Source organism: Lissotriton vulgaris, chromosome 2_1 (genome assembly GCF_964263255.1).
Source record: "Lissotriton vulgaris chromosome 2_1, aLisVul1.2, whole genome shotgun sequence".
Taxonomy (NCBI): Eukaryota; Metazoa; Chordata; class Amphibia; order Caudata; family Salamandridae; genus Lissotriton; species Lissotriton vulgaris.
The window spans coordinates 2,118,291,054-2,118,363,142 of record NC_141687.1 but is presented as its reverse complement, the minus strand read 5'-3'; the positions used below and the strand labels follow the sequence as shown (position 1 = coordinate 2,118,363,142).

The 72,089-nt window shown below is 45.4% G+C and overlaps 1 long non-coding RNA gene across 1 annotated transcript; it reads left to right on the top strand.

The window, feature by feature from the left end:
• Positions 1-29,204: 29,204 nt before the first annotated feature.
• Positions 29,205-30,102, top strand: LOC147733798 (uncharacterized). Its single transcript, XR_015308752.1, has 3 exons — positions 29,205-29,264; positions 29,359-29,437; positions 29,805-30,102. It is a non-coding gene; the product is annotated as an uncharacterized LOC147733798 (long non-coding RNA).
• The last annotated feature ends 41,987 nt before the right edge of the window (positions 30,103-72,089 follow it).

Sequence of the window (72,089 nt, the reverse complement as noted above, 5' to 3'; positions counted from 1 at the left end):
GGGGGAATACAGTGTGATAGATAACCATACACTAGAATAGAATGTATGTCTTTTGTCCAGCCGGACAAGAATTTATTTTCATAGTATTTCTCAAAAGTAGTATCAAATAAAATATTCAAATGACAAGTGGGCACAACCGTGACCCACAGAACACAAGACAGAACAATGAACACAGAATTGGCCAAAAGGCAAGCCAAAATGGGTCTGTACACTTGTACTGAGTATAGACAGACACAAATTAATCATTTAACACCGTTGCACAATGTGTTATAGCTTGAGTCTGGTGCATAGGGTGTTTGGGTGTCGGCGACGTTTCGATGCCAACATTACATTTAGGGCATCATCTTCAGGACAAACAAATAATGCATTGCTGTCTTGATAATAATGTATCACACCTTTTTAACAATTCTAAGGTGGCAGAGAGTCAACGGTTCACTATAGGCGCAAGGGCGCTCAGCATCTGGACTTTGGGGGTTGGTGGCACCAGCGAGATCAATTCTGTTTGCTTAATGGCAGAAAGTCCTGTTGGGTGCTGTGTGCCAGCTGTTGGAGAATGCACGATCGCATTACTTCAGTGAGTGTGGGCAGTATCGCAGCATCGGCTTCGGAGTTTCAATGGAGACTTTAAAACTCTGTCCAGATGCTGTGTGGTAAATTAATTTTACCGTATCATTTTTCCATATAATTAAAAGTCATAAGGATAGCTCAATCAAATGAGAGGCAGAGTCCGTGGTATCTGAGTCATACGGGCTTTAATGAAATGCTTCGAAGCATGGGACATCGGGTTCCATCACCACTCAGGTTCAGGAAGGGACATTCAACATTTTATTAGCATCACACATTATATATAGTAAAACAGTATACATGGAGTCAATACAGTAGGCGTAACAGGTGAAAAGAGAGAGATAAGAACACATGTGCGTAACAGGAGGCGTGTAAAAAGGCGTACACATGGGCGTGCACTGGACATGTCAGAGAAACGTCACATGAAACGTCACAAGTGGGAGTATGCATAGAGAAAGTTTGCAGGATCAGCAGAAACCTATGACCTGGATGCGCGCGCAACTGTGCATGACGTGTAACCGGGAAGAGCTGGGGGTTTTGACTTTTGCGCGAGTAGAGGAGACTAATGTCTGGGGTGTCAAAACGACCTGTACCTATAGCATATCTGATATCGTATGTTTTGAGGATGTAGTGTCTGGAGGAAAAGCTTTCTCGGGCAGGGGCCGTTCATCACTGAATGCTAGCGCGTGCATAGGGATCTTCATGTAGAGTGCGGGGGCCATGGGCCTACCATGGTAACAGGAGCAGTAAATTACTTGCATGGAGACAGGAAGGCAGGGCCCTTTGCTCTGCAGCCGGGAATATGTTTACCTATTTCACTGGACTGGAATGTGTTTTCGAGGAGGCTGAGCAGATAACTTGTAGGTAAATATCATCTTGGCAAGCGAACCAGGCCGAGCCGGGCACCGCTCGTCTGAGGCAGGAAGTAAGGCAGAGGTCAGGGATGCATACCTAAACGGCAGCTTCCAGAGGCAGAAAAGAACTTGGAGCCTCGATTAAGGGTCGGGCTCGACTGGGCCAGAAAACATGGCAGGAAAACGTGTGCGAGATTCAAAAGTGCACCATGTAAAGACGTTGGCACCATAGGCCTAGAAGCCTAATTAACGGGATTTTCATGCATGACTGGATAGCTGATATGTTAAGGTTGGACGCAAATGTATTTGCGTCTTTCTAGCATGAACAGGAAAGAAGTTACACGACATACAAGGAACATGGGTGCATGGATAGGGTGCGAGTGGGGGACACATTGGTTACCTGAAAATTTCTATTACCTCAGCTGAACGCCCTTGCGCCTATAGTGAAACGTTGATTCTCTGCCACCTTAGAATTATTAAAAAGGAAGCTTGTTTCTGGTCCAGGGAAGACATGGCTTGGCAGTTCGGGCTGGACTGTTCCCTTGAGGCACAGGGTCAGACTGATTTGCATATAGCCATGTCTGAACTGGGGTGGCAGAGTAGGCTAAAGAACGGTGATGGATTAAACCCAGATCTTTTGACTGGGTGTGAGTGTTTGATTGATTCAGATGCTCCGTCCATCACCACCCCCTTTTGTACCGCTTTTGGCCGCCATAAGTGTGGCAGGGTATGCTCAGACGTGAGTCCCTTGCTCACTTTGCCACTGGATTCAAGCAAGCCGGGCTGAAGACGGCTGGAATGCCAGAAACCGGTCCTCGCAAGCTTGTTTCCGGTCCAGGGAAGACATGGCTTGGCAGTCCGGGCTGGACTGTTCCCATGAGGCACAGGGTCAGACTGATTTGCATATAGCCATGTCTGAACTGGGGTGGCTGAGTGAGCTAAAGAACGGTGATGGATTAAACCCAGATCTTTTGACTGGGTGTGAGTGTTTGATTGATTCAGGTGCTCCGTCCATCACCACCCCCTTTTGTACCACTTTTGGCCACCATAAGTGTGGCAGGGTATGCTCAGACGTGAGTCCCTTGCTCACTTTGCCACTGGATTCAAGCAAGCCGGGCCGAAGACGGCTGGAATGCCAGAAACCGGTCCTCGGAAGCCAGTTTCCGGTCCAGGGAAGACATGGCTTGGTAGTTCGGGCTGGACTTTTCCCATGAGGCACAGGGTCAGACTGATTTGCATATAGCCATGTCTGAACTGGGGTGGCAGAGTGGGCTAAAGAACGGTGATGGATTAAACCCAGATCTTTTGACTTGGTGTGAGTGTTTGATTGATTCAGATGCTCCGTCCATCACCACCCCCTTTTGTACCGCAGGTAGACACAGGCAGCGGGGCCTGCAGACGGTGAACTCCCTGACAACAGTGTGTGAGCAAGCGCGGGCAAAGCACTCTGCAACAGGGTAAGAACTGCGGGAGAGAGGGTGGGGGGGAGAGGTTTAAACTGATGTAGAGAGTTACAGACATGCCGAAAGAGAGATTGACAGAGAGAGGCTACAAGGAAGGAAGACATAAAGAGGGGATGGGGATAGAGCGCAATTGGAGAGATAAAGGAGAGAGGAAATTAAACAAGTAGCCAAAGAGAGTTAGAAAAAAAAGAAACAGATATAAACCGACAGATAGTAAGAGCATGATGGAGTGATAGGAGGATAGAGAGAGATAATAGGGGCGAGGCAAGCAAATGAAAACGGTTCCCGCTATGCCCGCATTTACTAGGCGGTGTAAAAAGATAGCATGGGACACCGTGTCGAACGCTGCAGAAAGATCTAACAGGATCAGGACTGCCATCTTGCCCTGATCCAATGCAGCTCGAATGGTCTCGGTCGAGGACAACAATTCAGATTCAGTTGAATGGTGTGCCCTAAAGCCTGCTTGACATGGATGAAGAATTTCATTCTCTTCCAGAAAAGCCATTAGTTGCTTATTGACATACAATTCCGTTAATTTGCAGAGTGCTGGGGGGAGTGAAATGGGGCGCAGATTAGTTAAGGTCGCAGGGTCCTGCAAAACCTTCTTTTGCAGTGGTCTAACTGCTGCCACTTTCCATTGCAGGGGGATTTCGCCTGATTGAAGGAATGAGTTTATGATAGAATTAATTCTGGGTGTTAGAATCGGCTGGTCTCTAGTTGGCAGAGGTATACACTTCTGACAAATAGGGACCCACCTCCTCTAGTCAGGGCAAGGGGATCACACACTCAGATAACCCCGCTTACCCCCTTGGTAGCTTGGCAGAGCAGATAGGCTTATCTCAGAGGCAGTGTGTTAAGCATTTATGACCACATACATTAATAAAGTCCTTGGAGATTTTCTTGGCAAAGCTTGAGAGTACACACTCAGTTCCTCTCTCCTTGTTCCTTGGCAAAAATAAAGAAGCAACTGCAGGATTCCCCCCAGCAAACAGCACTGTGGCAGAAGGGGTAGGCAAGTCCTTGGATCAGCAGGCTTCTTGTCCTTGGTATACGTTTCCTTGTCAGAAGTGATCTCAATTCTTGGTTCAGGGGTCCTTCTCTTATACCCCTTTTCTGCTTTGATCCCTTTGTCCATGCAGGGGAATTTCCCCCCATCCTGGGTTTGTTGCGGGTGTTGCCAGGCCGAGGCACCTGGCCTATTCACTGTGCAGGGCAGGGTCTTCAGCCGCCCGGCAGGAGGTGTAGCCAGTATTGTCACTGGCAGGGGCAGGGCCATCAGTCGCCCGGCAGGAGGTGGAGCAGGTATTGTGTCAGGCAGGGCAGGCTATCAGGAACTACTCTCCCCCCACTCTAAACGCAAATGCCTCATTCACCCCACACTGACTCATTCAGACCTCTGGAGCCACCCAGCCCCTGTCACACACACACACACCAAACCAGCAGAGACCGGTAGACAGTTAGACAAGAAACTAGTCACTTTCTAAAAGTGCTAGTTTCAAACTCAGAATCTAAAAACCATCCATCCTAAAGGATGTGCTATTAAATTCTGAGTTCAGGGATTCTAAACTTGACTTTCCATCATGCTCTCTGAGTCTGTTAGGATTATATAGTGTAATAATTCCAGCAGCCCAGTCTGGCCTAAGGAGAGCAGGTAGCCTTACAATAGTGAAAAACGAAAATGGCTGTAATTCACTATTAGGACATGCCACACACATCAGGGCTTGTCCTACCTTATGCTTACAATGAACCCTGCCCTTGGGCCTACTATAGGGGTGACTGACATGAAGTTAAGGGAAGGTTTTGGGGACTGGCAAGTAGGTGTACTTGCGCACTCAGCATGGCAGTACCAGACTGCACGCAGGTTCTGCAATGGCAGACCTTAGACATATTTTACTAGGCCGCTTCTGTGGGTGGCGCAACCAGTGCTGCAAGCCAACCAGCAGCATTTGTATTTACAAGCCCTGGCACTCCTGGTACACTCTACTTGGGACTGACAGTAAACCAAATAAGCCAAACATGGAATCCAATTAACAGCAGTGCCCAAAACAATATTCCAGCAAAACATCGTAAACAGAGGAGGCAAACAGACAAAAAATGGAGGAGAGACTCATGCCAATGATGCCAGGTCTAACACCGGGGTTGACCTCTTCTATTATTGCTTTAAGCAGCGTAGGGGGACAGGGATCGAAGGGAGATCCTGACTTAATAGCAGATATCCCCTGGTATGTATCTTCCAGACTAATTTGATTGAAGGTTTCCCAACGGGGTTTATATATATCTAAGTTAGTTTTATCCTCTGACATCTTTCTTAAACTGAGGGAAGTCTTTCGTGAGGATATCTATTTTCTGTACGAAATAGTTAGCTATCTCGTCACAGAGGGTCTGGGAGGGTGGGATCTCTTGAGTTAATACTTTGGGCTTTCTAAAGCTGTTGACAATTTTAAATATTTCTTTCTGTTTATTGCTAGAGGCTTCAATTTGGGATGTGAAGTCGCACCTTTTATTGAGGCATGATAGAGCCTCCTAGCCCTCTTGTATACCTCCTTTTCTTCATTCCATAATTTCGTCGCCACCTTCGCTCTAGAACTCTAACTTTAACCAACATTTCTTTTAGTTCACATGAGAACCATGGTGCAGATATCCTCCCTTTCCTTGGTGTGATACTTCTTCCTGGGTTTTTAATCTGGTTTCCAATCGCAGTCATCCATCCCTCAAATCTCTGATTATCTGTCGTGGTGTTCCCTGAGAGAGCGGGTTTGCTCTCCTTCACCCATTCATCAAGATCAGGGTGCTCTATAATTTTTCCCCAACAAGGTGAGGATTTGCCCTTTTTTGATGTCTCCTTTATCTTTATCTCGTTTCCCTCAATCTTAAGGCTAAATTCAATGAAATAATGATCTGTCCAAGATTGCCGTACAGGGGATTCTACCGTCATTACGTCCATATTGGAACTAATGCAGTCGAGGGTGTGTTCTGCCTTGTGTGTCGCTTCTGATATCCTCATCGTCAACCTCAAGACATGCAGAGTCTCTTTAAGACTGGAGGCATGGTGATCGTTTAGATCATCCAAATGTAGATTAAAATCTCCTAGTAGTGTGAAATTAGCGAACCTAAGTGTCAAATCACCAAGGACTTCCCCTACGCTATCCAGGAACTGCGTGGATTGGCCTGGAGGGCGGTACAGCAGTGCACCTGCAAAGGTGAATGTGTCACACACTTGAATGCAGAAACTAAGGCTTTCCGCTCCTCTGATGTCAGTAAGCTCCATTGTTGAGCATTTTAGAGTGTCTCTATAGATAATAGCCAGCCCGCCACCTCGCTGTTCTAATCGATCCCGTCTTCGGATAGAGAAACCAGGAGGTAAGGCATGTACTATATCTGGGTTAGACCACTCTTGTAGCCAAGTTTGTAATTGTAATTGTAATTGTAAAATAGTTTTTATAGAGCGCATGCTATCGCTCCACGGAGCATCTTGGCGCTGTAAAAACCGTAGCCTAGAATGGTGGGCCGGAAATACTACTCACATCACTTTCAAAGTACCTGAAGGTTTATTTGAGCCTAGACTAACTGTTTACTAGCCGTGTCTGGTAGATTAAAAATCCAGGTTTTCAGGGCTTTCCTGAATTCGATTTCAGTGGGGATTTGCCGTAGGCTTTGTGGGAGTTTATTCCAGGCTTTAGTACCAAGGACGGCAAGAGATCTTCCTCCTTTGGTGGCTAGTCTAAATTTGGGGACTGTTAGGAGACACATGTCTGATGACCTCAAGTTCCGACTTGGTATGTACGGCTTGAACCGTGGGAGCAGATATTTAGGCCCTTTTTTGTGGTATGCTCTAAAAGTAATTACCAGTATCTTAAAGAGCACTCGCTTGTGTATGGGGAGCCAGTGTAACTGCTTTAAGGCAGCAGAAGCAGAAGATCTCCTTGGAAGATTAAGCACCAGGCGTGCAGCAGCATTTTGGACAACCTGCAACCTGTGCAGGGTAGATCTATTCACTCCTGCATATATGCTGTTGCAGTAGTCTAAACATGATGAAATTAGTGCCACTGCAACTGTCTTCTTTGCTTCCAAAGGGATGAAGTTAAAAAACTTTTGAAGACCACGTATGATGTTGAAACACGATCCTGCCACTGCATTCACTTGTTGTTTAAAACAGAGTTTTTCATCAAATCTGACTCCCAGGTTACGTGCGGATAGTACTGTTTTTGGCGGGATTTCCTCATTTGGGGGCCACCATAGCTGGGGGGAGAACAGATTTTGGGGACCCACAGGGAGAATTTCAGTCTTGCCCGTGTTGCATTTCAGATGGTTAGTCTTCATCCAGTTAAAGGTAGCGGTGAGGCACTTTCCAAGATTCTCCTCCGCTCTTGTAGATTTGCTGTCTAAGACTAAGATGAGCTGAGTATCATCTGCGTATGATACTGTATTGATGTTAAATGATGTTATTAGCTCAACTAGAGGTGTCATATATAGATTAAACAGCAGTGATGAATAAACAGACTAGCTCTTTTTCAGTAATATAGTCGCATATGTGGAGAGAATTTTTGCACATTGACCGTGCATTTATCAATCCCCCCTTTATGTGCTTGGGTTTCACTTCCCCTTTAGGAGTGTGGTAGGGTTCTAATATTTGCCTACAACCATAGCAACAAATAGGGCCCACCCAGGTATCCACGTTAAGAGCATGCTGGCAATTATTAGTATATTTATTTAGGGCTATTAACTCCTCTCTAGGTAGGGAATTTACCTGAGCAGAATGTCTGTCCTTTTGCCCGTCCTCGGCGCGGACGAGCGCAGATGGGCAGGACTTAGGCTTGACTCCGGCGCACCCCCTGACCGCGTCTGCTACGCCGAGGCATCACCGTATGTTTTTATACTGTAGCCTCGAGCGCTAGAGCACTGGGGCTGGGTCTACGCCTAATATGGCCGCGGAATTTCTGCTCCGAATGCCACCTCCCAGTCAGCACCTAGTTCGGCTGTATGTGGGGCTTCAGATGAACAAATTCAGTGCAGGTTGCTGCAGACAAGTGTACAATTTTAAAAAAGTTAAGCTTTGCAGCACCAATACATTTGGAACACACAAATTAAACAAAATTAAGTAAAAACGCTGTCAGTGCAACAAACGGTCTCCCAGCTTTCCGCCTCAGGAGGACAGTAGAGTCCTGAGTTTGGTCGATCAAGGGGCGAGGTGAGGCAACCCCCCCCACCCGTGCTCCACGAGGCTACTGCCGAGTGTGCCCCTCGTCCCAGCTTCAAGCTCTCTGGTCTGCCCTGTAGGAGGCCCACTGGGTTGGTGCCTTTGGTCAGAGTGGGGCAAGTGACTGGGGCGGTGAGGGTTTAAGAGGGGGTGAAAGCTTACTGCATTCACCGATGCCCAGCTAGACACCCAGTGTCTGCAGCACGCCTTGGGCGGCACGTCTCCGGGACTAGTGGGGGTCATCGTGCGGGTGAGTTCATAATGCCGGGAAAACCTCTTGTGGGGCCTTTTTGTTGCCGCTGAGCATCCGGGCCCAGGGCAGTCAAACATGCCTGACATGCATATCTCAGGACTGTCCCGGGGCCAGAGTCCCCTCCCCCCAGGAGCTGCCGAGTTGCACGGTGAGTGCATTGATGTACACCCCCCTCACGCCCTGTGAGTGCTGTGGGCCACGATGGGGCAGCGGTCCCAGTTACCCGGGCCCTGCGAGCGCGGTGGGCCACGAAGGGGCAGCGGCCCCCCGTCTGCGTCTCAGGTCAGGGGAGGTCGCGGCGAGGCTCCGGTGGTAATGGACTAGCGGGCATGTTGTCTTTGGTTCTTGTCCGGGGCAAGCTCTTGTCTAAGTGTTGGGCGCCCCCCCCCGCACAAGGTCGAAGAGGTGAGCTTCGTTGTAGCGGCACCAACGTGGCATGGCCGGGGGAATCGCATAAGTAGTGGAGATATGGTGTTGATTGTCCGCATCACGAAAGGGGGGGGCACTCGAAGCATGGGGGTGAATGGCCATTCCTGGGCCTCGCTGCATAGTGCGCGGTTCACCGGCCGTTGGGTCGGAATGGGAATGGGAATGGCAGTCGCTGGGAGGTCCCTGCCTCCTCCACCCCTCCTACCCCCTCTCTTTGTGGCCACGAGTGACAAATTGGTGCCACCACTCGGCAGTCCCGGCACCCGAGCGGGCGCTAGCACGGCATTGCTAGGCCTGCACCTGGGGTATGGCGGAAGTTTACAGGGACGTAAAAAATAAAATGCAGCTTAGTCATAAACTGCACGCTGCTACCCGAGTGCACATTGGAGAAGGATGTTACGCTTAGATGGTGTTGAGGCGTAAAGCTGCTCTTTCTCACATTAACAGCTTGTTATCCATATGCATACCCGGGTGTATCGCGAGGTATCCCCGCGCTCTGTTATTGTTGATTCACCTTCTGTTTTGCGGTTCTTGCCGTTCCTGCCTGTAACTGTTTTCCGGTAGTTGCGACGAGAACGCTGAAGCCGCCGTGTGTGGGTTGCAAGCGTGTCAAATAATTCTCCATTAGGAGAGACTTACAGGAAACGTAGCCTACATGGTGAGACCGAGCAAGGGTGTATTAGGAGGATAGGGCAACCACGATCTAAGACTAATTGACAAGCCTGTTTAAGGAGTTATGTGAAGGTTGACTAAGTCCGATCATGCCCGTATCGCAAGCACTGACACCCGTTAGTGTGCACCACTGATACTGCGTAGATATAAGGCACTGTTAGGAAGTCCAGTTCAGGTTGAGACTGCCTGCAGCGAGCCCGCGCACCTTTGCACAAGGTCGCCACGACGGAGCCCCACGTGGTGAGTGGGACCACTTAAAAATAATTAATATCCAATGACCGTGTGCATTGCGATGAGGATCAGAGTGAGATCTGCACAATGTCCGATCGGCCGTAATTATACACTATGCCAAGTGGTTTCTGTTCAGGTGTGGGCCTCGCAGGAAAGTTTCAGGTGCCAGGTACGCTGCCCAGGCCGCGTAGTGCGGCTCCCGCGGATGTCCCATTAGCAGTCCGGGTGGGCTGCCTCTCTGCCAGGGGGTAGCTCACTAGGCAAGGTACCTTTAGACAAGCTACAGTGTAGCTCATAGCGCTTGTCGCTCAAGTATCATCGGTTTTCAAAATCCCCCCCCCTCGCAACGCTCTCGGCGGCGGGGTGATCCAACCCCGGCTAGGAAAGCCGGCTAGGTGCTTTTGTTTAATTTGTTCCCATCTAGCATTACTGTCCTATTGAAGTGCCCGGACACCTTCGGGTTTTGTCCGCGCCTTAGAAAAATGCATAATTAAATTAGCTGCACCGCTAGGAGAAGATACAGTTATGGCGGCCTGTTCCCCACCCCCTCCCGAATCAGGCGCTTTGTGAGTTCACATGGCCATGGGAACCAGTGGTGGCAGTGAACGTCGCGCCCCCCCCCCCCCGATACGTCTGGCCTCCCCTTAGCTGTTAGGTGGGGCACGGGGCCTGTGGCTGTGTTGGGGGAGGGCAGCGAGCGCCATGTGGCCCCCGCGCGTCGGGGCGTTCCTGCGGCACAAATGTTAGTAAGGGACCAGAGCTTGAGGGTTGTGTGTGTCAGTTTGTATCATGGGTGCGGCGCGGCCGAGCCCCAGTCATCTGCACGCACAGGACTTTTTCTCGCATAGGTGTGCGCACTGGGATGGGGCAGACTAGCTCCTTGGCCAGGGACCTGGACAGGCAATGGTTCACCAGCTAAAGTGCAGTCCTTGGTGCAGGAATCCAGGGTTCAAGCCTCGGGGTTGCGTACACATCTGGTGACTCTGGGCAATCACTGATCTCCCCGTGCCTGAAGATGTAATGTAAATACGGTCATCATGTGATGCGCTGCAATACCTCCGGGCGAGTTCGCGCCATTTAAATAAAAAATAAATAAAAAATAAAAAATAAAAAAAGGGCACAGAATGAAGAGGTCTATATTGGTGACGCCCCCTCCTCCCTTTTTTTCTTGCATGAGGTAATATGGGAAGGACAGTCAATTTGATCTAGAAGGAAGCAGATGTGTTCCATGTGAACAGAGGAGCAGACCTGTTCTTCAATGTTTCATGTATGTCGGATTGATCTTCGCTTGGTTGAGTGATTCGTTCGGTGCTTATCTTTCGTAGATATCATTTTGCCGATGTCAATAGTTGACTCAGTGGTTTTGGGAGGGCTCCCACGGGTCTGGTCCATCCCAATCCCCGCGTGCTACCCTGGGACTTGAGGTACAACGCCATGGCCGGTCAGCAGGCATTAGTGCGCCAGAGAATACAGGGGTATGTGGTTGGTCCAGTTGGTTTTATCTGGCATTTTGTCAAGGCAGTGGTTGTATCTCCCCTCTATGGCTTAAAGTGTCAGGCCACTAGGTGGTGTAGCTCTTCTGGTTTCTCAACCTGTCCGAATGTTACCTGGTTTCCATGCCCAAAGGTTGGGGTATAATGCTCGGTGGACAGCATTTTAGTGCAGCTGCTCCATGGAGGAGGGGGAGTGTAGCAAAAGAAGGCGTGGTGGATGTAGTCATGGGGAACCACCATGGATCACGTTCTAGGTGCGCGAGCTGGAGTTACGCAGCGAGGAAGGTGGTTTCCGGACCGTCATCCTGGTGATGTGTCTTCAAGAGTGACCTCAATAGCATCTGAGCAGGAGCTTGCACAGCCGTAGCATTTCAAACTGAAGTAGGGTCAATGTCCAAACACCACTTAAATTGTTGGGTTCGTCCCGGAGTGCTTTGTTGCCTGCTGCTCCACAGTTAGTAAGACCTGGGCAAGGTTCTGGCTTTGGTTGGCCACGTGCTAGTGCGTTGTAAGTTAGCTTTACACTTACTCCTGTATCCGACTTTGGGAATAAATGTTCAGTCCCCCCCTCCCAACTTCCAGCACGCACCCTATAAACTGTGTGGGAACGGAACCTGGCATAATAAAACACAATTCCTTGTGCAATACCCATCCATGTTCTCAGGAAAGAGTCCAGCGGGAACAGGGCTTAACTCGCGCCGATTGGGAGTCTGCTCCAGGTGGCGGGCCTAGGCCATTGGACGGGGATTTGGTATATGTAGGCCAGTTCTAGGTATTCCGCGGGGACCACAACATGTTGTATTTGGGCTGAGTGGCCTGCGGGTATCCTTGCTTATTTACCCTGGCTTGCACAGCATAAGCCATACCCTTAACCAGAATTGCGCTGGAGGGATGACTTGCGGTTACTGCCACTGTGGGGCTTTTGATGTTTAGTTATCGTGCCACAACAAATATTAACGGGCGACTGGCGAAGCTAAGGCGTGCTTGATGTTGCCTGGGCGCACATTAATTATTAATACCTTGCTTGTTGGTAATGCATTGCCTTCTCCAGGATGCGGGGGGGCTCTGCAGCTTTAAACACAGCATTTGGAAGGTTTGGGGTTAGGAGTGCATACTCATGCTCAACAGCACATGCAGTAGTTTTGTCAGCTGCCCTAGGGAGAAACTTATTGGGGAGCCCTTGTTTAGAGTAGCCTTGGATTTGATACAGTACAGCTCTTTCATGCTCACTTTATGAAAGTTACGGTCAGTGCACAGACTCCCTCTTCCAATATCTAAATATGTTTTCTACCACAAGCAAGTTCTAAGCGTCTTTTCAAAAGGGTAACACAGCAACAGCTCACTAATAATTAAAATAATAGGTGAGCGGAGCGCTGCGGGTCAGTAGTGCGACCGTTGGTGTTTGATTTTGCTCTCACAGTTGAGAAGAATAAAAAGAAACTTGTACTTGGTAGGCGCCAATTTTATAAGGAATGTGCACATCCAGCCAAGGTCACATGACTACAGATTATGGGAAGACAGGTAAAGACAGCACCTCAATTGAAGTTCCCTCTTAGCAAGAGCCTTTGCACCGTGTTGAGCGGGTACAGTTGAGAAGCCGCTCTTTCAAGTTATTTGGTGTTCGGGTAATGAGATCTAGCCTAGCCAAGGTCACATGGCTGCAGAATTAAGCAAAGGCAGGTAAAGAAAGCACCTTATTTGTGGTCCCTCTTATGGCAAGTACCTTTGTATGGCGTGGATCTGTTACAGTGATATGTCTGTTGATAGCCGCTTGGCATTCTTGATGGTTAGCGAGTGTCAGATAGAAGGGACAGGTTGTCTAGTACATGAGGCATCTCTACAATGCCCCGTTAAACTGCTACAATAGTTTCGTGCAGCTTCAGCTGATTTTACACATATTTTACCTGTCACAGGGGTGTATGGTTGATTGCAGTTGAGGGATGGTGTGGCTTAGTGTACTGTCCCATTTTGCAATATTCAACACATAAAAGTGACAGTCATCTCATTTCAGAAGGGCTGCATTTTCAATATACTATGCAGAGAAGCCTGAATTGTGGCTTCAGTCATCTTATACAGCTAACGAGCATTGTTATAGCCAACAGTACTGGCGGGTTGTAGGTGTAAGGTGGTCCTGTAGGATACATCTGGAGGCAATGACAGAAGCCGCTAAATCCCAGCCGGGTGCACACTAAGACTAGCACCAAATGCCAGCGGACGAGTCAGCCATGCCAAATTGCACTGACCGCACAACCATGAGGTTGCCTGTGGGGCACTCTGCCGCAGGAGGACCTAGACAGGGGTAGCACAGGCTGGTGGGAGACAACCTTGCCCATGTAGAGTGGTTTCACCGGGTGGGTGTGTCCACCACCGACGGTGATGGCTTAAGAAGCGAGGAAGGGTTGTTCCTCTCGCATTGGCAGGCGAATCCTGGGTGGGCTTAGCTTGGCAGGCCACCCTGCAGTGGTTCACTGACTCTGGCCGTCTGTACTGGGGTTCATCCAGGAAGGGGGCATAGTAGGACTTAGTCATCCCAGAACGATAGGCACATACTGGCACACGGTGCTTAGGGTTGGTAGCACTCAGAATTGGGGGTGTCTCATGGAGGACACGCACTGCCTGGGACAATGGTGCATGATAATTTTGTTCACCACAGGAAACTGTGATCTGCTGCCAAGGCCTGTCTGCCGTTGCTATTGGTCACCAGCCCAATGGTGTGGAAAGTATAATTAGCAGCTGACTATTGCACAGGAGGATGGAGGGTGATTCAGGGTACACAGGTGGAGTGTCGGCAATACTAGACTGGCTAGGAAGTTTCGCATCTCCATCCAGAAGGGTTCCCTGTGGCAAGAACCAGTGAATAAGTTAATCCATGGGTGCCCTTGGCCTTGCGGTTTAGATCTGTTCAAAGGGAAGAAATAAGTTAGGTACAAGGGGCCCGATGTAGGTAGCCCTTTACCTTTACCAATCGGAATCGGCCGAAATTACCGAATCGTTATCAATACCGAATCGGTAAATTTACAGAATCGGTAATATTTACAGATTCGGTAATGATAACGATTCGGTAAAATTACCGAAAATGCAATGTAGGTAGCCCTGTTCCATCAGCACATGGCTTACAGAATCGGTATTTTACCATGGAATACAAATCCATGGTAAAATACCGATTCCTGTGTACATGCACATCTGTGCATGTACACATGTGCCATGTGACAGACAGACGTGCCCTTAGGGCATGTCTGTGTGCCACATTGCACACATGCCCGTTTTGGGGGTGCTAGAGGGTGTCAAAGTGACACCCCCTGCACCCTTGTGAATTCTTTAATTACCGATTCGGTAAATACCGAATCGGTAATGCCTAATCATTCCTATGGGCTTCAAAGCCCATAGGAATGAATGGGCATTACCGATTCGGTATTTACCGAATCGGTAACTAAAGAATTGTTAAGGATTCGGTAACGAATCCAGATGTTGGGACCTACATCCCATTTACCGATTTTGAAATACCGAATCGGTAAAATTCGGTATTTCAAAATTGGTAAATGGGATTTACCTACATCGGGCCCCTAATCGCTTACAACATAGCACAGTAAGGTAAGCGGTGTTGTATGGTGATGAAGCAAATGGGTAACATATACAGTCTATTCAGCGACAGAGGGCCCCGGGGGCACGCGTGCTTCACTAAAATGCAGTGCTGCGACCGGGTAAGTGCCAAGTGGCAACAACCAGTAAATGGTAAGAGGTAGCTCTATGGCCTTACAGCTGAGGGAAGCCATCCTCAAGTTGAGGTATGCCCAGGTGGGAATTGGGTGCTTTTCTAGGTCCTCATACCACTGTGGCTTATCGTGGCACACCAAGCGGACAACCCAAGGTCATCCTGTGTTGCGGGCCCAAGAAATGGGGAACCAAGGTGCCAAGCACGAAAGACTATGTATAAAGCATGTGGCTTGTCCAGTGTGCTTCATGAATTTAAATTCAGCAGGGCAGGTTATATTCCACCCCTGGGGCTGCTCAGTGTGTACAGGTGAAGCCCCCCCGACCCCATACTCATGAATATGCTAGGGAGGGAGTAAGCAGGACTTAGTCACTGACGACATCCGAGCCCTGCTCGACAACGGAGAAACAGCGGCCCTCATCCTCCTGGACCTCTCCGCGGCGTTCAACACTGTCTGCCACCGCACCCTAGTGCAGCGTCTCAGCAACGTCGGAATCCAGGAGAAGGCACTAGAATGGATCATCTCCTTCCTCGCCGGAAGGACACAGAGACTCCGCCTACCCGCGGTCAGCTCAGAAGCCACCAAAGTCATCTGCGGCGTTCCTCAAGGCTCCTCGCTCAGCCCCACCCTCTTCAATGTCTACATGAACCCCCTTGCAGCCATCGCACGCCAACACAACCTCAACATCATCTCCTACGCCGACGACATCCAGCTGATCCTCTCCCTCACCAACGACCTCGCCACCGCCAGAGCCAACCTACACGAAGGGATGAAAGACGTAGCCGAGTGGATGACGAACAGCCGCCTGAAACTGAACTCAGACAAGACGGAAGTTCTCATCCTGGGCTCCTCACCCTCTGCCTGGGACGACTCCTGGTGGCCCCCCGCCCTGGGCAGCGCACCCAAGCCAACAGACCACGCACGCAACCTGGGCTTCATCTTGGACTCCTCCCTCTCCATGACCAGACAAGTCAACGCTGTCTCCTCGTCATGCTTCAACATCCTGCACATGCTACGTAAGATCTTCCGTTGGATCCCCACCGAGACCAGGAAGACGGTCACCCAGGCCCTCGTCACCAGCCGACTGGACTACGGCAACGCCCTATAGAGGGGAACCACCGCCAAGCTCCAGAAGAGACTCCAGCGGATCCAGAACGCTTCAGCAAGACTCATCCTCGACATCCCCCGACACAGCCACATCTCCGGACACCTGAGAGACCTGCACTGGCTCCCGGTCAACAAGAGAATCACCTTTCGCCTCCTCACCCACGCACACAAAGCCCTACACAACCAAGGCCTAAGATACCTCAACAGCCGCCTCAACTTCTACACTCGTCAGCTTCGATCGACCAGCCACGCCCTCGCCGCCGTCCCCCGCATCCGAAGAGCCACCACAGGAGGAAGGTCCTTCTCCTACCTGGCCGCCAAGACTTGGAACTCCCTCCCGACCCACCTCCGCCTGACCCAAGACCACCTCGCCTTCAGGAAGCAGCTCAAGACCTGGCTGTTCGAGCAGTAGCGGACCCCCCCTCCCCAAGCGCCTTGAGACCCTCCGGGTGAGTAGTGCGCTATACAAATGTTTTGATTGATTGATTGATTGAGTCAGTCCTTAAAGGTAGGCACCATAGGACAGGATGTGGGCACGGCACAATCCAGACATTCTATGAGTCGGTAGGCCCAGGGGGATTCACCATGGAGGGAGCCGAGTTGGCAAATCCCTTGCTCCTTGTCACATACTTACAGTACAGTTAGGGACAACCAGGTGCGGCATGATTTGGAGAGCAGAATGACTGCATATGCCAAGGTATATCCCTTTCCACCCTAACAGCCTTGTGGGCAGGCGGGTGTGAGAGCTGTCAGCTAACAACTGGGCTGCTGCCCCCTTTAGATTTGGGGCACAGGTGTGCATAACACACGGTGCAGCCCGTTGCGACCAGCAAATTCAGGGGGTCATGTGAACTATAGTGCCTGATTACGCCCCGCCCTAGCGGCACGGGGCGGAGTCATGGAAAGCGATGGAACTTTCTCACGGGGGAATTAGTACTTGGCACAAGTTCACTTGTCAGAAAGGCCGTAGTCATGAGACTCTGGCGGTCCAACGTCAAGGTTCACGGGGATATAGTGGCGTCTCCTGCCCATGAGGCAGGGGGCCCCTATATGAGAAGTTGCAGGGATAACAGGTGTACAGGTTTCAAGAAGCAGTAGGACTGTGCAAATGCAAAAGTATATTCCTTTTCAGCCTAACAGCCTAAGTGGGCAGGCGGGTGTGGGAGCGGTCAGCTAACTAGTGGGCTGCGGCCACTCAAGAGGTCAAGAGGGCAGTCCTCTTGTGCCCTCGGGCATTCCACACCCCTCTTTCCTCCCATAGGAGCAGGGACTCTCAGGGAGTCCCCTCCTGGGCGCGGGCAGTGCACAGTCATGTCCGGTGCAATAGGTGGGGCGAGGGGTAAATATCTCCCCCTTGCCAAGCCGACAACCTCTTTGTCGTCGAACCGGACACGCGCGGCCACTGCCTCGCTGGCACGCAGTCTCCCACCCTACCGCTTACCCGGCGTGATAGGAATCATGATGAGAATTTGTAATCTTGCACTTTTTTCCGTTGCAGGTGGAGTTACAGGGCGATCTGGAAGCAGATGCGTACAGAAAGGTACCTCTGTAAATGTAGTGTATTTTGTAAAGCGCACAGCTGCCCCAACGGGGCGTCCCGGCGCTGTATAATGCTGTGGAACCCTTCCTGGCTCTCCCTGTGAGATGCCTCTCCTGGGGACCCCCAAGGTGAAGCCAGGCATCCCAGTGTTGTAGGGGCCGTTGTGGAGATTAAGCAAGCTATTGCCCAGAGTTGCAGCGTGGGACCCATGATTAGAGTAGGCGCTGATGCGAGAATTATCAAGTCCGCGGACATTGAGCACAAGACCCTGCCGCGCAGGACTTGAACCTTGGTCCTGTGCCTGATCTCTGCTTCAGAGCCTGCTGCTCTAACCAGTGAGCCACACTTCTCCACCTCTGCACGGCACATAGGGGTGCCAGAGCCAGAGCCCAGGAGACTCATGGAAACCGTGTCAGCGCCCCGTTGGTCCTTCGGGCGGTTGTGGGGCTGAACAACCGGGGGCTTGCCTTGCTACGCTCCGCCCTGAAAGGGGCGTGAGTAATAAGTATCTCATGATCTCGGAGGAGGATCACCAGAAGGGGAAGCACAGATGGGGTTTGCCCCAGTGCTGCTAGGCTCATCAGGCGGGCAGGTGGTGACAATGTTGCCTGCCCTTGGATCGCCCATAAGATAACCCACCATATTACATAACGTTGTATGTAATAAACCTGCAGCAGTTTTTCCCAATAACAAATTTGTGTTGTGTGTATTATTTGAATGCATGCCATGTGCCTGGGGGTGGGGAGCGCTGTCGCCATGAGGGTACTAGAGACTCAGAGGGGCCCGGGCATGCACACCAACCCTTTAGTTATTGAAGAGACAGCCTGGCCGTGTGCGGCTGTGCACCATTTAATTTAAGGGGAGGCCAGGCATGTACAAGTGCGCACCATTTAATTTATGAAGCCTTGAAGAGGCTTGCTGGTTCCAATCAGTGAGGGGGTTCCTGGAGCCCTCTTGATAAGAGCAGGTCTCCACTTATGGTTCTCAGATGCACTTTGTTAACCATTTTTGTAGTTGATGATAATCTCTGTGTGCTTTTGTGGATATTCATTAGAAACCTTTCAGTATGGCCCTTCCTTTTTAGCCCTCGTACTCCTGATTAATCCTAGATACTTCATCTCATTTGTCAGAACAGATACATCGAGAAGTGTTTCACATGCTTCCCACCACTCCTGCATTTTCATGAATGCTGAAAGAGTTCACTGTCGGTCCTGCATCTATGAACAGTGAGGAGAAGCAGCTTCTTATGAGAGGCAGAGGGGTCCCTGATGCCCTAAATGCCACCCTCATGATACTAGTGAATGGCAAGGCCAGATCAGGGGAAATATCTTTATATAATTGAATGTGGCATACAAATAAGGACCCATGGGTGAAAGAGTGCCTTTGTTTGCTTGGTACACTTCTCACACACACACAAACTTCCGTACACACACACACACACACATGTCTGTAATTTCATCCTCATCTGTAAAAAATATCTGGCCAATGACTTTGTTTGTATGCATCTTAGTAATTTACACTGGGAACGAAGTGTCCAAAATGGATTGACTGGCTCTATTTTAAATAAATATTTCATACATTTAAATTAAAGTTGTGTTTGATTAATATAACATATGTTTTCTTTTTGATAACGTTTTTCTTTAAATAAGTTAACTATTACTTTTTACAATAATAAATTATTTAATTATAAATTATTTTAATATCATTAATATCATTTCTTATTGGGTGTTTTATGAAGTCCCTGCCTCTGTTTTGTCCATTGCAGTGTGTTGCAGTGCCTGGGAGTAGCCATGTTTGGTGCTATACCTTTCCTGAGTCTGGGCTAGAGTCCTTCTACTACTGTTTTGTGACCTTTAGGGCTGTAGTGACTTTAAAGTGTGGTTTGCAAATAGAAATGGTCCTACTCTTTTGTGGGTGGGTGTCTGTCTTAGCATGCCGCTCAATAAACCACTACTTGCCACTTCTAATGCCCTTTTTACCTTTCCCAAAACCCCTCCTATTTAGTAATATTTATCCCTCATTTTCTAGCCACTCCCCTGTGTCCCAATCCTGTTTACTATAAAAAATATAGTTTCGTTTTTGCAACTCTTCGCCATGTTGGCAGAGATCTCTTTGCCCAAAAATAGTAGCGGGGGAGGCAGGGGTCTTCGCACATTGGTTTGTGAATAGCATTTTGTAATACTTGAGTACTATTATGGTAAGTTATGTAATGCAGATTTGCAGAGGCACCATCACCAATAGTGGTGTGGCTCACTGGTTAGAGGCGGCAGACCCGAGAGCAGAGAACAGCCTGGGACCAGGGTTTGATTCCCGACGTGGCAGGGTCTTGGACCAGGATCAGCGGACTTGATAATTCTCGCCTCGGTGCCTACTCTAATCAGGGATCACACTCGTTAGCTCTGGGCATTAGCTTGCCTCATCTCCACAACGGCCCCTCACAAACGCCGGGGATGCCTGGTTTCACCTTGGAGACTCCCAGGAGGGACTATCTCACAGGGAAAGCCAGGACGGGTTCCCCAGCGGTCTACAGCGCTACGAGGCCTGCGGTGCGGGTAGCAGTGCGCTTTACAAGACACACAATTATTAATAGTACTACTTTCCTTACTACACAATGCAGTTAATGAATTAAACCCCATTGATTTGAAATGTAGCTACAGCATTATGACTAAAAAGATGGGGTGTCAAATGAAAATGATGACTGACAAAGGAAAATCTCACATTGTGGGTAGTTGTTGAATATACTTAAGGTTGGTTTATTGTGAGTGATACTGCAGAGGCGGACCCCCGCAGGGGCTAGGGAGCCGTGGCCATAACCACGCGGCAAGCCCCCCGAAGAAACAACAAAGGGGGGGGAAGACGGCCCGGGAAGGAAAAGAAACGCGGGTAAACGGGGTCTCCCGAGCAGCCAGGGGACCCCGGAAGGGCCGGGCTAGCCCCCCCCCCCCCAGTTCCTGGCTTCTGCCGCCGCGCGCCGGCCAATGGGGGGGGTAGCGAGATTCAAACCCCCCAATGGGGGGATTCCCCAGGTGAGGACATACGTGGCGGGGGGGCATAAAAGCGCGCTCCCCCCAGTGATACTCCTATGCACAGGAGCGGGGGGAGCAGCACGGCGCGAAGGAATCTTGACCCACCCACCCACACCAAGGGATCAGCATTGTCGCAGGGCTGAAAGAGGGAAGGAGCTTCGCAGCGAAGGGCTGCGCAGAGAACGGTTGGTACGGAGGCACACCGGAGAGCGGTGCGCCAGAATAGGTACACTCACCTTCAGATGCCGCACGGCTGGGTGAGATGGCCTAAGGACAGCGGCTCTGGGATGCCTCACGGCTGGGTGACATGCGACGAAGGGAAGGGGAAGAGGCAGAGACGGCGCTCGCAGCCCAGCCCCCGTCGGATGGCAGGGCACAACAAGGTCCGAAGGGTAGCGAGGCAGCCTAACTCTGGGGCAACGAATATCCCCTTCCCACGCTGAGGAAGCGCAAGGAAACCCAACCTACAAAAGAACCGCCCCAAAAGGGGCAAGAGACATTGGCAAGGAAATGTATATGACATAACATGCAAATGCAAGTAATACCTGTTTCCTTGTAACCCTTAATAAACTGCGGCCAACAAATGACCACCACGAAGAAAGGTGTAGTGGTTTTCTTGGCGGGAAGGGAGGTAGGAAATGTTATGGGTATTTCACTGCGGGAGTGGGGCAGAGTTCGCAGGTTATGTGCTGAATATGTTTCAAATACACATTACAGTTCAATGTCTGCATTTTGAACACAAAACAAATATAAGAGAGCAGCTTCCACTTTTCTGATCTCCCAGTGATGTGGAGTTTTGCTCGAGGCCATATCATAAAATATCACACTGATAAAAAAAAAATCCCAGTCTTACACTAACTCCCTTAGAGCAAAGGTTTGACCAGGATTCGTTTTGTTTTAAGGCTTCATTGCCTAGCAACAAGACGCAGCGAATGGGAAAGCGGGCTGACTTTAATAACAGCGACAGGAAGAGCTTCCCTGAAGCTGGTGGGTACATCTTTCTGTGCCACTCATCCTGCAGTGTTGACAAGAAAGATGATGCGCTCGAAATCACCGCACACTGTACCTTTAGTCTGTACGTACAAACCATTATCTAGAACAAACATCTTCACAATTCATGTAGCACTTAGGAGCAAGGATAGATGGTATGACCAATACAATAATAAAGTGCATAGTCTCAGTTATTACGGAAATAGATCAGTCAATATACAATAGTACAATCAGCTGGGCCGGGGTTTTGCATAGTAATAAAGTGCATATTCTCAATCATACCCATAATAATTCCAGTTGAATACGTCACATGAAAAGGTACAAACCGCTTTAAAACCAGTACACTTCACAATTCAAGTAGCACTTACCAGCAGAGATAGATGCAATGACCACTACATTAATAAAGTGCAAAATCTCAGTTATTACCAAATAGATCAGATACGGCAATATATAATAGTATATAGTATATCATACAGTGATAGAGTGCATAGTCTGGCTCAGGTATTATCAAAACAGATTTAAAAAAAACGGCAACATATAATAGTGCAGTCAGCTATGTTTGAGTTCTGCAATATAACAAAGTGCAAAGTCTTAGTTGATATCATTGTTGAGATATTCCTATAGATCATATTGATTGAAAGATTTCTTACATTCCATGTAATGTAACATTAGCAGCAAATAATAATGAGACTAGGTAAGACAAAAAGAAAATAGCCTTGGTCCTCTACACCTTAGGTTGCACATAATATTACTAGCAAGAATATAAACCTGATCCTTCAAGGTTTAACATAAAAAGTAGAGTGCCTATATATCTCGTGAAAATTCAGATCTGATTTTATGTCAAAAACTTTTGATTGATTTTGATACGTTTCGCAGTACATTGTAGTTCCTCCGAGCACAGTTCACATGTCAAGAGTTACAGATATCTGAAAAGAAACACAGCATTTTCACAAGTTCTCGACTGGGTTTGTTTTACTTCACATGTGCCCCCCAGATGTAGTAGGGTGGTCCCTACACTAGCCACGGCCCGTGTAGGGCATGCCACCGGGCGATGACGTGGGGCGGGGAAGAGGCAAGATGGGAAGCTGTAAAATGCGGGAAACGGACGATTTCAGGTAAGTACCGAAACCCCCCCCCCCTTTTTTTCCGGTACTTACCTGAAATCGTTCGTTTCCCGCATTTTACAAACTCCCTCCCTGCCCCTCCCCCGGCCCACGTCACCGCCAGGCGGCACGCACTACACGGGCCGTGGCTGCTCTACACCATTTCAGTATAAAGCTAGTATGTTCCAGGTTGTAACTTTTCACTTGCGCTCGGGGGTCCCCAGATAATGCAGAGCTTATGCAAAGAAAAAAACCAAAGGGAAAACAGAAACAATACAACTGTACCGTGGTGATATGAATAATTGGTCCAGGTGGGTTGGGAGATACGTTGAGATCGGGATCATGTTACTGGGCCGTTAATCATCCGGGACCCTGCCCCCTCCGAGGGCTTCCCCAGGCAACTTCCAGTCCATCCGCGGAGCGGGTCAAGGGGGGAGCCCAAGCCGATAAGTCTGAAAGAGGTGAAGGGCTTGCAATATCGGTTAGCATGCAAACAAAGGTAGGCCCTCTGATAGGTAACTCACCAGGGGGCTCCAGATATAATCGAAGCCCCTCCGTGAGTCTTAACCACTTGGATGCTAGGCGTTTTCCCGCTGGGTGCTGAATTACTCTGATTCCCACTCTTCATGACGAGCTCAGCTCGTCATCAGCACACGACCCCCGTGGGTGATGACGAGCTGAGCTCGTCATCAGCATCGAAGGGGTTAAACAATGTCTGTCATTCGCTCAAGGGCTAATGCCCGCCAAAGTCGAGAATGCCACTAGGTAAGGGAACGGGACTCTGTTTTTTTCCAGGCTGCGGTTATTGCCATCTTTGCCACTCCCAGACACAGCCACATGATGGATCGGTGCCCTTGGGTTTGATACTTTAGCATTGTGTCTCTCACACCCAGGAACATATGCTCCAAGGTGTTCAGAATTGGGCATCCCAGAATAGTTTTAATTTAGGAGAGACTTTATTTCCAAAAGGGTTGAATAGAGGGGCAATTCCACCAAATATGGCAACAGTCTCCCATCAACCCACAGCCCCGCCAACATTTATCTGAGGTGTTAGGGAAAATCGTGTGCAATTTCTGGGGTTGCAGGTACCATTCGTACATGATTTTGTAGTGGGCTTCCCTTAAAAACAGGGATCGGTTATATTTCATGATATCTTTGTACAGGGAGGTCCATTGGTTGTTGTCGAAGGGGGAGTGGAGTAGGGTATCCCAAAATCTTTGGTGCCGTGGGGTCATGTGGAGTCCGCTGTTGATAAGAGGGAGTAAAGGAATGAAATGCAACCCTTTGTTGTAGTGCCCGTTTGCATATATTTTTCAATAGGGAGGAGGTCCCTGGTCACAGCCAGATGCACCTTGGGTTGCTGCACCCAGTGCAGAAGATAACAGAATTTTTCTGTGGACAGCAATTTATATAGAGAGGCGCTTTCACGAAGGTAAGCAGTTTACCCTTCTCAAAGAGATCAGACAGCCTGGTGCATCCACCTTCTCTCCATGTGACAAAGGGACCTTCAACAAGAGCCTTTTGAAAAGCGGGATTAAAGTGGATGGAAGTTTAAGGGGAAGGAAAGGATGTCAGAGGTAGAGACTTGGTTACACCATCCCATACCCAAAGTGTGGTGGCCTTGGGGGTGCTGATATATGCATTAGACAGTCTGTCTTGCTTTTGTTTCCAAGGTTGATCCCATATTGTTCTGCCCGTTATTTGCCAGTGCATGTGGAGCAAGTGTTTTTCAGATTCCCTCAGAGACAATTCAGCCCTAACCTGGAGTTGGGCCACTTTGTAATAGCCAATAAAATCTGGAAGGGCCAGTCCTCCCTCCAATCTTAGCTGGGTAAGTAATCGCTGAGATAAGCGGGCTGTTTGGAATTGCCATATGAATTTAGTTGTCATCTTGTTCAGTTCGGAGAGCAGGTCCCTGTCCACCACAATGGGAAGACCCGGAATAGTTAAAGAGGCGCGGTAAAACATTAATCTTGATGGCATTTACTCTGCCTATCCAAGATTTGAATTCTTTACCCCATTTTTTATAGTCTATTTTAAGTTGTGGCAGGACGGGGGGATTTAGCTTTGTAGAGATTTCTTTGCAGACACAGGTGAAGGGGGAAGTCACCTCAAACTCCGATATTTTATCTCTGGATAGAGTTAAGTTAAGGAGGAATGATTTAGATAAATTCACCTTAAACCCGGCTGCCCTTTTGAAGAGGGTCAGTTCAGTTTTTAAGGCCAAAAGAGAAGTCAGCGGGTCAGTGACTGGCAGGAGGACATCAGCAGCAAAGAGGGACATTTTATGCTCATCTTGGCCAAACCTGATCCCTCAAATGCTGGGGTCCGTCCGTATTCCCGCTGCCAGCGGTTCAATGCAAAGGGCATAGAGCATGGGCAAAAGGGGGCAGCCCTGTCTCTTCCCTTGAGAGAGCTGGAAGGGGTCCAAAATGTCCCCATTCACCAGGATTCAGGATATCGGGTGTGATAGTTGGCCTGCACCTTTCTAAGAAGGAGTCATTGAATCCGAACAGACGTAAAGTGAGATATAGGAAGACCCAATCGACTTGGTCGATGGCCTTTTCCACAACTAAGGAGAGAAGGGACGCCAGGATTTTTTTTCTCTGCCTCCTCTATTAAGTGAAGTGTCCTGCAGAGGTTATCGTGGGTATGTCGCCCTTTGATGAAGCCCGACTTGTCGGGGTGGATTAGTGTGGTAGTATGTTTTCCAGGCGAGTCGCCAGTATCTTCAAGTGAAGTTTGGCGTCTAGGTTCAAGTGGGCTATGGGCCGATATGAGGCGCATCACTGGGGGTCCTTCCCTGCTTTGGGTATTATGATAATTAAAGCCTCCTCCATAGTGGAGAACACTCTGCGCATTGCACTTATTTCATTGAAGAGGTCTGCTAAGTGGGAGGTTAATTTAGTCGCAAATGTTCGGTAAAAGAGGGCATTCAGCCCTTCGGGTCCAGGGGCTTTCTGGAGTTTGAGGGCGTCTATATTTTGGACCTCCACAGTGGAGATTGGCTTGATGAGTTCAACGTTTGTGGCATGGGACACCTGTAGCAGCTTTAGGGGATCTATGTACTAATTTGATGTGGGCCAAGTGATGAAGTCCAAAAAGTCAATGTTTGATTTTCTAGTAAGTCTTTATGTGCAGTCAGTTAATTCTCTTGAAATTGGAGATTTTACAGTCCTCCAACGAGTTTTGTTCTCTAGATGAGAAATTTGTCAGGGCTGAAAGTGTCATAAACATACATTTAAAAAGTGAAATTTCCTACAAAACAGAAGTGAAAAACAAAAAGAGAAAAGGAAGACACTGGTTTCCCCATGTCCAATAGGAAGGAAAAAAATTGTGACATCACAATTCAAAAAGTACAACATGAAGAAAGAGGACCAATTGCTAAGTGTTTACAGTACCTTGCCTTACTCTCCTTCAGTCCACTTATTTCTCTCTTTTCTGTTCATATTCTGTATATGTTTGTTATCCAGTGAATTAACAATTTGTCTGTCCCAACATAAATGTGTCTTTCTCTGTCACAACTTATATTAAGTTCCGCAGGGATACAATCGATTATAAATTGGATGAAGTGTATTCTTGGGCTGAATCTTATGCACAAAAAAGGTTCTTTAGAAAACCAAACACGAACTCCTCAGAGGAAAGTTTAGTGCCAGATCAAGAACTCACTGAACAACGTCCAAAACCTCCTGCAACTGTATCCCAAACAAGCACAACAACAGAAGGGGCTGCCTTTAACATCACTGGTACAACCGCCTTTTTTAGCGGCGGGTTTATCGTCCAAAGCACCACCAGACAAGACACAAGAACCCGGACCAGAAGGGGAAAAAATAACAAAAAAAGCTCAGCAAACAGGCAGACCACAGAGGAACCTGAAAAAATAGGATCCCTAGTGATGAACATATCTCAACGTACATTAAATAAAGCTGAACTGCAAGTTCTCAACAAAGGAATATCTTTTGTTCCCACATATTCCTCCAACGAACTTGAAACGGAAACATCCTTATTTAAGTTCATGCGGAAATTACGATTGAAATGGTTCTTTTCTACCCTACCAGACACAGAGGACAACAACCCTGAATTAAGGACATTTCGACCAAAAAGCAAATTTATGTCTCCAATAACACATAAGTCCTTGGACACATTCGAACTCCTTGTAAAAAAGGATCTTCAGGCAATCAAATATAGTCAACCTACGAAACCGAATTTGACACTCAAAGAACAGCGCACACTGAACTCCTTGAGACAGGACAAATCCATCACATTCCAACCGGCCGACAAGGGCGGTGCCCTCGTGGTCCTTGACACAGCATTCTACAATTCCAGCGTGGATGCTCACGTACAAGATGAAGATACATACACGCAACTCGACGAAGACCCCACAGAGGCACTCATCACTCTGTTGACACATTTGGTCACCAAGGCAGTTGAAGACAACATCATTGATAACAACACCGGTAAATTCCTTGTCAACTCAACTCCTAAAGTACCGCATATATATATGCTTCCTAAAATGCATAAAGACAATTTAAAACCTCCCTTCAGACCCATAGTGGCTGGATGTAACTCCATACATGAGGCACCAGGACAATTTCTGGATCATCACCTACAACCGCTCGTACAGACCTGGGTCACTTATGTAAAAGATACAACTGACTGTCTCTTGAAATTGGATGCAATTCAAGCAGAAATTAATAAGGACACTCTTCTATGTACAATAGACGTTGTGACTTTATACACATCCATAGCACACAATGAAGGTTTGGAGGCAGTGGAATGGAGGTTGCTGGCCTCCACTATACCACCTGAACTAGCTATTTTTCTCTTGGAACTGTTACATTTTTCACTGTATCATAGTTATTTTCTTTGGCAGAAGAAGTTTTATTTACAGAGAACAGGAACTTCCATGGGCTTTCCCGGAGCCCCCTCATATGCGAATACCTTCATGGCCTACTTTGAGCATCAATACATCCTTAATAACCCAATTTGTAAAACTCATTCTACTGTGTTCCTTCGTTACATTGATGACATTCTAGTCATATGGCAAGGACCCAAAACTCTGCTGGAAGACGCGATCAGCACATTGAATACACATAATCCCAGAATTCAATTTACACATGACATTCAGGTGGACTCAATACATTTTTTGGACATTGAGATTCGCAAAACCACGTCTGGCCTAACCACCACAGTGTACAAAAAACTCACGGATGTAAATAGTGCACTACATTTCAAAAGCGCCCACCCTTCTCATTGAAGAAACACCTGCCAATGTCGCAATTTACAAGAATTAAAAGGATCACATCTGATGAACAACTGTGCAAAAAACTGATTGAGGATCAAAAACTTGAATACCAAGTAAGAGGTTACCCATCACAAATTCTCAAGGAAGCTGAAGAAAGGACAGCCAAGAAATCCAGGAAGGACTTACTTAGGGCCCCAACAAAAACAACAACACAGCGTGAAGTCTTTGTGCTCAAATTCTCTACTCAAGCAGCAAGTATCAAGACCATAATTAAGAGACGATGGGAAATCATTGATAACGAACCAGACTTTTGTTACCTTTTTCCAAATCCTCCTTTATTTGCACATAACAGGTCAAAAAATCTGCCGGAACTTCTGAAGCCCCGACAGATAGAGACAACTAAAGCTTTTAAAGGCATGACAAAATGTTACAACTGCGGACAATGCAGTAATGTGATCCTAGGCAACAACTTCATGCACCCACAAACGGGCAATCCAATCAAACTAAAACACAATTCTGATTGCAATACAGACAAGGTCATATATGCTATCAAATGCCCTTGCGGCCTTGTATACATAGGCAGAACCGGCAGAAAAATTAAAACTCATATAATCGAGCACAAAAGTAGAATCAGAAATAAGAACACAACTTCTCCCGTAGCCTCACACTGGGAAGCAGCAGGACACACCATACCCCAATTGCATTTCACTGTCTTAGAGCAAATTAACGTTTGTTCAGGGATTGATATAAATACATCCTTAGCACGCAGAGAAACACATTGGATCAAGACATTATGTACGGTAGCCCCCCACGGGCTCAATGATCATTACGAAATGTTATGTTTCCTGTAACAGTAACACAAGAGAACCCATGTATTATTGTCTGTAACCTGTAAAGGATTTGCACTCAACTATCCTTCTCTTTCCCTTATTTTTTCATCTTTTTTTCATAATTTTTTATTTCTCTTACGCCACTTTTGTTCCTTTTACCTAGCATCCCTTCGGTACTTTCTCTCATAGATTCTGTCACTTCATTTCCATAACAACTTCACTGATTTCTGCCCTTCGGTACTCTTCCCCACTCAGTCACATGACACCTTCCTTCATTGTTTTATATGTACTCATACATACTAACTCAATGGTAATTTCTACTTGTCCTTTATTCTATTATAAAATATGCACACCGTCACGATATGTTAAAACTGCTATTGTTTCTATCAGGCAGCTCTTTCCTTTCTTATCACGTAAACACGTCCACGCTACACTGAATCTGACAGTGTTTCTTTAAAACTGCAAGGCATCACGGGGCATTTGTCCATACCGGCGTTTCACTACTTCCGCACGGACGGGGTATCTTGCAGCTCTGCTACGTTCATCCAATTTGGGTAGGTGCCACGAGAATTAATACCCTCATGGCTCTTATTTATTTTCCATGGCGCACTCCGACATCTGACACTGTGCCCTTTCATATTCTTTCAGCTCCGTTGTACTTTTTGAGCACCATTGAATCTGTCTACTTCCCGAGCATTGACGGCAGTAGAAATTTCCCCGGCAAAAGGTGAGAGCATTTTAGACGTTCCCCGGATTTTGTTTCAAAGGGCATTACTTTTTCTAAAATGCGGTTCTTTATTTATAAGTCTTTCAAGCTGCTCACCAGCGAGACCTGCTCACACCCGATGTAATATTCCTAAGGCAAGCGCATTACATATTGTTGTTTTTAGCTTGTAAACTAAGATGGGAAATGGCATACACATCTTGTATACCTATCACGTCTTTGGGTGACTTATATCAGTAAGGATATATTTCTCTTTTTGTAAAAAATAACACACCATAATTTTCTTTTTTCTACATGCACCTACTTTTAACCCTGAGTGCAAACCCTAATATCAAAGCAGTATATTCACTGCCTTTTTGTTGTGTCATAGATCACTGTGGATATTTGAAACTTTATTGAGAAGACACCTCAATTGACAGAATCGTATTCCCCTGACGAAGGGTTCAATACTACGAACCCGAAACGCATTGGGACTTTGGAACTTTTTGAAGCTCATAATGTTATTTTTTACATTCACAAATGTACTTAATTTAAACATTTGAAGCATTCGTTATTTACGATATTACAAATGTGTTTATCAGCATGTATTTAATGTTCATAATCATGTTCATATGGTTTTGTGAAATGATAATTCGATAATGGCAATATGCATATAAAAGCACCTTTACTTTGAATACTTTGTGTAACCTGTTCTAAAACTTTATTTAAAAATTCAGTAGAGACATTATTGTCCACAAGCTGTGCACTACCTTGGCTGTGGGTTTCCCACAGTCCCACATAACAACTTATATTAGAACATTTCTGCTTTGTCAATTTCCTTAACTTTTAAACGTGACTAATGCATTAAAACTCTAGAAAGTATCCAAACTCGATATTGAGCATCCATTTAAACCTCTGTTTTGAATCCACATAGGATGTTGGGTAACACAATTTCCTAGATTTTAAACTAATTAATTTTCCAAACATTGTCGGTCCTAATGTTTTCATTTGCTCCATCCCTTTAACACTTCATTACACAACATAGAAGGTACTGTAAATACTTAGCAATTGCTCCTCTTTCGTCTTGCCACCTTTCCTGGGCGTGCACCAGGGCCCAGGTGAGCGTTGTTCTGTCTGTTGGTTCGCGTTCTTGTCTATGGAGGTGCTGCTCTTCATGGTGAAGTGTTCTTGAGGGCAAGATCCTCCGCTTCCTCTAGCTCTGTAAAGTGGAGATGCTTGTTGTTGAACAGAAAGGCTATTCCAAAGGGGAAAGTCCTTCTGCATTTAATTTGGTGTTCCCGCAAAACATCTGTGACCGGGCAAAATTGTTGTCTCTGGGCCAGTGTTTCTTGGCCACGTCTTAGAAAAGAGAGCATTTCATGCCTTGAAAGGTGACCTTGTTGCTGCTTCTAGCCTCTTTGACTTTGAAAGAGCTAAACTCAGTGAGAATGTATCTGGGTCGCTTGTTGTCATTCTTCAGTCGTGGACCAACCCGATGTACCCGTTCCAGCTGGACTTCTGGACTGCCATCACCCAAGAGCGTGGAGAAAAGACCCACCATGAATGCTTCTAGATCGGGTCCTTCACTTCCCTCTGCCAAGCCTCTCACATGTATGCTGTCTCTACAAGACAGATTCTCGAGGTCCTCACATTTGAGGGTGGTGGCGCAAAGTTGGTTGTGCAAGGTAGCTGACCTCTCTTCCAGGGAGGCCAAGTGCTCCCCTAATTCTCGGCACTTCATTTCTAGATCAAGTGTGGAGTTCCCACTGAGTCCACATCGGCTTGCAGTGTCACCAATTTCTTGCCATCCCCGTTCTGAATGCATCGAAGGAGGCATTTATGTCAGATTTGATGTCCTCCTGGAGTTCTTTTTTTAAAATCTCCCAGCGATGCCAGCAGCTCTTCTCTAGTGAGGGCCATTGCACTCCCTGTTTTGTTTTTCGCTATCTTTTCCCACCCAGGCATCCAATGGGGCAAAGTAATTTGAGACTCTATTGTCTTGAGCTTTTTTGGAGACATAGGGATGTGGTTCTTGGACAGGGCAGAGCCACCCTCTTTTCAGTTAAGCTCAGAGCTAGCAAGGGGGTTGTCTCTTGAGAGTCGATATGGTTCTGTTTCCCTGGACCCCCGGTGTTTGCCCCACGCTGCTTATACTAGGGTGGACACAAGGAAAACAAGGGAACATTACTCACTGTGGAACCAGGATGCATACTATATATCAGAAACAGTGGTTCCAGTGGTGCATTTAATGTATGATTAATAATCAATACAGCATATGTTAGTCAATAACACTTTAAGAGTTATTAGGGATATCGGAGGGAAAAACAGTACTCTTCACACTTATATTTCAACCATCATTGGTATTGTATTTTATCAGCGATAGAAAAATATTTTCATACATGTAGTGTACAAAGGAAACGTGCAGAAGTGTCCCAAGTGTAAAGTGAGAACCAAAAAAGAACATAAGAATACAGTAAGGTGACAACAAGTGCGATATACACGGTTTCTTCAGGGAATATTTTACAAGGGAAAGAAAACGACCATTGAGGCAATAATTATAACAGCAATGAATGTCTCAGTGAGTATCTAAGATCATAGGCACTGTTTGTGGAGTACGTTTTCAGGGGGTGTCTACGGCGTTTTGACCCTGGGAAGGATATAGGGTCTCGTCATCACTGGGGGGATGTGGGACATCTGTGGAAGGGAGAACATAGAGTGAGGTTTATGGACACTACGTGTATTGGAAATGTAGCTGGAGAAGGCAAGGGACAGGTCTGGTTACCTGGATGTTAACAAGCTCAATCACTTAATTACAAGTGCCCACCATTCGTGAATAACGGAAGTAAAATCACTTACAGTGGACCCGGCCGGGTACTAATGCGTGTTGGAGGGGAGGGAAGCGGAAGGGAAACCTCCCTTGGTCTTGCCGAATTGACACCAGGTATTGACACCAGGTATCGCCCTGGCCTGCCATTGTGCAGCTCAACAATCACACAGGCACATCCTGCCTCTGAATCCGGCACCCTGCCCCCGCACAGATCCGCCTGCCACCGATCGCACCACAACAGTGGTAAGTAGCGCCCGAACAGAATAGACATTACTGCTCTACCTTCACGCAGCATTACTCTGACCTTTCCCTTCCGCTTCCCTCCCCTCCAACAACCACCAGTACCCCGCGCGGATTTATGTCCATGCGGCCATGTTAGTGGGCCAGATCAGATTTTAAAGGACCAGAAGAGCGAAACAGCTGGTTCAATCACCCACTCCGAGGGGGGCATTAGAGAATCACTATGATTTGCTCCTATAACAACAGATAATCTCCATAACTAATGTTCTCAATCCAGTCAGACAGTGGAGACCATAACAAAGCTCCATGTTTTCGCGCCTTCCATATTATTCATTGCTAAAAACCGTGTTCTCGATTATGAAAAGGTTGAAGGTTCAGGACTCAGCCATCTGAAGTTATGCACAGGCGGGCTGGTGCCATGGCTACAAATACAAAATATGAATGCTCCTTGCAATCTCTGGACCTTCCTCATCCCTAACAACTGGGGAGTGATCCCAGTCTCAACCTTCAGAATCATGCTTATAAAGGCCCCGATGTCTTGTACATAAGAGCTTAGCTCTGGTCACATGTATAGTTCCAGCACGAGCTGCTTCACATCGCTAGTATTTAGCATCGGATTTCCTACACCATCTACATAGCTTAGCTAGAGTGTAGCATAAATCAAACACAGAATTGAAAATGCTGGCTCTTTAATCCTGTGGTTAGTAGTGTCTCGCTATTGGACCATCTATCAGCCTTTTCTCCCAGTTATCATTCTAAGCCTCTCGATCGTAGGGCAGAGCTTGTATTAATAGATTTTAAATTTGCCCGATCCTAGCTCTGCCATCAATAGCTTCTATAATAGGGATTTTGCTGACCAAAAATGAGGGCCTGATTACGATGGTTGAAGGCCCACCACCCACAGCCTGTCGGAACACTCACATTGCCGTATTTTCTGACCGCCTGTTGGAGCACTCACATTGCCCAGCATGGCGGCGGTGCTTGCCAGGCACCGCCGTTGGAATTATGATATCCCTTTCCGCTGGTCGATTTGCGATGGTCACGCTACCATGAAAAGGAAGGCTGAAACGGATTTGGGGACCCGTAGCGGCCCAGCCATCGATTTTTTCAACGCCCATTTCCGTGGCTTCTTCAGGAAGCCATATAATCAATAATTCAGTGTCTTATCTGTAGTTCTAGTATATCCCTAAACGTTTTGTGTACAGAAACAGCTGGCACACTTAGCCAGAAAATACATTCAATTAGGTGTATTTCTAGGTGGATTGAGTGATTTATAATCCTATTGATGAAAAAATCATTTCCTGTCAAGGTGTTGTTGAGCGTGTCGTCCATGTGATGACATGCATGATATGGTTTGATGTATTTCATTCTCATATTGGGGTGATCGTCATGCAGTCCATAGTCCACTATCACACTAGTTAAAGTTGAATATGGACGACTCATTACATTTTGCTACGGAAGTGTTAAAAGCTGAAATGATCTAATTGTATGTATACATAAAAACAAGAAAAAGAACTGACAATAATGAGGGCTATGTGAAATGGTATTGGTGCCATAGAGGCTTTGTTTACATCCTCAATATTGATGACTGGGATAAAGAGTGAAGCTGTTGAGAGAATAAACGCATTATTTAGTGCTGGTCTTCATTACTCCGAAACGAGAGCTCCTCGCCCCAGGCTGCTTCCCTGCCCTTCCTCCCAGGCAAGGCACCACTACCTTTGGTTTGTAAAGACAAGACATGCTACAGGGAGGGAGGAGCCTTGGGTATTGTCCTAAATAAACATAGGGCTATTTTAAAAGTATGTGGAAAGGTGCTGTCTGCGGGCAGATCCTCAGTATTGATGACTCGGACGAGGAACTCTCGAATCGAAATAATGAAAATTGCCTATAAGTAATAAGTTAATTTCTGTGTGTGGAGAAAAAGGAGTGTTAGAAAGACTAATCTAGTGTGCAGATCCCCTTAAGGATCAATTGAATGTTGTGGAGTGAATCTATGTCATGCACAAGAATCTGTGGAGTGGGGTGAATCTAGCTCGTGTACAAGAATCTGTGGAGTGGAGTGAATCGATCTCATGTACCACTAGTCTGTTAGGTATGGTAAATCAATCGATGAAAGGGCAGGGAGGGATACAAGGAACCCACACAGCAAAGGGTTAAACATTCTGTTTAAAAGAAATCTGAATGAATCTAGTGGAGGGGTGGTGAATAAAACTCTAAGGAAAGGCCTTGACTCACTAAACAACCAATAAGAGTGGTGGATCCAGGTGAAGCTACACAGATATAGCCTGGAAAATGTACACAGATCACTGTGAATGCTACCAAAACTCTGGGTGCTCGAAAACACGTCACTGTGGGAATGGGAACAGTGCAGTATGAGTAGCAGCCTAATGGAGAAAGGAAGGGCAACATGTTGTATTTTGGCTCAACGTAAGCTTCTAGTTAATAAAACTTAGAGCAATTCAAACAGAGTGAATATTTTGATGGAGTATTCCTATACTAACTTGAATTACAGAAGACCTATATTTTATTTAGATCGTGTTTTATATAGCGCAAACTCGACCCAAAGGTATCAGAACGCTTTACATGAGCATCAGTTGTTTTACAGACAGATACATTCAATTTTGTTGGGCACGGGGAGATTTAGTGATTTGCCCTAAATCACAGGATGTTGAGCGTCCCTGCCGAGATTTGTACTCCGTTTCCCAGCTATGAGGTCGACCGCTCTATCCGTTAGGCTACATGCTCTCCCTGTTGGCAATTGGCATTGGCAAGTTATATTCAGTTCTTGTAAGGATTAAAGTCTATGGCAATATTCGAAGTTAGTGAGATGTAATGCAAATGTATGTATGCTACTTTACTAGAAATATTGTCCCATGTCATCCTGAAATCTGCAGATCTGTATTTGTATATGGCCTTGTAAGAAAATGCCTCTTTTTGCATGGTCACCCCATTTGATCGACTGATGCTGGTGGGTTTTTGAATCTACCCTGAGAACCTGCTAACCAGGCCCAGGCGTAGGTGCTCTGACCCCTAACAACATGACTCCAGGTGTCAACCTGTTAAGTTACAGGAACACAAAATATGCAAGAAGTCCACTTTCCTGAAATATCCAAGCTGACCAGTTTCAACTGGACCCTACTTGTTGCATCTGTTGGAGTGAGTCCTGACCCCCCAATGACTGTTTCTGGAACACTTTGTTGCTATGAAAGTGTACTCCTTCTGACTAATCCCAAACTCTGGGTCTTAAAAATGTTTTGCAATTTTTTTTCCTCTGCATAGATGTGTGAGTGGATAATTCACTGGTATGTGTTCAAGAGTGCATGTGGAAATAGCAGTATGGGTGGGTGGGTGGGTGTGTGTATGGGTGTGTTGATGAGTGAATGGATGTATAAGTGGTATATGTGTGCGTAACTACATATGTGAAAGGCAGTATATGTGAGTGTTGAAGTATATAAATGACTACATGAGAGAGTGAGGGATTGTGAGAGTGGCTGTATGAATGAGTGTGTGGTGTGTCAGTGATTGTATAAAAGAGTAAGTGTATGTTAGTATCTCTATGAATAGGTGAGGTAGTTAATGTATAACTGTATAGGTGAGTAAATGGCAGTGGTATTGATTTTTTACATGACTGGCTAGGTGTGTGAATAACTATGGATGAGTGGCAGTGTGTGAGTGTCTGTATAGATGTATGAGTGCATATGATAGTGCTTTATTGATGAGTGACTGCATGTATGAGTGACTGTGTGGGTAAATGAATGGATGTGTGTGTATACCTAGGAATCAGTCAGTGGCTATGTAGTAACTGCTATTGGTTTCTCTATGGTTTAAAAAATGGTAGTCTGTATTTTAAAGTGGGTGTATCAAAGCTTATATTAGGGTGTGAGAAGGTGCATAAAATCATCACATGGATGATGTCATTAGTGATGTCATTTGAGATGTCATCAGTGATGTCACTGACCATGTCATGAGTGATGTGATATGTGACGTTATCAGCAGTGCATTGCGGTGGCGCGAATTATAGTTAGCTCCACTAACTATAACGGACGAATTTCTCTGGTTTTGCACGAGTGAAATGTCCAACTAACTATAACGTCCCTGAAACCTATGTTTTTTTCTGTGAATTTCTAAGGTTTTTTTATTGCTAATTTCTAATTATAATGTGCCTGAAACCTATGTTTTTTTCAGTGAATTTCAAAGGTTTTTTAAATGCTAATTTCTAATTATAACGTCCATGAAACCTATGTTTTCATTGGTGAATTTCAAAGGTTTTTAAATGCTAATTTCTGATTATAATGTTCATTCAACTATGTTTTTTTCAGTAACTTTGATTTTTTTTGTGATATTTTGGCTGGTTTACACCCACACCACACCCATGCAGCACAGGCATCACAGGACATGTCCCCCTGCCAATAAAAAGGACCTGGCGCACGTGCTAGAGGCCATTTCCATTCTCTCCCATGGCTTGAAGTACACAATCAAACCCTTCTGGTGTGGAGAAGAAAGCCTGAAGGCGTATCCGTCTGAAAAATCTCATGAGTTCAGTTTGCAGTTCCATGAAATTAGGGGGAACTGTAAGAACAAAGGATAAACCTTTTTTGAGCAAGGATAGCTCGTCTTCTGCCAACGTGTAGGATGACAGGTTAAAGATGGGGATGGTATTGATGTTCTGTGGGCAAGAGGGCCTCGCTACTACCATTGATAGTAATTGTTGCAAGTCCTGCGTTCGCCTGGTGGATTGTGCCATCGTTGGATTTTCTTTACTTTGCCCCGTTGTGGTGAGTCCGGGGTACCTCTGGCTAAAAAAGTATTGTGATGTGCACCTCCCCTCCTGGTCGCGCTGCTGCCCTCCCCGGGGTCGGAACTGTCTGAGGAGTCTGCAGAAGTGTCTCAGAATCCCACGAGATTCTGACGTTTGTTATAGCGCCCCAAGGGCGGCTGTTTTGTTACAGTGTGTAGGATTTATTTGTATAAAAATCTTTCTGCAGATAGGGGTATGTGTTTTCAATGTTGTATGCTTTTACGTCCTTCTTGACTTTATTGGACTTTTTGTTTTGTTCAATTCTGTGAAAGTCCGCAACAGTTTTGTCAATCTGCTCGAGCAACTTTTTGGCATTGGGTTTCGGGTTTGAATCAGAAACGTAATTGTAAATGTAATTGACATGCTGTAAATATGTAAATAATTTTCCTTGAGATAATTTGTCTCTTCCCCTTTCCTCCCTCCTGTTTAAATCCCACAGGCTTGTATAAACATAATCAGGCAAAATTGTTTATTGTAGTCCTGAAGATGATCCCAATTTAATTTTGGAGACAGGGATCGAAACGTTACGTCGACTGTTTGTACAGTACTGCTTCCCCTTCATTTTTGTAACATGTGTTGCAGTCACTGTTGGTTTGAGCTTACGTAAGATTTCAATGTATTGTAAGCCACCGTTTCTCTCCAACCTGTTTGCCTGTTATTCTTTCTCCCCATGTATTGTTTTTCTCCTTGACTTGGTACAGGCTTGTGCCCAGTTATTTGTAGCTTGCTCCACTTCTTAATTCTGTATATACTCACTAATCCTTTGAAATAAACACCTCCTTGTCCGGCTGGACACTGGAGGAAAAAGACACACAGATCTTATTCAAAGTCTGTGCTTATTATTTCGCGTGACATCTACAAAAGCTTAGGACCTTTGTTAGCCTTAAAATTTCCAATTACACGAGGTCCTCCGCTACCTTTACGGGTTCCCTTGTTTCATATTAGCTTTTATGAAAGTATGATGAACACCACCATCACCACCACCGTCATTGCATGCAAAGTGCACTTTTCTATGTTTAGGATTCACTGAGAGTAGCCGCAATTAGTCCATCACCGGCTTTCAGTAAATAGGAAGTTTAAGCGCACCGACACAGAACGTACTAACTGAGAGGACGCTACATGCGACTTGAAGCTTGATACATTTATTGGTAAGCAGGAGTGCAAATTTGTAACAGCACACAGTTAATTTTTAACAGAGCACAGTGAGCCGGACACCGTAACCTTAACTTATTTCGGCGTTTGAGATATGCACAAACTTAACAATCAGCAAGACACGATCACACGCGGGCACCGAGTCACTTTGAGCACATGCCTATATGATCAGTCCTAAAATTGTTCACGACTTAGACACTTAGTCACACATTGATTTTTGACTCTGCAGCATGTTATAACAGCTATCAGTTTGATGCACCTGGTCATATCATGTACACAAGATTTGCTTGTGCCCCCCCCCTTTTTGATTAAAAGTTACTAGTGGTTTCTCTCCAGTATACTGAGCGACGGCTCTCATTATTATTTTCAGACTGTCCCCAGATGAATGCCTGCACGGCCAAAATGAATTGGGATCAATAAAATGCAGGTTGGGATATGTAGTGCCAAAACTACAAATGAGTTTAAATAAGGAATGCAAGATATTGTATAAAGAATAAATCAACGCCAGTGAACCATTGGGTTCGAGCTTAATTATTCACATTTGGAGATCAAACGGAGTAACCTCATACAGAGGACATTAAACCAGTGTCCTGGGGACACATCACTGGAGATGCAGACTATTTATACTTGACGGACTCAGGTTCAGCGAGCGACACCGAGGAGGCACGGAACACCATGATTACATTAAGGAATATAAACATTTGGTTGTGCACGTACTAGCACCCAGTTTAAAAGGTGTGTCAGCAACACTGGGGATCCTTACTATTGGAGTTAGTCCCAACACTGGGGAGGAATAGGCCCCTGACCCTAGAAGAGGGGGTAACTAACTTCTATCAATAAATAAAGATTGCCTTGGTAGAAAAGTGTGGGCTCACACCTGAGGAATACCAGGAGAAACTGTGTGGCACACACAAAGCAACAAAAGAATCCTTAGTTGACTTTGTAGATATCACAGTGAAGGCTGGTTAAAAGACAATACAGTCACTACTTATGATCGGTTATGCAATTTTCACTGTCAAAGAGCACATTCTGAATAATTCTCATTCAGAGTATCTAGTGTATTCCAAGTTGTGTAACCCCAGAGAGCTGGGTAGACCAGCCGATATATGCACCCATGTATCCAAAATGTCCCTGGGAAAAATTCTAAAAATGGGGAGGAATAAGGTTAAGAAGGAGTTCTCACAAAGGCATCAAAAGTCTACCCAAGAGGTAGAGTCACATGATTTTCCAAACCCAAGTGGGGAGGGTGCACAGTAGGAGAAACCTTTTGACCCTGTGAAGGCTGGGATGTGCCTGGACTAGCACAATTCAAGACATAAGAAGGGAGACTCAGGTTGGCAATGCCAACAGATTTCAAGTGTTGGAATTGGGATGAAAGTTTGCCCAGGAGAAACTAGGGGTTGGATTGAAGTCACCCTAGCCCACCTAGGGTCCAGGGGGTTGTTGAAGCCCTGGCCACCTTACTTCTCAGCATGATGACATACAGGAAATGGCCAATCATCAACCTGACCAAGGTAGAGGCTCTGACGGATACAGTAGCCAAATGACCACAGGGGCGTACCGCCTGGTTTTCCCAGAGCAGATTATCCCAGATATCTTCAATAGGGTAGTCAACACTGAGAAAGGGGTGACATTTCATCCTATAGAACTGGTTACCTTGAGTAAGGAGGGGTTCCAAACAGACCTTTAAGAGAAGGGGTTATTGGCCTGAAGCAGACAGGTGTAAGCTTGCCATTCCAGTGGCGTGTCTTTATGGAATCAGTAAATCAAAAAGAGACTAGCTAGAGATGGGGTTAGTATGACATTAATATTGTTATTGTCATAGCGACTCAGTATTGTTTTGCCAATTAGTGGTGGCACCTGTTGGGTGTCTTTAGAAAGCCCTCACCCACCAACCTAGTTGGTGGCATGCTTCATCATCGGGCCCACCCAGTGACACCTAGCGTGTCCCGGGTGTGCTTCGACGCCTGATTACAGCGGAGCAGGTATGTCACTGTGTGTGCGGTGAAAGGTGTTTAGGTATGTGAGGTTAAAACGGCTTGGCGGATGGTCCCTGGGGTGAGGATACTTTATTAATAGGGCCTCCGTCAGCGGTTAAAAATAAGGCTGTGGGACGTTAGAGGCGGGTTACGAACTACTACGTCCTAAGAGTGTCAACATGTTTCAGCCAGTGCCTTATTACTAATCTGGCTTTCATCAGGACAGTAAAATATGTGTAGGTTAAAATAGGGGTTGTGTAGTGTAGTCTATGTGTCTACACGCCCTAAAGTGTATATAACTGTGAGAGGGGGGATTCCCTTCTCAAGATCACGCTTTTTAGGCTTGCTTTTGCTCCAAGGTTATTGAAGTGGCAAGGGGTGGCCAGGATTTCTGGCCAGCACCAGCCTGGGACCTGTTGTGCCTCCTTCGCAGAACCGGTTCTGACACATAGACTACACTACACAACCCCTATTTTAACCTACACATATTTTACTGTCCTGATGAAAGCCAGATTAGTAATAAGGCACTGGCTGAAACATGTTGACACTCTTAGGACGTAGGAGGTCGTAACCCGCCTCTAACGTCCCACAGCCTTATTTTTAACCGCTGACGGAGGCCCTATTAATAAAGTATCCTCACCCCAGGGACCATCCGCCAAGCCGTTTTAACCTCACATACCTAAACACCTTTCACCGCACACACAGTGACATACCTGCTCCGCTGTAATCAGGCGTCGAAGCACACCCGGGACACGCTAGGTGTCACTGGGTGGGCCCGATGATGAAGCATGCCACCAACTAGGTTGGTGGGTGAGGGCTTTCTAAAGACACCCAACAGGTGCCACCACTAATTGGCAAAACAATACTGAGTCGCTATGACAATAACAATATTAATGTCATACTAACCCCATCTCTAGCTAGTCTCTTTTTGATTTACTGATATAAAAAAACGGGGATCTGGACTAGCTTTCTGCTCCTCTCTCTCCCTCTTGATTCTCGCACGTGTCTTTATGGAAACCACCCCTAACACCTTATTGATATTTCTAAATGTTATGCTAAAATTAGCAAAAGCAGAAAATAGAAAGCCTATGATTTGAGTTTCTTCAGCTGGATCACACAGCATACTGTTTTCTTATGAAGAAATAGCTGTTTTGCTATTTTCTATTACTGCCATGGCTTGGGAATGATAACCAGTGCCGCTCTCAGAGCATCACCCAACTAGAGCTGGTTTGTAGCAGAAAACTGCTGTAACCTCACCCCGCCGAGATCCGTTGTGAGCCCTCTTCAAATAATGGTCAAATACCTGAGTTTTATAGTATCTAATCATTGATTTTATCTTGTTTTTACATGTGTGCTTATGTGTTATGTGATAATGTTTACGAGAGGTACATGAGGGGATTCATATGGGTCATAGTTGAACAATATGGCATGAAGGGCCATATTATCAAGAAAGGGTGATACATTATCGCCACTTTTATCAGCAGGAAACTGCCGCTAAAGCAGTGATAACTTGGACCCTCCTGAGGCGCAGCCGGGAGTAGTAGGAGACAGAATTTATTCACTGTTTTTAACTTTGAAAATTGTAATTTTGTCACTTGGATTTTAACTCACTCACCCCTCCTGGGACACATCCTCTGTATGCAGGCACCCTTCCACGCTGAAAACGAGCGCTGGCAAGGGCGAAATCGCCGCATTTCCCGCCTAATAATCTCCCCTCGCCCTGATTGGGACACGCCCACTAGAGGCCACGCCCCCCTAGCCCAAGCTATAAAAAATGCGCTGAACCACAAGCGAGTTAGATAACTTGGACCCTCCTGAGGCGCAGCCGGGAGTAGTAGGAGACAGAATTTATTCACTGTTTTTAACTTTGAAAATTGTAATTTTGTCACTTGGATTTTAACTCACTCACCCCTCCTGGGACACATCCTCTGTATGCAGGCACCCTTCCATGCTGAAAACGAGCGCTGGCAAGGGCGAAAACGCCGCATTTCCCGCCTAATAATCTCCCCTCGCCCTGATTGGGACACGCCCACTAGAGGCCACGCCCCCTTAGCCTAAGCTATAAAAAACGCGCTGAACCACAAGCGAGTTAGATAACTTGGACCCTCCTGAGGCACAGCCGGAAGTAGTAGGAGACAGAATTTATTCACTGTTTTTAACTTTGAAAATTGTAATTTTGTCACTTGGATTTTAACTCACTCACCCCTCCTGGGACACATCCTCTGTATGCAGGCACCCTTTCAAGCTCAAAACGAGCGCTGGCAAGGGCGAAATCGCCGCATTTCCCGCCTAATAATCTCCCCTTACCCTGATTGGGACACGCCCACTAGAGGCCACGCCCCCTTAGCCCAAGCTATAAAAGACGCGCTGAACCACAAGCGAGTTAGATAACTTGGACCCTCCTGAGGCGCAGCCGGGAGTAGTAGGAGACATAATTTATTCACTGTTTTTAACTTTGAAAATTGTAATTTTGTCACTTGGATTTTGACTCACTCACCCCTCCTGGGACACATCCTCTCTATGCAGGCACCCTTCCACGCTGAAAATGAGCGCTGGCAAGGGAGAAATCGCCGAATTTCCCGCCTAATAATCTCCCCTTGCCCTGATTGGGACAGGCCCACTAGAGGCCACGCCCCCTTAGCCCAAGCTATAAAAAACGCGCTGAACCACAAGCGAGTTAGATAACTTGGACCCTCCTGAGGCGCAGCCGGGAGTAGTAGGAGACAGAATTTTATTCACTGTTTTTAACTTTGAAAATTGTAATTTTGTCACTTGGATTTTAACTCACTCACCCCTCCTGGGACACATCCTCTGTATGCAGGCACCCTTCCACGCTGAAAACGAGCGCTGGCAAGGGCGAAATCGCCGCATTTCCCGCCTTATAGTCTCCCTTCGCCCTGATTGGGACACGCCCACTAGAGGCCACGCCCCCTTAGCCCAAGCTATAAAAAACGCGCTGAACCACAAGCGAGTTAGATAACTTGGACCCTCCTGAGGCGCAGCCGGGAGTAGTAGGAGACAGAATTAATTCACTGTTTTGAACTTTGAAAATTGTAATTTTGTCACTTGGATTTTAACTCACTCACCCCTCCTGGGACACATCCTCTGTATGCAGGCACCCTTCCACGCTGAAAACGAGCGCTGGCAAGGGCGAAATCGCCGCATTTCCCGCCTAATAATCTCCCCTCGCCCTGATTGGGACATGCCCACTAGAGGCCACGCCCCCCTAGCCCAAGCTATAAAAAATGCGCTGAACCACTAGCGAGTTAGATAACTTGGACCCTCCTGAGGCGCAGCCGGGAGTAGTAGGAGACAGAATTTATTCACTGTTTTTAACTTTGAAAATTGTAATTTTGTCACTTGGATTTTAACTCACTCACCCCTCCTGGGACACATCCTCTGTATGCAGGCACCCTTCCATGCTGAAAACGAGCGCTGGCAAGGGCGAAATCGCCGCATTTCCCGCCTAATAATCTCCCCTCGCCCTGATTGGGACACGCCCACTAGAGGCCACGCCCCCTTAGCCCAAGCTATAAAAAACGCGCTGAACCACAAGCGAGTTAGATAACTTGGACCCTCCTGAGGCACAGCCGGGAGTAGTAGGAGACAGAATTTATTCACTGTTTTTAACTTTGAAAATTGTAATTTTGTCACTTGGATTTTAACTCACTCACCCCTCCTGGGACACATCCTCTGTATGCAGGCACCCTTCCACGCTGAAAACGAGCGCTGGCAAGGGCGAAATCGCCGCATTTCCCGCCTAATAATCTCCCCTTGCCCTGATTGGGACACGCCCACTAGAGGCCACGCCCCCTTAGTCCAAGCTATAAAAAACGCGCTGAACCACAAGCGAGATAGATAACTTGGACCCTCCTGAGGCGCAGCCGGGAGTAGTAGGAGACAGAATTTATTCACTGTTTTTAACTTTGAAAATTGTAATTTTGTCACTTGGATTTTAACTCACTCACCCCTCCTGGGACACATCCTCTGTATGCAGGCACCCTTCCATGCTGAAAACGAGCGCTGGCAAGGGCGAAATCGCCGCATTTCCCGCCTAATAATCTCCCCTCGCCCTGATTGGGACACGCCCACTAGAGGCCACGCCCCCTTAGCCCAAGCTATAAAAAACGCGCTGAACCACAAGCGAGTTGGATAACTTGGACCCTCCTGAGGCACAGCCGGGAGTAGTAGGAGACAGAATTTATTCACTGTTTTTAACTTTGAAAATTGTAATTTTGTCACTTGGATTTTAACTCACTCACCCCTCCTGGGACACATCCTCTGTATGCAGGCACCCTTTCAAGCTCAAAACGAGCGCTGGCAAGGATGAAATCGCCGCATTTCCCGCCTAATAATCTCCCCTCACCCTGATTGGGACACGCCCACTAGAGGCCACGCCCCCTTAGCCCAAGCTATAAAAGACGCGCTGAACCACAAGCGAGTTAGATAACTTGGACCCTCCTGAGGCGCAGCCGGGAGTAGTCGGAGACAGAATTTATTCACTGTTTTTAACTTTGAAAATTGTAATTTTGTCACTTGGATTTTGACTCACTCACCCCTCCTGGGACACATCCTCTCTATGCAGGCACCCTTCCACGCTGAAAATGAGCCCTGGCAAGGGAGAAATTGCCGCATTTCCCGCCTAATAATCTCCCCTCGCCCTGATTGGGAAACGCCCACTAGAGGCCACGCCCCCTTAGCCCAAGCTATAAAAAACGCGCTGAACCACAAGCGAGTTAGATAACTTGGACCCTCCTGAGGCGCAGCCGGGAGTAGTAGGAGACAGAATTTATTCACTGTTTTTAACTTTGAAAATTGTAATTTTGTCACTTGGATTTTGACTCACTCACCCCTCCTGGGACACATCCTCTGTATGCAGGCACCCTTCCACGCTGAAAACGAGCGCTGGCAAGGGAGAAATCGTCGCATTTCCCGCCTAATAATCTCCCCTTGCCCTGATTGGGACACGCCCACTAGAGGCCACGCCCCCTTAGCCCAAGCTATAAAAAACGCGCTGAACCACAAGCGAGTTAGATAACTTGGACCCTCCTGAGGCGCAGCCGGGAGTAGTAGGAGACATAATTTATTCACTGTTTTTAACTTTGAAAATTGTAATTTTGTCACTTGGATTTTAACTCACTCACCCCTCCTGGGACACATCCTCTGTATGCAGGCACCCTTCCAAGCTGAAAACGAGCACTGGCAAGGGCGAAATCGCCGCATTTCCCGCCTAATAATCTCCCCTCGCCCTGATTGGGACACGCCCACTAGAGGCCACGACCCCTTAGCCCAAGCTATAAAAAACGCGCTGAACCACAAGCGAGTTAGATAACTTGGACCCTCCTGAGGCGCAGCCGGGAGTAGTAGGAGACAGAATTTATTCACTGTTTTTAACTTTGAAAATTGTAATTTTGTCTCTTGAATTTTGACTCACTCACCCCTCCTGGGACACATCCTCTGTATGCAGGCACCGTTCCAAGCTGAAAACGAGCGCTGGCAAGGGCGAAATCGCCGCATTTCCCGCCTAATAATCTCCCCTTGCCCTGATTGGGACACGCCCACTAGAGGCCACGCCCCCTTAGCCCAAGCTATAAAAAACGCGCTGAACCACAAGCAAGATAGATAACTTGGACCCTCCTGAGGCGCAGCCGGGAGTAGTAGGAGACAGAATTTATTCACTGTTTTTAACTTTGAAAATTGTAATTTTGTCACTTGGATTTTAACTCACTCACCCCTCCTGGGACACATCCTCTGTATGCAGGCACCCTTTCAAGCTCAAAACGAGCGCTGGCAAGGGCGAAATCGCCGCATTTCCCGCCTAATAATCTCCCCTCACCCTGATTGGGACACGCCCACTAGAGGCCACGCCCCCTTAGCCCAAGCTATAAAACACGCGCTGAACCACAAGCGAGTTAGATAACTTGGACCCTCCTGAGGCGCAGCCGGGAGTTGTAGGAGACAGAATTTATTCACTGTTTTTAACTTTGAAAATTGTAATTTTGTCACTTGGATTTTGACTCACTCACCCCTCCTGGGACACATCCTCTGTATGCAGGCACCCTTCCACGCTGAAAACGAGCGCTGGCAAGGGAGAAATCGTCGCATTTCCCGCCTAATAATCTCCCCTTGCCCTGATTGGGACGCGCCCACTAGAGGCCACGCCCCCTTAGCCCAAGCTATAAAAAACGCGCTGAACCACAAGCGAGTTAGATAACTTGGACCCTCCTGAGGCGCAGCCGGGAGTAGTAGGAGACAGAATTTATTCACTGTTTTTAACTTTGAAAATTGTAATTTTGTCACTTGGATTTTAACTCACTCACCCCTCCTGGGACACATCCTCTGTATGCAGGAACCCTTCCACGCTGAAAACGAGCGCTGGCAAGTCGAAATTGCCGCATTTCCCGCCTAATAATCTCCCCTCGCCCTGATTGGGACACGCCCACTAGAGGCCACGCCCTCTTAGCCCAAGCTATAAAAAACGCGCTGAACCACAAGCAAGTTAGATAACTTGGACCCTCCTGAAGCGCAGCCGGGAGAAGTAGGAGACAGAATTTATTCACTGTTTTTAACTTTGAAAATTGTAATTTTGTCACTTGGATTTTAACTCACTCACCCCTCCTGGGACACATCCTCTGTATGCAGGCACCCTTCCACGCTGAAAACGAGCGCTGGCAAGGGAGAAATCGTCGCATTTCCCGCCTAATAATCTCCCCTTGCCCTGATTGGGACACGCCCACTAGAGGCCACGCCCCCTTAGCCCAAGCTATAAAAAACGCGCTGAACCACAAGCGAGTTAGATAACTTGGACCCTCCTGAGGCGCAGCCGGGAGTAGTAGGAGACAGAATTTATTCACTGTTTTTAACTTTGAAAATTGTAATTTTGTCACTTGGATTTTAACTCACTCACCCCTCCTGGGACACATCCTCTGTATGCAGGCACCCTTCCACGCTGAAAACGAGCGCTGGCAAGGGCGAAATTGCCGCTTTTCCCGCCTTATAATCTCCCCTCGCCCTGATTGGGACACGCCCACTAGAGGCCACGCCCCCTTAGCCCAAGCTATAAAAAACGCGCTGAACCACAAGCGAGTTAGATAACTTGGACCCTCCTGAGGCGCAGCCGGGAGTAGTAGGAGACAGAATTTATTCACTGTTTTGAACTTTGAAAATTGTAATTTTGTCACTTGGATTTTAACTCACTCACCCCTCCTGGGACACATCCTCTGTATGCAGGCACCCTTCCACGCTGAAAACGAGCGCTGGCAAGTCGAAATTGCCGCATTTCCCACCTAATAATCTCCCCTTGCCCTGATTGGGACACGCCCACTAGAGGCCACGCCCTCTTAGCCCAAGCTATAAAAAACGCGCTGAACCACAAGCGAGTTAGATAACTTGGACCCTCCTGAAGCGCAGCCGGGAGAAGTAGGAGACAGAATTTATTCACTGTTTTTAACTTTGAAAATTGTAATTTTGTCACTTGGATTTTAACTCACTCACCCCTCCTGGGACACATCCTCTGTATGCAGGCACCCTTCCACGCTGAAAACGAGCGCTGGCAAGGGCGAAATCGCCGCATTTCCCGCCTAATAATCTCTCCTCGCCCTGATTGGGACACGCCCACTAGAGGCCACGCCCCCTTAGCCCAAACTATAAAAAACGCGCTGAACCACAAGCGAGTTAGATAACTTGGACCCTCCTGAGGCGCAGCCGGGAGTAGTAGGAGATAGAATTTATTCACTGTTTTTAACTTTGAAAATTGTAATTTTGTCACTTGGATTTTAACTCACTCACCCCTCCTGGGACACATCCTCTTTATGCAGGCACCCTTCCAAGCTGAAAACGAGCGCTGGCAAGGGCGAAATCGCCACATTTCCCGCCTAATAATCTCCCCTCGCCCTGATTGGGACACGCCCACTAGAGGCCACGCCCCCTTAGCCCAAGCTATAAAAAACGCGCTGAACCACAAGCGAGTTAGATAACTTGGACCCTCCTGAGGCGCAGCCGGGAGTAGTAGGAGACAGAATTTATTCACTGTTTTTAACTTTGAAAATTGTAATTTTGTCACTTGGATTTTAACTCACTCACCCCTCCTGGCACACATCCTCTGTATGCAGGCACCCTTCCACGTTGAAAACGAGCACTGGCAAGGGCAAAATCGACGCATTTCCCGCCTAATAATCTCCCCTCGCCCTGATTGGGACACGCCCACTAGAGGCCACGCCCCCTTAGCCCAAGCTATATAAAACGCGCTGAACCACAAGTGAGTTAGATAACTTGGACCCTCCTGAGGCGCAGCCGGGAGTAGTAGGAGACAGAATTTATTCACTGTTTTTAACTTTGAAAATTGTAATTTTGTCACTTGGATTTTAACTCACTCACCCCTGCTGGGACACATCCTCTGTATGCAGGCACCCTTCCACGCTGAAAACGAGCGCTGGCAAGGGCGAAATCGCTGCATTTCCCGCCTAATAATCTCCCCTCGCCCTGATTGGGACACGCCTACTAGAGGCCACGCCTTCACCTATCCCCTCCCTTCAAAACATGTGCATGTACCGGAAGCGCAGCGGGCGCGACGATTGCGCGCCGAAGGCGCGCATAAGGCAAGCTCGTCTGCGCTCGTCCGCGCCGAGGCCGGGCCTAGGGCCATTCCCCCTGAACCATCGGCCCCATGCCCGTTGCCTAGTACGTTGGTACGTACCTGCACCTCCGCCCAACTACTAAGCATCAGGCCCGTAGCAGATGCGCCCCATGCCTTACCACACTCTGAATACACCAATTCTTGCATAGGTCCGCACAAATGTCCTACTTGCACAGAAGATATCCCCACCTTTTTTACGACTTCCCGCGACAAATATTAGCAGCACTGATAAACGTGCGTCTCTTCCCGAACACAAAACTGAAATATCCGAATTAATTGATTCACATAATCTGGATTTACTATTCATTACGGAGACATGGGGAGATGACTCCTCCGGCCCAGATTTCAGAGCAGCCACCCCAACAAACTACTGCGTATGTAGACTAGATAGATCGAAAAGAAAGGGTGGAGGTATAGCCATGATTTATAAAGATCACTTCAAAGTCACAATTGCAGAATCAAATTATTCTGAGTGTGAGGCTTTTCTCTTCACCATTGGCCTCTCTGGTAGAGTATCATTCAAAGGTATGTTAATATACCGCCCCCCCGGGTCTAGATCGAAATTCCTTACAAATGTGGGTAACTTAATTGAGGCCTCAGTGGGATCCCCACACTTCACCAGACTGGGAGATTTTAATTTTCATCTCGAAGCTACTGATGACCCTGATACATCGCTGCTAATCAACGATTTAGCTGCAGCCGGTTTCCTGCAAATTGTCAAAGAACCCACTCATCAAGCGGGACACACCTTAGATGGACTATTTACCAGCAATCCAAATATATCTGTCTCCAAGGTAATCCCCCTTGTTTGGACGGATCATGCGGCCGTTCACTTCTCCATTAAAATTAATACCATCACATCCCCTTCTACATCCTCTTCCCCTATCACCTTCAGAGACTGGAAAAATATTAATCTTGACTAGCTTGCGGAGATGATGCGTGACAGTACTATCCCAAATGAGCAGGATCCTGCATTAGCATCCACCAACTATCTGAGCAATCTAAACACAGCTTGTAATAAGCTAGCTCCCATCAAAACATCCTACCGCAGTAGAATACTCCCCTCGGCCCCTTGGTTTACAGAACCACTACGATTGCAGAGACAATACTGTAGGAACCTGGAAAGGCAGTGGCGCCGTCATTTCAGTCCAACCGATAAAACTGCCTACAAAAACGCTCTCTCCAACTATAAAAAAACTCATTGCATCGGAAAAAACTCTCTATTACACCTCCCAAATTAACCAGGCCAAAAACTCTGTCGGAAAACTATTTCAGGTGGTCACTCATTTATCCAACCCCCCTGTTCAGAAGGATCACAGTCCCTATCGGACTCTTTAGCCAAATTCTTCGAAGATAAAGTTAGTGCCATCTTCTCGACCTTTTCCCATTCTCCCTCTTCCCCTACCCCTATGGCATCCCCTACCAATAACGCACCAAACTTTTTGGCCTTCGAAGAGACTACGCAGGAACATATCCAACAGCTTGTTGTTGGTACTAAATCGGGGTCACCCCTTGACCCTTGTCCACCCGCCATCCTTAATCTCATCCCTGAAGCCATTTCCCCTGCTCTGACCATTATCTGCAATGCAATGTTCTCAACTGGCATTTATCCATCTGTTTGGAAGGAGGCTATTATTAAGCCACTTTTAAAAAAGCCCACTCTAGACACTCTTCTTCCCGCCAGTTACAGACCTATTGCCTGTCTCCCTTTCCCTGCAAAAATTTTCGAAAAAATCATGAACACACAACTTTCGAACTATATAAATGACAACAATCTACTTGACGACACCCAATTTGGGTTCAGACAAGGTCACGGAACGGAGACAGCGCTACTAAAAGCAGCAGACGAGATAGGGACCACAATGGATAAGGGAGGATCTGCGGTATTAATACTTTTAGATCTCTCCGCAGCTTTTGACACGGTCGATCATGTCACCTTGATCGACCGTGTCTCGGCCTTAGGAATAAAAAACAAAGCCAAAGAGCTTCTTGCCTCATTTTTGGCCAACCGTCCTCAGACAGTGAAGATGGGCAATTACATCTCCCAGACCTTTTCTCTGCCTTGCGGAGTACCACAGGGCTCCTCGCTAAGTCCGACACTTTTCAACATTTATGTCTCGGACTTGGCGAGGGTTATAAAATCTTATGGAATTGCCCTAACAACCCATGCGGACGACACCCAATTGGTGTTATCTGTATACAATGATGGTATATCGGTTGCGGATAACTTCTAAGAGGGAATGATGGCAATAAGCTCCTGGATGTTATCCAACTGTCTTAAACTAAATTCTGACAAGACAGAGGTGATGACATTCGGGAGATTGCAACCTATCTGGTCCCCCCAATGGTGGCCACCACAGATGGGAACGCCCCCCCAACCAGTTACCAAGGTACGCAACCTAGGAGTCATATTTGACAACAAAATGACTTTCCAACAGCACGCCAACTCTGTGGTTTCCTCATCCTTTTACATTTTAAAAAGGATCAAAAAATTAATTCCATACCTACCTCCGTCTGCGGGCAAAACTCTAATCAGCACCTTGGTTTTCTCGAAAACAGACTATTATAATGCCCTTTTATTAAACGCCCAAGAAAAGGTCCTCAACAGACTGCAGACGGTGCAAAATGCGTCGGCCAGGACTCTACTAACTATCCCCAAATTCACATCCATCTCTCCCTACATCCGACAGCTGCATTGGCTTCCTGTGAGGAGTCAAATTAAATTCAAGGCTTTATGCATAGCCTACAAAGCTATCCATAACCAAGGCCCACTATTTCTAAAAAAAGCCTTCTGCCCGCTTGAGCATTCAAGAACTTTACGCTCATCATCAGCCCATCTGCTGAGGGTTCCACGCACAAGAAGGGCCAATTGGGGAGAGAGATGTTTCTCCACTTCGACAGCCAAACTCTGGAATACGTTACCCCTCCACATTAAAACTGCTCCCACACTCATCAATTTCAGAAAAAAACTCAAGACCTGGTTGTTCTCAGCATAATTTATTTTTTTCCTTCCTCAGTGAGAGTTCTGTTACGATAGCGCCGAGACACCCATCTGGGTATTTGCGCGCTCTAAAAATCGCATAAAATAAAATAAATAAATAAATAAATAATGGGCTTCGTAATATGCCCTTGTGAGTTCCCATAGAAACCCGTGTTCTGGTGTTAACCTGGGCTTCTATGGGAATTCACAAGGGCATATTATCAAGCCCATTATCGCCGCTTTAGCGGCAGTTTCCTGCCGATAAAAGCGGCGATAATGTATCGCCCTTTCTTGATAATTTGGCCCTAAGTGTTTATAAAGTCACACAAGTATAACACAAGGAGGCATTGAGGATTGACATTGGTGATAGAATAGGAGATTGAAAGAGTCATCTCTCTGTCTTGAAGGAACAAGCCAAAGAGGTAATCGTAAAACAACGTGTCCGCATGTTGTAGTAGTTGTTGAGCAGTTGAAATTTAAGGTTCTGTGGACATTGCCTGTTAAAAAAACAGCAAGAATACAACAGACAGAAATCTTCGTAGCATGCAGCAAGTGCATTCATAGTTGAACACTATGGCATATAGTCCTAAAGACTTCAACAAATTACATGACATATCAAAATGCACTGCTCCTGACAAACATTTGGAATGTGGTTTGCAGCTCTGGTAAATTTCTGGGACCTGCTATTCTATCAAACACTGGGTGAAAGTGCAAACAGGCAGACGTAGTATTCTTGGAGGCAGGACATTTCACATTGTGCAGCAGAAATGTCTTCTTACTTGTTTTCTTTTGATGTGAAAATTTACTTCTGTAAAGCACTCTGACTCAGATGCTCTATATAGACTTGTTATCTTTGATGTGAACATTTACTGTTGTAAAGCGCTCTGACTCAGATGCTCTATATAGACTTGTTATCTTTGATGTGAACATTTACTGTTGTAAAGTGCTCTGATACATTTTCTCAGAGTCCTCCTCTATCCTTTCATTAACTTAGCTGAGATGCCTGACAGTATGACAAAAAATTGGAAACTTTGTGTCCTCAACTTTTGGGTTCAAAGAGCTCTGGATTAGGCCTAATCTCAAATTCTTTCCCTCCAATATTTCTGTTTAACAGATCACAGGTTGCTTGTTTGTCTTCCCTCCGAGACCATCAAAGCATAATTAAAAAGATGTAGAGAATTTTAGAGTAGTATTAACATTTTAATGACTATATTTTCCCCATTCATGAGATCACACTGTGTGAAATTGTGTAGTTTTTTTTTCAAAAAAATTAAAATGTTAGGGTAATTATGTGTAAATTATGCTCTGAATGTGAGGGCATCCCTGCTTTCTTTTCCTACCTGAATTAGTTGAGTTCTACAAAAGCCTCCGCTTGTGATGGATAAGGTGAGACATTGCTATTTTTAGTTCAAATCCAGAAATTCTATGTACTCTTCCAATTTTCTCAAAATCTCAGGAATATACGAGTTCAAATCTTTACGTTACACTAAAATGTTTGTGAAAATGGTGTGTTTAATTTCATCTTTTTACAGGATGACCTTTTTTTCTGCTTGTTGTCTCCAATGCATTACAGCACATGTTCTAAAATAAGTGCGAACAGAGTTGGCAAGAGTAGGTGCCCTAGCCAGTGCCTTGGTATATGTCTAAATTACTTGTCCATTGTCCATTGTCCATTTCCTCATCTCCTGCTTAGCGTCACGGTGCTCAATAGTTTATCCATAATCCAGCTGGTGAATCTCTTATCACCCACCTTTACCTTCAGTGTGTTTCTAACAGAGGCCATATTTTGCCTGTGAAAAGACTTATTGGCATGAAGAGAAACATGCACTGCATCCCTAAGTTACCTTTTGGAAATATCAACCATATATAAGACTTTCTTGGTGCAGTGCTCCACTGTCTGTCTTTAATAAAGCTAGACTAATCCAACTGTGTCAGTACATCAGCCAATCCATTTTGAATACCAAAAGCTAAGTAAAGATCTTAAAATCCATGATTAGCAGAGAGAAGGCCCAGTACAAAGAATTCAAAATCAGATTTTCATTGAGCTTGAGAATCAATGATATATTAGCATCAGTCATTGATAGGTGCTGTAAGTAGAGGAGTGTGGGGTGGGGGGGCGTACTGATGAACCCTAAAAAAAAACGTGCTTGAGTTGGGAAGGTGAATGAACAATGAAGATGCCTCTAAAGTTTGTTTTATCTTGTCACATTTACTAAGAGACAGAGGTCACATGTCAGGCTATGCTTCTCACAAATTGCTGCTCATTCTATAAACATATAGATTTGAGTTTACTTTTCTTTCTCTGACGGCAAAATCAGAATATATTGTAAAGTGAACTATATGACAGTCGTACAGGTAGTTTGAAAAGAAAAACTGTAGGGTGGAATCACTTCTCCCCAACTCGGTCATGGGACTGACTGACACCCGGTTGGCGATCCTGACCGCCCCATTAGGATGCAACCAAACACTGTTTGGTCGCTATTCTATATTTCACTATGGAAGCCTGCATTACGTCTGTAAATAAGCCATAATGCATGCTCCATAGTGAAATGGGAGGTGTGGTCCATCCCTGCACTCCATGGCAGGCACCACAAGGTTCCTGCCACAAGGTGCAGGGATCAACCCTCAGCCTCCAACCAGAGGCCATGCACCAGAGGGGGCCCTGCTGGGGGCCTCCGAACCATGCATTTCGAAATGGTTTCCATGTCGGACAGGCTGGCATGGGAAACATGTCGGAAAGCGTGATCGTAATCTCAAGGGCAGAAAGATCCGCCCTTGAGATTACAGATCATTCCCGACTGGCAGACAGGCTCTCCCATCCTGTCGAAAGCCAGTCGGAATTACCGGCTGGTTTCCTTTCCGACCACCTCCATCGTAATGAGGTGGTCAGAAAGGAAATCGAATGGCCCATTACGATGCAGCTGTAAATATGATCTGCATAGTAATCGGCCCCAAAGCAGTTAGGAAAGTAAAAATAAAGCAAATTTTTTCAGTAATTCTGAAACGTGATGGAAACAAACGGGTACATGCATCAAAATCAGATTTAGCGATCCTTAAATTGCGATTAATAAGGAATCGCTATTTAGAAATCGCTATCGGCAATGCATGAACCCGTTTACGAAAATTAACCAAATCGGTAATAATCGCAAATGTGAATTGCGATTTTGCAAAAGAGATGCGTAAATTCCGAAAACACCTTTTGCAATTTCGCTTTTAGCGAAATGGCAAATTATGAAATGGCAAATAGCGTGTCACATTTGAAGCATGCTGATGGCATCACAACCAGGAAGTCATCCAGCCCATGCTTCATTCAGTGCCCAAAGGAAGTGAGAGGAGGAAGCAGAGTGCTGGAGATGAGATTATTCATCATCCAACTTTATCTGCAGTAATTTTCTGTGCACCAGAATGGATCCAACAACATCAGGGGAGAGTGCCAAGCCCAGAAAGAGAAAATTGAAATTCAGTGAAAGGGAACTGGAAAACTTCATTGAGGTGGTGTCCAAGAGCCATGACAAGCTCTTTGGGAAACTTTCACTTAAAGTGCCAGAGTCAGAAAAACACAGGATATGGCTGCGTATCAAGAGCAACGTCAATGCTGTGGGTGTCATGGGTTCACATGCTGAAGTGCTATAAGAAGGAATACACTCAATAGGGGCTCCATGTACACAGAGTTCTTGTTAATATGGTGCTGTGTAATGTATTACTAATTGTATTACTTCCTGTTGCAACTGTTAAATGGACTCGTTAACTTTTTGTAGTTAGCAATGCTTGTTGTCAAGTTCCCTGGTTTGTGCTTTGCATCAGCTTCACTGCAAGTGTTAAAACGAACTTACACCGCACGTGAAGAAGGAGCCTATGCCCAGCATGAACTCTATAAAAGCCCTGCTTTCGCATGCGGCGACGCTTCGCTTCTTGATCCAGCGTCACACAAGCGTTCCTGTTCCTCTGCTAGAGCTGCCCGTCCTGCCGTCCAGATCCTCCCTTTGCTTCCCTTGCTCCGGCACCCGTTTGGTTGATTCCAGCTCCCCTTCTCTCGTTCCCGCTTACCTGTACCAGTCTTCACCTCCACGATCCTTCGACGGCTGCAGCATTTCAAGCTCCGATTCCGGTCCATATTTTCTCCGACGATTTCCGGTTCCTGCAATACCTAAGTAAGAGTGTTTTTGTTGGTTACTAAGCATAAGGAGAAAAAAAACAATAAACATTGGTCACAGCAAGCGCTAAACAGTAGCATTGTAGTCACAACAGCGGACACACGAACGAGCATTGGTAAAGATAATCGGGACTTCAAACTTGTAAAGGCAGATAGTAAAGCGGACTTTGCATACGCAGAATGAGTGCTTAATTGTTGTGAATATTGCTGATCAGACCTTAGGGTTTCTTTTGTTTAATGTAAAAAAAGAACCTTGTAAACCCAGAATTGAAACAAAACATGTAAAGAAAAAACTACATTCATGTGCTTATGTTTAGAATTTAGAGCGCCCTGAGAGTAGGGTTTGGCTTGTTGTTTCTTTGTTCTCTCTTTTCAGAATCCAATTAAGGAGCACGATATACAGTTTGAAAGGTAGGACAAGTTATGGTGTGATAGGTTTTAACTCACAATTAACCACTAACCAGTTCCTTTTTGAATGTTCACTTCTTGGCTAATACACCTTTGTATTTTTGTCATCTAAAGGCAAGTAGACTGAATAAAAGTCGCCTAACAATTGCAGAAGTGTTAGAATAGGCTTAAAAGAATGTGGTATGTACTATTGAAAGCTTGAACATATTTATAAAAGAAGATTGAGAGTTAAGATCCATTTAGGTTAATGTTAATGTACTGTTTATTTAGAGACTGTGTTTAAGATTACCTTGGACATCAGAAGAAGCCCAGAACACTTCAAAAGAGAAACCGCATCTGACATCTCAGGAAGAGATCCAGTGTTTTGTCTTGTTTCTCCCACTCCACTTCCCCTTTCCCTTGGGGATTAATCAGCTGTTCCAAGTGTTTTCTCCTTGGGCGACTGGTTGGTCCACGAAGAAGTTGGTAGCATACATCATCAAGAAGGAAACAACAGGAACCTCGGGAGCCAACGCTTGACAGTGGGTGTCACACACCGCAGTAGCGTGCCAAGGAGCGAATTGCAGAGAGGCTGAAGGAGGCCAGGAGCACTGGAGGTGGCCCATCTACAGTTCCAGACAACTCAGCCATGGAGGACCTGGTGGGGGCCACAATCCAGCCTGTAGCAAAAGTGGGGGTGACCCAGCTGGACACATCCGGTGTGGCTAGTACCACACAAGGTAAGATGCATGCAACCATACACTTCAAAGTACTATTCAATTGTGCACATACCCCCAGTCCAATCCCAGTGTACAGGTCAAACTCCAGTCTGCGTTTTCTCTCATACACCCAATGCATTATGGGAGTTGTAGGCATGTCAGTCAAGTGGGCAGTCAAATATAACAATGGCAAGTAAAACACACCAGCACTGTATGGCAGTCAGTGATTTAATGTGAGCCAATTATGCTTAATGTCACACAACAGTACCCTTATAACAAATTAACATTGCACTGTTTCACATCACAGATGCAGCTGAAGGAGACTTTGAAGACAGTGAATGTCTACACATCTTGGAAAGTCCTGCAAAGACTGATGTGGAGACACCAGTTGCTGCAGCAAGCACACCCTTGCACCCACAAATCGCAGGGCACAAGTTCCATCACTGCAGCCCATGCAATCTGAACTGGCTCCTGCATCCACCTTTGACCAGCCAGCCTTGTGTGAGCACAACACCAACACCCTAGGCACATGTCCAACGTTGACGGAGGCGCAGTTTGAAGGGCCTGCATTGCTGCTTAGGACGACCAGGCTCCAAATGTGTGGGGTGGTGTGGAGTCCCAGATGTTGCGGGTGCAGCGCCTGCAAGCCAGACACATGGGGCCAATCCAGCTGCAAATATCAAAATTGGTCAAGAACATCACCCTCATGACAGATAGTGTACGGGAACAAACCACAGCGGTTGTGGAGGGAAATAGGAGACCTATGCAAGCATGCAGGAGCTCACCAGGGTGATGCTTTAGGGCCACAGCACACAGAGGAGAAGGCATCGGCAGTGCATGATGTGCATGGCAGCCTATACCAGGTCCAACAACAACCTTTGCAGCACCACTGCAAATGGCCACATCACGTCGCTCCGTGGCCATGCAAATTGATATAGCTCATTGTTGTGGGGATGTGGCCAGGGCCCTTGGACAAGTGACCACTGCTGTGGAACAGATTCAGGCTGCTACTGTTAGTGTCAGCAACTTAACGGGGGAGGAGATGAGTGAGGAGGCATCCAGACATAGCAGCCTGTCGGTGCCAGTGACCACTGCCCGGTGGTGCAGTACCTATAGCACAACACCTTTTGTTGCACATCAGGGATATGTAGCCAATGCAGGCGAAAGGCATTTGGGGGTGCCTGGCAGGAAGCACTAGACAGACATGTCCTCCCTCATTTGCCCATGGTGACGTAACCATGGTCAAAACCATGATAGTGATTGAGTTCCAGATCCTTGAATAGTTTATTTTCCTGTTTTTTCTATGCAATCACTGTTGTATTTAGCACAATTCTCTGTGTGGCTACACAATACTAAATGGGTTCATGTTAGTAAATACTTTTCTGTTCGACCTTTAAGTGTCTTGTCTCATCATTACATACCTTAAAAATTATGTTGTGTGATGTCTGCACATCTCCTTTGCCCTTCTGCTGAGCTTGCCCCATGCGCTTGTCGCAGTTGTGCCGATGGTTGGTTTTCCCCCACAGACTCACTGTCGGACACCTCAATGGGTATACCTCTCCTGATGGCAATATTGTGCAACGTAGCACATGCAGCCACGATCCGGCAGCAGGTCTCTGGACAGTACTGCAACGCTCCACCAGTCTTGTGTAGGATGCGAAAGAAACTTTTCAGTACTCCAAATGTGTGTTAAATTACATTCCGAGTGCTGATGTGTTCTGCATTGTACCTCTGCTCATGTGGTGTGGCTGGGTTGAGGTATGGCGTCAAAATGTAGTTCTGCACGGCGTATGCGTTGTCACCTTCAGGGTGGTAAGCAAAGGGTTAGCGACAGTTATGCATTGACATTCGTTTGATTTATGTATAGAATAAGTATATGTGTGTACCAAGTAGATGTCCTTCGCCAAATTCAACCCTGGGCAGACGGGTGTGGTTGTCACTGTGTCAAAATATATAGGAGTCATGGGTGCTTCCAGGGAATTTTGCCACTCTGTCTGTTATGATATGTTTTGCATTGCACTTTACTTGATTATTGATTGAGTGATAGGATTTCCTGTTCCTGAAAATGTATTCATTAGCTGCTGGGGGACAAATGGGGACATGCGTACAATCTATATAGCCGATCACATGAGGGAAGTGTGCTACCTAGGAAAAGTCCAGTTTTAGCTTGTTCAATTCCTGTTGGGTTGTGGGGAAGGTGATGTGGATGTGGATCCTAGACCTCATGGTGTCAAGTAAGGTTTTGAAGAAACGTGAAAGGGAGCTTTGTGATACCCCTCCAGCTACAGCTACTACCCCCTGGAAACTGCCTGAGGCAAGTAGGTGCAGACAATACAGGACCTGTACATGTGCAGGGATAGCATGGGTCCTAAGGGTCTGGCGCTACATTAGGGGTACCAATTCTGCTATTAGGTATAGGATCACTGCACCGTTCAGCCTGTACTTATTGTAGATTTCATCTTCTGTTTATCCCAGCAATGTGATGCGCACTCCTGTATTCTCCTTCTGCGCTGGGCTGCTGCATGGATCCTCATCCTCCTCACATTCACGTAGAGCGATGCCATTGTGAAAAGCTTCAGGGGCCTTCTGAGTCAGTTTAAATAGGTTTCTGAGTGGTTGCACCTGTGAAATTTCTTTCTCCACTTTACCACCTGATTGTGATTCCCCTTATTCTGCATTTGCAAAGTAGCGATTTTCCAGTGATTTGCTAATTGCGAGTTTACATGCATTGGTTTGCAACTCTTTATTAGCTATTCGCTATTTGTGGACGATGTTAAGGGACTTTCTAATAAGGATTTGCATTATTGGTTTTCGCAAAATTTGCAAGTCCCTATTTTAGCAAATCAGTTTATTTTTCGGTAATTGGGTTCTTGCATTGGGAAAAGCTGAATTGCGGTCGCAAACAGCCTTTTTATTGCGAATCACAATTTTTGTGAGGCATTTTTTGCTTGGTGCATGTGCCTGAAAGATTTTAATAGGATCAAAAGAAAAACAAGACCCTTTACTCGGAGATGTGCAATTGATAAATATTTGTTGAAATCCAATATCCACAATTATCATGTGTTCTCTATAAAGTTTTAGCAATAAAAAGGCATGTCAGTGCAAATTATGTTGCTATTTTAATATTGAAAATGTGCTGTTTGTAAATAACAGTGTGCTACCACACCATGCCTAAGTTATATATATGTGTGCTCCAAAATTCACCAATGGCTACATCCACAGTCGTAACACTTTGCAATCCTTCATGACTTAAGCGATATAACAGTGATGACAGCACCAAAGTGTATTTTCCTTTTTTTACACTGCCTTACCCCCTTGCCCCCTGCTCTGCAACCCCAGATCCATGCCGACCACCACTGGGTTGCATAAAGGTCAAACAGAACTGCTGGAATCATTTTGGGGCATATGTATCATCCGTTTTTTAAGTCGCAAACGATGCAATTCGCAAAAAAGCAGCGCTTGCGACAAAAAACTTTGGAAAATTAGATAAATGATTGAAATCGCATCGCATAATTAAGGAATCGCAAAATTTGCGATCCTTTAATTTTGCGTCAGCATTTAAGGAATCGCAAATTGCGATTCCTAAAATGCTATGTATGAAGCACCCAAGTTGTGCGATTTCTCATTAAGAAATCGCAAATTATCACCAATTTGAAGTTGGTGGTAATGTGCGATTTCTTTCACAAATGCACTTTTTGCCATTTGTGAAGGTGCCATGTGACGTACATACATGCCCTTAGGGCATGTGTGTGCGCCATATGTGCACACATGTAAATTTCAGGGGTGCTTCAGGGTGTCCTTATGACACCCTTACACCCTTCAAATTATTCTCAATTTGCGATTCTCAAATTACAAATCGCAAATTGAGAATAACTTCCCATTCATTCCTATGGGCCTCCCATAGAAATGAATCGGAAAGCATTCCTTGATTTCGAATTCGCAATTTGCTAATCGCAATTAAGGAATATTAAGAAATCGAAAAAAAATTGTGATTTTTTACATACATCCCTTTTTGCAATTCTCAAATAGCAATTTCTAAAAAATCGCTATTTGAGAATTGCAAATGAGGGTGTAGATACATATGGCCCTTTATCCTTTGTTCTTCTCCCTCCAGTCATGCAACAGCTCATCCAGCAGTACACCTCTGAGCCTGATGCGCTGTTAGGTGCTGTGAGGTTTTGTTACCTCCTTCAAACTGTTGCAAGTTGTGGTGTGTCCGCATTCATTCAGGTTTATCAGATTTGATTGTTTTGGTTTGACTCCCTCAGTGTGCTGACCTTGCACCACTGTTTTTGAGGGTTCATATGTTTGTGCTTGTAATTGGCTATCTTCAACTTATCTGTTATCATTGGATTTAACACTTCTCATTATCTTCATCCTTGCTTCAGTGCAATAACATTTCCACTGATAACTGTCTTCAGGAAATCCTACATACTATTATTCCCCTAGTCATCCATAGATCTTCTTTCATTGACTAACTCATCTTTTTTATCACTATAGGGTTCTTAAGCAGTGCATCACTTAACTTCCAGGTTCTAACCCTGAAGATTTCAGCTCCTGCATCCTAGCATATGTTATGAGTGATGGGGCATGGTAATGGAAACCAGTTCTGGTTGTTAAGAAAACCTTTGTCAATGAATATGTAATCCGTTCTCACATAGAAATTAAGAGTATTCTATATGTAGTTGGTAGTTATGCCGCCGCATGTTAAACATGAAGTAAAAGGTAAAGAGTGCCTTCAAGGGAAATTGTTTCAAATAAGTATTTCAAACTATTTAAAATCAATTATGAGGACAAATTAATAGTCCCAACATTAAACATTCAGTCATCAATTAGTTACATTAATTTAAAAAAATATGAGCAATTTGTCAAAAACCAAACAAAACAAGACTAAACGGGTGTATATGAAAAATATTGAGTTTATCATCACATAGAAAAAGGCCAAAGTTTATTTGTACAAATATAAGAACAGGACTACAGGAACATCAACAATACATCAGTATATAAGGATCTACAGCAGAAATGCACTAGGAGTTCCTCCTACACCTTTCCTGCCTAACCTCATCACTGAACCAATCATCCCTTGAAAGTCACCATCTATTAAAGAATTCAAAGAACAGACCTATTCAGGTCAAACCGGACAAAGATGAAGCCCTACTGTTATTCACCATTCAATGTTGTGCCTTCACCCTAACCTAAATGTGGAGGAAACAGTGACTCTTGCCCCTTATGTGATAACTGATTCTAGCCACAATATTTATGTATTTAATAAACACATAACATCTTTTTTCCTAAAGGTATCATCTCCTGGCATAGACATTTGGTGGAATCTAAGGTAATTTACTCTGACTAACTAAAGCCAGCGTGTGCCAGGGGACTGCTTCCTCCTGAATGGATTCTATAGAGAATTACCATGGCTGCCTGTATCCAGTGCATGAATAGGTACACACAAATTTACTTTATAAAGCATGTAAGGCATATAGCCTAGTAAGCAAATAATTAACTCTGTCTGGCACAATTATTTGTAGTTAATAAAAGGATGCATATGACATGTTGAATACCCTGTGAGGTATGAGGCCATGTCCTCTTTGATTTGTGAATTGTTACATTTGTTTTTCTCCTTAATTTGCAAATTGTCAAGTTTTATTTGGTGTGTCTGTATGACAGTGTGGGACCCCAGAACTCTATCTCACTGTAACTAGGGCATGCCTATGATGCCAAAAGAGGGACAAGACTCTTGGATCTGGAAGGCTATGATCATCTCAAGTGAGGGATTATTGGAAAGTTTGGAGTAAACTGAGAAATGCAATGCTGAAAAAGGTGGTGGAGATTTGTGGCAAAGTTGTCTGGGTTGGGTGGGGGGAATTCTTCAATCACTAGCTACAGCACAACATAAGACTGGCACCTCACAGCCACCTCCTCAAAAAATTCCTGGGCCTGGGAAAGAGAAGAACTCTCCAACTGTGGGAAGAAAGAACATCCATGTACTCCTGACCGTATCCAGGGACCTAAGCTACTCCCAAAGGTTCAAGTGGTTGCTCCCTGTTGCTGCTACTTGGACATAAAAGGCAGAAGAATACCTGACTCCAAGAAGGCCAAGATAACCACTGTGGACCTGACCCTTCAAGATACCTGTGTGGGAGAGACCTGATGCCTAGTAGACTGCCCTGAGAACTTGAGGCTGCCAGGGTAACCAGAAGGAACTTTTCCAGAAGTACAAGAGTTCACATCAATCTTGGTTAACCTAAAACAGAGCCAGACTGATCATTTATCACATTTCCTGGGGTGCTGAAGTCATTGTAATTGCATTTAAATAGCGCTTACTACTTTTGACGAGGCGTCAAAACGCTTTTAGGCGAGTCGCACGATACTCCGGAACCCAAAAGTATTAGTGGTGGATTAGTATAGGGAAATATGAGTATAGTATTAGTTTAGGGAAGTACAAGTTAATTCAAGCAGAAGACATGAAAGTCTGTTAGTTGGATTGAATAGAGTAATGGAGGGATAGAAGAGGAAAGAAAACCAGAAGTGCTAATTTGGAGATTATAGTACTATGTTGAGGTCTTGGATGAGTAAAAGAGAGATAGAGGAGGCGAGAGCCTGTAAAAAGGGATTAGGGAGAAAGAGAATCAGAGTGGAAAAATTAGGTTTGGGATGAAACAAAGGAGAAATAATAGGGAGAATGTAGTAGTGTTATTTCGGAGATCATAGTAAACTGATGTTTGGGGTGATCCAGGAGGTGTAGAGGAGGGGGTAGTCTAGGAAGTGTTATTTTGAAGAGCACAGTAGTAGAAAGGGTTAGGAATGAGAGAGAGTGAAGATAGAGGATAAATTGATAGAGGTGTAGAGTAATGGTATGACAGAGTAAAGCTTTCGCAAGAGTAATTTTATTTCTTCTACAATAGAACTACAAGAATATATAGATACATGATTACATAGTAAGGGAATATATAGGTGTAAGAAATATTCTATATTGAGATTTGTATGTTTTGTTTTTGTGGAGTAGTGAGCAGATATTGCTGTTGTGGTTTTCTGTGAAAGGGTTGTATGCGCAGTACTGCGAGTGAGTGGCATTTGAATATTACAGGAGTGATGATGTGTTTTGGAGAAGAGTATGTGTGTGTAAGAGGTAATGGACAAGAGTTATGAGTGTTTGCGTTAGATTTGATCACTGGAATAGGTCATGTGTGCAGTGGCATGATATGTAAGGATTGTATGGGTGTGTGTGATTAGTAAAAATGAGGAGGCGGGTATTGGTGAATAGTGTGATGGAAGGCTGAGTATAGGTTTTGTCATGATAATAGAGGATCTGTTAGGAGCAACTAGAGGATAGGGCTGGTTCAATGACAATCTAAAACCATGGAACCATCCATCACTGGAGACATTAGAGACCTCATAAAAGGATAATCAGAAAGATCAACCAATGAAAGTATAGGGCCCTTTTTGAAGTTCTACTGCTGTTGCCTCTGTCTCCAGCTCACTGGGCTTTAGGCACACAAGCCCTGAGGGAAGAAAGACGGAGAAAGAGAGAAAACGGAAGAAAGATAGAGTGAGAGATAAAGGAATAAAAGAGAAAGGAAGGCAGCGTGCGCCACTAATAGTGAGGACCTTAAAAGTTTTTATGTTATTCTTTTGTAATTTATGGCAAATTTGCTACATGTGGTTACATTGCATTAAAAAATGAACTGGTATAAATACACACCATCTTCCAATGGTGTTACCCTGATTTACTGTTGTGATGAACAGATTCATTTTTAAATTTCTGCTGAAAAAGAGAGAGGGCGGGTTAGAAAGAAAACAATAGGCCTTACCATGTAATGAAGAAAGGCTGAATGGGGCCACGCTACCAAGGTAGGGCACAGGAGATTACTTCACCCGCACAGAGGCAGCGGTCTGGTGATTGTTGGACGATTTGCTGATAGAATTGCATGAAAAATAAAGGTCCCTGTCCGCTTCATAAAAGTAAATAGGAATATCCCAGCTACAAATTAACCTATTCCTGCAGGACCTTCATATTCAAATGTAAGAACATTCATACACCTAACAATATAAGAGATTTTTTAATATTCTTCATGTAGGACATTTCCAATGACCCGCTGTGTGTGCCATTGCCCGCTTCACTAGGCTTCCTAAATCTCACTGTTAATAGATATAGGACCTTTTTAGGTCGAGCCTGGACCAGCGCGCAAGCGCTGCTCTGGCGATGATCTGTTGTAGTTCAGTACGAAGGAGAATCTCCGCCGACTCCCAAGCCCTTTTTTTTCATTGGCTTGTGTCTTTGTCCTTTGTAAATGCTGGTGTCTGATTCTTTAATAGGCTTATTAGTCCCTCCTTAGTGACGTCCATGACGTCATTTGTAACCTCTCATGGCTACTGGCCCCTTTACTTGGTTGTTACACGGTACGTGTACTATTTCCTTTATCGAGTGTTTCCTATGTTAGGCACAACACCCTGCTTCTGACATCGCTCGTCAGTGCTTGTTTACTTTGTCTCTCCCTACCCCCAACACTCCAAGATCGCAGTTTTTTTCAGCTACATGCAATCATGGCGACTGCGCTTGTATTTTTGTTAATTAAAATCAGCTCGACTACTGCTGCGCTTTATCTTTGGCAGCTGCATGCTTTTGCTGCCTGTTAACCTTGTTTATAGAAATCACACTTCCTTAAAGATAGCCCTTTCCTGGGGAGTGCGGCACCTGATCCCCATTGCATGCTCTCTGGGCGGCCCGCACAGAGGAGAGGCATTCGCATAATTGTTGGTTGTGTCGAGATCGGGAGCTCCGCTGAACAGGAAAGGGATAGATTTAAGGGTAAAGATGTCTGTTTATTTTATTTGAAACTTTTATTGTGGTTATGTGCGCGCCAGCAATTTTTTTTATTATGATATTTGTTAAACATCATGGCACGCCATTTTCATTTAGCGCATTGGCTGTTTTAAACGCTGTTCCGGGGTGCCACAAGAGCAACACCTTCAGCCGTGCTTGGACATAAGGGTGGAGAAGGCTTTTGTTAGCTTTGGGAGTCTATGTCTGTAGCAAGTGATGTCTGCTAATTTTGCTTAGTGTTTTTGCGCCTGGTCCGCATTGTGGAAATTTGAAATGCACAATCGAATGCTGTTTAGACAATGCACCTTTTCACCCAACCATACCTCGGAGTGTGATGCGTAGCGGGTGGTAATTGTGTACTGTCTGTAGGTCTTCAGAACCCTCACACACTCTGGGTATGGTGTCTGCCCTGAAGCTTCCTTGTCAGAGGCTTCATTCCACAACTTGGTCACCATAATTCGGTCTAAATCTGTCCTTGCTTTGTGCGGTGAAGACAAAGCTACTAATATAACCATGTGCCTTTCACTCTTAACATTCAGTTGCCATGCAGAATTTTGTCTACATCAAGTACATCTGTAAAGGAAATGTACAAGATTGCAGCTGTTCCTGCACAGGGTTCGAGGATGCAGGGATGGTAACGCAAGTGGTGCCCCTAGTCGTATTTACACAAGATGGCTGACACATGTGCTCGCCATTCAGTTTGGATGGGAGACCTTTCCTTTACGCCTGCCCCAACGATCGCAATCGCTGCATATGATGTTGAATATGGCAGCAGTTTTGTGGAATTTTTCTTCTAATTTGATAGCCTGTCAAAGGCAAACCGCTTCTTTCAGTACGTATTTCTGTGCTATCGAGTCAAAAGTGCTTCTCGTTTACATCATTGGGTGTGGTGGGGTCGCTATGCTAGGCAATTGTATTTATGGCTTGAAAATTGCCCTTAGGTGCTCTTCTGAGAACAAATAGTAGCCTCTATTTGGCCCTGCTGATCACTGTTTTAGACCCTTTGTCTTTTTTGATAGTTTGGGAACCCTATTTTTTTTAAATACAACAAACGTTCATGCTTGCTTTAAAGCCTACAAAACTAAAGGCGCTTTAAAATAAGGTGTCCTCAAATTGCATTCAATCTTATTCTTCATCAGTACTCCAAGTACAACCTTTTATTATGGTGGAAGAGCTCAACTAATATTATTAATTGGCATTGAGGGGCTGAATGGTTAATAGCCCTACCAGCTGGGTTAATGTACACATTATGTAATGTAATGTAATATAACTTATAAAGCGCGACCTCATGCCCGAGGGCATCTTGGCGCTTTCGGAATCTGTTTAGGCTTAGACAGTGACATAGTATGACATATGTATGAAAGTTAGGTTTTGCGATTCTCAAATAGCGATTTTTAGAGAATCGCTATTTGAGAATCACAAAATGCTATGTATGTAGGATTTGCAAATAATTTTGCAAATCCTACATATTCCTTAATTGCGAATCGCAAATTGCAATTTGCAATTAAGGAATACCTCCTCATTCATTCCTATGGGCCGACAGGCCCATAGGAATGAATGGGAAGACATTCTCAATTTGCGATTCCCAATTAGAGAATCGCAAAATGAGTATGCAATTTCAAGGGTGTCAGGGTGTCAAAAGGACACCCTGTTGCACCCCTGAAATGTGCATGTGTGCACATGTGGCACACATACATGGCCTAAGGGCATGTATGTGCATCACATGGCACTTTGAAAAATGCAAAAAAGTGCATTTTTCTAAGAAATCGCAAATTACCACCAACTTGAATTTGGTGGTAATTTGTGATTCCTTAAGGCCAAGTTGCACTTTTTCTGTGCTTCTTACATTGTATTTAAGGACTAGTAATTTGCAATTCCTTAAATGCAATCGCAAAATAGGGAATCACAAATTGTGCGTATCCTTATTTTGCAAGGCTGTTTTGCTTTCATACATACCACTTAGCTAAATTGCGACCGCAAACGCCGAAATTCTGCAAATTTCAGCATTTGCGATTGCAATTTTGAATGATACATATGGCCCATAGTTGAAATAACACAAGAACAAAACAAATGCCAATACTGGGAAAACTCTTTTCTTATTTACCAAGGATCTGCTATGAATAAAACATTGCAGTCTATTCTTTCTTTTATTGCTAATTTATTATAGTCATGTCTTATTTTCAGAACGATTTTTCATTTTATCATTTTTTTCAAAGACATTTCTGTGCATATACAAAATGTACAAATATACAAAATATACACATTTCTACAAAATTTACAAATACAATCTAATCATTTTTAAACAGCACATCTATACCATCCCTTTCACACGACATAAACTCAATTAGCATTCACACACATGAACAAAGTACCTCTAGCAATAAAAGAAAGAATAGACTGCAATGTTTTATTCATAGCAGATCCTTGGTAAATAAGAAAAGAGTTTTCCCAGTATTGGCATTTGTTTTGTTCTTGTGGTATAAGTAGGCTTAGCCTTACTGCAGAGGAGCCAAGACCCTGTTTTGTTCCTACCATAGTTGAAATAAGGCAGATGCACATAAAAACGTCTATTCCTGAGTGAAAAGCCAGATCTTTAAGGCTTGTCTGAAGGAGAGTAAGGAGGGAGCAGTTTTTACTGTTAGTGGGAGACTGTTCCAGAGCATGGCAGTGGCCCTAAAATAGTTCTTTCTACCCCAGGAGGCTGCGGGAGTGAGATTTTGATCGATTATCTGATCACCCTGATCCCTATCTCACTTGAGTCCCTTTTTGGATCGGTTATTGACTGTCATTGAGTAAAAGGCGAAACCACATAGGTTAAATCAACCCCATAGACTGACGCAACTTCCAAAGAACCACTTACGACTGGAAAGGTTTAAAGATTTATTATAAAACCAAGATCAGTTGCAAGTACAAACACCTCAATATCAGGTTCAAAAGGTATACAGGTACTAGAAGGAACATGAACTCTCTAAGAAACCTCAATCGGCAGAAGAAAACTATCAAAACCAATTCGAAAATCAATAAGTTGAATATCATTGACACAAGGTGAATCTGAAACGTCATTTACAGAAAGAAAATGAAACAGGTTAAACTGTCCCTACACTATGCTAGATGACATCCCTACTTAACAAGTTCTTTACCTAAAAAGGTGTCAGCAGTTGAACTTCCGAAGAAGCTCAATCTCTCTTAGTCTCAGATGGAAACCTATGTCTCGTAGCAATACCCTTTCTGCCTACCCATCCGCTCTCTAAGGGTCCTCAGGCCATCTGCTCTACCTCCTCCCCGGGGTGCTGTCCCTAATACAAAATCACAGTATGGGTGGAACGCCCCTTTGAGACGCCCACCACGTATACATTTCACGTGGTCTTGCTTCTGGTTTTTTCCATAGTTTCGTTTCTTTGGATCGTCTGTTAAGTTGACCTTGCTTCCCAGGCGCCGTCTCCATCGTGCCGGTACCCCCATGACATTCCGGTCGACTCCTCCGGACCCGAGCCTATCTCCTCAAACAGAGCTCTATTCATCAAGCCTTTAATTGGTACCCCCCTCGCACCTGCAAACAGACACTTCGAACAGGGCCCCAAATTCCAGGCTCCCCTTATCTTACTAGGCCGTAAAACTTCGACCAGCATTGGCAATTTATTTTAACGAGGCTTTTGACTTTTAGCTCACACGTGCAGATCAAAGACAACCCACTATCTCTCCAGGCCCACTAAATTATATGCAGTAGTCTGTACCCTATGAACCCTTATTTCTTCAGCTTAAAATAATATGCTAACACACCACACTAACGTTATACAAAAACACTTCTATAAAATATTGCCTTTAACATATATAAGCAAACTCATTGATTACACTGAATCCATATCGTATTAGATGAACATGGTACACTTCGTTTTCACACAGTGCCATGTGGTCTGCACGTTTCTTCATTTTACATTTTATCTCTTTCTTCGTTTAGCAGCTACACATATGGAACCTGATTAACGCTTCTAATGTTCCTAAGCATTTTCACACATTACTACATTAGCCCACACTCTATACGGACTTTTCTAATTCTAATAAACACTCTAGAGTAAATACAGATACATTTTCTCGCTCATTAGGTTACATTAGCTAACTTTACGCCACAGGCTAGTAAATATGACGCAGACATAATTTTCATTCAAATTGCGCTCTCTCAGTTCCCCCCTTTGATGACCTCTAGGGGTCATCACTAATATTTCAATTTGAATGTATCACACAGAACTGATTGCAAGGCTCCCCCTTTTTATCGATTCTAGAGCTCTCAGACTTCTATATTGATGATCTTGCATAGCAGCTAATCTCCTTTCCTGTTCTCTCATGGACCTTTGCAATCTGTTTGATCTATACCATTTGTACAGTCTCACTAAACCCCACAATATGATTATGCAAATCAAAATTATGAAGATAGGCTTCAGAATATACCAGACAAAGCTTTTCCCGAGATTGGCAAACCAACCTCCAACTTTACCCATTCCTTGACCTACTTTTTCCCAAACATTTACCCTTGTTAGATCTTCAATTTCTTGATGTATCTTAGTAATATTCTGTATAGCCTTCTCAAGAGGTTTTGAATTGTCTGGAATGTAAGTGCAGCATTCCTGGACCTTCAAAGCCTTACAGACTCCGCCCTCTTTTGCTAGCAGAACGTCTAAAGCAAGACGGTTCTGGAGAACCATTGCCCTAATCGATTGCATCTCTCCTCCCACCAGCATCAATGACCTTGCAGTACTGGCAGATAACCTATCTACAACTGTAGCTAATCTCCTGATCTTAACATCATTAAGTATCAAACCTAAAAGAGGAAACATTGCGCCAAATACATCTCCAACTACTTCAGCATCTCCTACATCCCTTTTCCCTCTTGCCGAAGCCTTTCCATCTATGATCTCTAAATCCTTTGCATGGTATATTTTGGGGAAGACAATTGCCAAATAACACGAACCATACCAATTGTCAGGCAATTTTACATAGGCATTTCTTCCACATACAAAATATACATTAGGAATCACTTGCATCCCTTTCAAGAAATCTTTCGTATAATATTCTAACCGAAAAGCATGTTCACAACTAACTTCACCTACAAATACACTCTCATAATACGTTTTGCTTCGGGTCAGACATAACTTTCCTTTCTGTGTTCTATCTAAAGCTATTGGACCATTACTACCCTTCTTTTTGTGTGCCTTTTCCTCTTCGGTCCAATCTGTCTTCCAATGTCCTGACATTTTCAAAATCTTCTGCCTCCTGTAACGGTCATCAACTTGTCCAATGAACTTTTTCTCGATCTCTGACACCTTGCAAGTCAGATTATTTCGACGTGCATATGAAGTATCTAATGTATCCCAAGGAAGGAAGAATTTAGCCAATCTATCTTCCTTCTTGTAATAGTCCCACTTGTTCATTTGTTTATAATTCGGGACTTCAGGCAGTACCGAATCATAATTTGAAAAGTAGTACTCAAACCCCTCTCGACCATAAAATATACTGAGCAATAAACTACATGTTATCCCATATGTCAATGGAAGATGATGATATCTGATGCCTTCATCTACGGAAGCCGGCAATTGCATGCAGACATAACAATCTTTGGCCTCCATGGCATCAATATACTCGTACAATAACTTGGCATATGCGTTTGTCCTGAAATTTCCCTGCGACTCATCTATGTGTAACCTACGGGCTTCAGCTGCCAGTAACGCCTTTTCCCGTATTACATTGTTCTCCTCCTGCTTTCCAACAAGAACAGGTTTCAAAGTCGTTAGAGGCTTTACATCTGTTGTTTCAGTTACACTTGCATGTCCCACTATGTATGATACAGTAACTACTATAATTATAAGAGAAATTACTACTGCTATAAGTGTGCCTACTATACATTTTGCTTTGCGATTCGAGCGGCCGGTCTCCATGTTATCAGACAGCGTGGCTTTTCTTTGAGAAAAAAAGTCTCTTTCGATTTCT